General features: G+C 45.9%; 2 protein-coding genes across 3 annotated transcripts; both read right to left on the reverse strand.

The window, feature by feature from the left end:
• Nucleotides 1-1,979: 1,979 nt before the first annotated feature.
• RAE1 (ribonucleic acid export 1) lies at nt 1,980-21,802 on the reverse strand. The gene is made up of 12 exons (XM_060033372.1): nt 21,619-21,802; nt 18,268-18,364; nt 17,595-17,699; nt 16,479-16,571; nt 12,455-12,541; nt 11,393-11,479; nt 10,863-10,934; nt 9,719-9,826; nt 7,311-7,417; nt 7,151-7,226; nt 6,370-6,564; nt 1,980-3,095 (listed from the first exon to the last, which is right to left on the reverse strand). The coding sequence occupies exons 2-12, from the start codon at nt 18,355-18,357 to the stop codon at nt 3,009-3,011; spliced, it is 1,107 nt and encodes a 368-aa protein (XP_059889355.1). The 5' UTR covers nt 18,358-18,364; nt 21,619-21,802; the 3' UTR covers nt 1,980-3,008.
• Nucleotides 21,803-27,925: 6,123 nt separating this feature from the next.
• SPO11 (SPO11 initiator of meiotic double strand breaks) lies at nt 27,926-40,792 on the reverse strand. 2 transcript variants are annotated; one of them, XM_060032647.1, is made up of 13 exons: nt 40,662-40,792; nt 38,718-38,831; nt 37,326-37,414; nt 36,843-36,909; nt 36,446-36,554; nt 36,019-36,102; nt 35,265-35,301; nt 34,864-34,973; nt 32,471-32,570; nt 32,019-32,056; nt 31,027-31,103; nt 28,742-28,853; nt 27,926-28,045 (listed from the first exon to the last, which is right to left on the reverse strand). In XM_060032647.1, exons 1-13 carry the CDS (start codon nt 40,790-40,792, stop codon nt 27,926-27,928), a joined length of 1,188 nt encoding a protein of 395 aa, XP_059888630.1. The 2 variants fall into 2 exon arrangements, with proteins under 2 accessions (XP_059888630.1, XP_059888631.1); XM_060032648.1 differs by lacking the exon at nt 38,718-38,831.
• Nucleotides 40,793-71,227: the final 30,435 nt, after the last annotated feature.

Genomic DNA, 71,227 nt, shown 5'->3' on the forward strand with positions numbered 1-71,227 from the left:
AGTGGAAGCAGTGGCTCAGCCTGCCTGGGAAGCTGCACTGACACCCGCTGTCCAGCGCAGGGCTCCGCCTCTGAGGAGCTCCTCCCCTGCTGGAACTGCCACTTCTCTGGAAGGACTGCAATTCCTCACTGCAGGGAGTCGGGCACACACATAGTTCCACCCAACCCAACCCCTGCATCCTCTTGTCCAGGGCTGGTGACAGATGAAGCCACCCGTAAAGCAGCCCTGGGCAGGGAGGGTTCGGAAGGCCCCCCTGCCTGAGCGGGATTCTCCCAGGCAGGCTCAGACGCGGGCCTGCAGACCTGCGCTCACACACGGAGAACCACAGTGCCCTGCCATTTCCAGGATCTGCCCCTCTGAACCTGGGGTCAGACTAAACGTAACAGGATCAGAGAGGTGCTCCTCCCTGTACTCAGGCTTGGGAAAAACCGTAAGGACACCTTGTCCAGCATCTTTTTTTTTTTTGGCTGCACCATGAGGCACGCAGGATCTCAGTTCCCTGACCAAGGATCAAACCCACGCCCCCTGCAATGGAAGCGCGGAGTCTTAACCACTGGACCGCCATGGAGGTCCTGAGCAGCATCTTAATATGATCATGTCCACAATTAATCAAGAAAGTTATGTTATAAATAGGGATGAGAAGAAACCTAATAAAACCAAGTGGAAAATTGAATGGAAACAAAATGTTAACTGTAGAATCTAGGTGGTAGATATACGGCCACTACAAATCTCCAACTCCTCTGTATGTTTGAAAGTTTTCCTTAAAAATGTTGGAAAAAAATAAGTGAAAACAAAACTTGTCTTCTCCATGAGGTTTACATATTCCACCTTCAGCAAAAGCAGGAACTCTATTTTTAACTGGGTGTAAATTTTTAATGGCAGTATGACTTGACACTTATTAAAGCACAGTCAAGATTACACTTGTATCTTTCCAAACTAGAAGATGCCATCAAATTTACGACTACCTATTGAGCACCTGCTGTATGCAACATACAGTACTGGTGCCTGCAGGGATGAGGATGCTAAAGTTGGAGAGTTCCTCAGACTTCGCATACCTTTTAGGAAACATGAGAACAAGTATCTTAAGTTTAATGACCTCAACAAATATTTACAGGTTCATCATTAGAAAAAATACAGCAGACTTTTATGTTCTGGGTTCTAGGCCGACAGAGAACTGAGCCTGTCTCCCAGCAAGGAGCTTACTTTACTCCTGGTTTCTGGCAGCCCCAAGTCCAACCCTGGACTTAAGCAAATGTTTTAAATTTGCCAATTAGAAAAACTATCCCCTTGGTGATGTGACAAGGCCCAGTCTTGGAAAAGAATACTCTAAAAGGCTCATGACTTAAGACTCACTATTTTGTGGTCATTTTCAACCATAGCCAGCCACTAGCTTGTAAAAAGAGTAACAAAACTGCGGCTAGGGCTTCCCTAGTGGCGCAGTGGTTGAGAGTCCGCCTGCCGATGCAGGGGACATGGGTTTGTGCCCCGGTCCGGGAAGATCCCACATGCCGCGGAGTGGCTGGGCCCGTGAGTCATGGCCGCTGAGCTTGCGCGTCCGGAGCCTGTGCTCCGCAACGGGAGAGGCCCGCATACCGCAAAAAAAAAAATAACTGTGGCTAAACTAAAAGTGATCCATCTATTCTCACCTCCAACGAACGTTGGCTACTGAAATAGCCTGAGCTTGGCTAGAGCTTGGCTCTCCTCATGGCAATCTTTCCTACTCGCCGTCTGCCGATACACACAGATCGCAGAGCTGCAGGGCTGATTCATAAAGGGAAGGAAAAAGTTAGCTGTAAACAGTTAACCTGAATATTAAGACTTTTCTAGTGCACTTGCCTTTCCCTCTCTCTCAAAAAAATAAAAGAAAAAAACAACCAACCCAAAACAAAACTTTTCAGACCAAAAGAACTAGAGAGTTAATGGTCTGAATTCATCTGTGATCTGACTACCAAAGAATTTAAACCATTGAGTGCTGGCAATGTCTTTCAGTAGAAAACTTTATTTTGTCTTTTAAGAGTAGGCAAACATGTCTTACAGTATTATCAATACCAGAGCTCCACACTCAGGAAGTTAATTTACACACCAGCCCCGAAGAGTAAAGCAGAAAAAGCATTCGGGATTGCAGGGCAAAAACACAACAGACTCTCGTTTCAGATACTTACCAATCAGGAATTTTGAACTACATGAAATAAAAAAGCAACACCTCAAACCTATGGCTACTGGGGGCACCAGCTCCAAGTACTTCCCAGGCAGGGTACCTGGGTTCTAACTTGAAGGCCACACATGCATCACCCACTTGGGCTTTGCCCACAAAGGCCTGTCACTCAGAACACGAACACCCCTGTTCCAGTCACCAGGACATCTGCCCTGCAGAACTGAAAAGCACTGGAATGTCCAAGACAGGAATGAAGGAAGCAAAAGAAAAACACATTCAAACTCTGCCCACCAATGCTTGGAGAGACTGCTGCTAGAGAATCCACACAGCAGAAATACTCCCAGCTCAGGGGTTCCTCTCTCCAAAGGGGCAAAATTTCTGCATTTCCCACAGGGCATCTGCAATCACAAATCAAAACCCAATGATGATGCTGAGCAGGGCAACCACTTCAGAGCTTACGGGGTGGGCAAGGGGAGAGACGGACAAAGGGAGCTTAGTAGACAATCTTCTAAATATTTTATTACAAAATACAGTACAGGGCTCGTAGAATGTTTCCCAATGTTCTCTAATACATACACTGCTGAATGAAGCACTGCAAAATACCTGGCAGTTGCCCACATGAATCTAAGATCTTAGAGTTACAGACAAAACCTGTAACCGGCAGTGGAATGGAGAGATGGACAGTCACCGTGGCCGCCAGGCTCCTGACTGCTGAACAATGACATCGTTTTCTTCAGGGGTTGAAATCCATATCCATGGCTGACAACCCACTGAAAGCTGGGACCCAAATTCGTACAGAGATGAGGCAGAGTGGAGAGAAGACAACTCTGGACAACCCACAAGTCTCCAGTCACTACTTCTTATTCCTGGGCTTTAGCTCTTCGGCTGCGTTACGTAGGAAAATGTAATTTTTCTTTTGGGGGTTATAAAATTCATGTCCCTAAAGGGGAAGAAAAACAGTACCTTAAAAATTGATTAAAAATCCGGTTAGCATTTTGTGGGCACTTTTAACATGCCAAGTCCTGTGCTCCATGCATGATGTGTAATCTCTCTGGAGGAATAAAACAGGTAAATGGAGAGAAATAAAAGTCAAATGTTAAACAAAAACTTTAATCCTCAGAGTAAAGGTTAAGGACTTGGTGGAAATGTCTTCAATGTGCCCCTTAGAAGGATGATCTTCTACATATTTGTCTTTTCAGCACTGAGACTTTTGTCAACCTTCCACCGCTTTAATGCCAAGATGACTCCCCCTCAGTGAGCACAGCCTGGGGAAGGGAGGATGGCGGAGGATGAGCTGGAGGTTTCTCAGCACAGGAGACTTCTGGTCTGTGACGTCACAGGGAGCAGGGCAAGTCCCAGGATGCGCCATCCCAGACGCGGAGGGAGGTGAAGTGCAGGTGTCAGCGTGTCTGCTTGCGCCTGTGCTGAGGAGGAAGCGGGGCTGTGTGACACTGGGGGAGTCGGAAGCACCCAGCTCAGGCCAGGCTAGAAAGGGCTGTGAACAAGCTGAGGCCTGTGAAAACTGTCCCACAGGGAAAAGGAATGGCAGCCACAAAGCTAAGTGACAATGACAGGACTTATGTTTCAGGAAGACAGCAGAGTGGTGTGGGTAAGACAGATGAGTGGAAACCCGAGGTAACCAAAGGCCTGGAACAGGGAGGTGGGAAGCGCCTCTGGGTGCGTTCTGCCGCCTGCAGTGCAACGATATGCTTTATTCTCACTCCTTGACAGTTACGCCAAGATAGTTCTAGAAGTTCTGCTCACCCAATGACCATTAAGTCTCATCGTAATACACAAAGTGCAGCTTTTCAGAACAGTTACGCTCAAGCAACAAGCTAATAATATTAATCCTATGTGGGGATAACTGTCCTTCAACTAAGAACAATGGAAAATTCGTAAGCAACTTTAAGTTAAAAGATTATAATTTAAGTGTTCCACGGTTGACATTAATTGCTCAGATGAATTAATTCTGAGTGGCATTCAAAGCGATGAGCTTTGATTTTACACTGCTTACAATTTACAATTATTTTTTCAACGCCTGAAACACACAGAGCCATGAGTGTGATGTGAGTTAAACATGGAGTTTTAATGTGGCTGCAGGCTGAGCAGGTGAAGAAGCGGAGATCCATCGAAGAGGCCCACAGGGAAACTGAGGCCTCAGGCCACAATCTGGGTCCAACCCCAGCCAGGCAGAACCAAAAAAGCACACACTTTGCAAAACTGAGTGCGTGGCTTCCACAGGTGAATGGATAAACAAACTGTGATACATCCAGACACCATGAAATACTACTCAGTAAAAACAAACTAGTGACACAAGAGCAAAAAAGAGTACACAGTACATGAGGCCGCCTATATAAAATTCTAGAAAAACGCAAATCCCCTATAATGACAAAAAGCAGATCACTGTGTGCATGAAGGAAAGGATTACAAGGACACAGAGACTTCTGGGGGAGACACAAGTGTATGTTATCTTGACTGTGGCGAAGGTTTCCTGGGTATATACACAGATGCTGAAACTGATCAAGCTACACTTTAAATGTGTGCAATTTACTGCCTTTCAATTACAACTCAGTAAAGTTGCTGGAAAAAAAGGCAGCTATGCGGCTCACATAAGCAAACGCTCAGAGAGAGTGCGCCTCCCACAGGCCTGAGCAGGCATCACAACACTGCGCTGAGCGGGCAAGGTGTACCGCAGGTGAAGTGGACAGAGCTCCGTGACTGCCCAGCTCTTCTGAGAAAGAGAACCCAAGGCGACTCCAAGACCGACACCCCACTGCCCAGGAGGTGTCTGCCTCAAAGAGGAACGAACACAGGAGAAGCAGCAAGCGGGAGGGTACAGCGGGGGCGGAATCCACCGGATTTTGATCTCCTAGGTTAAGGTGCTTAGGGGGTAGCCAGGGGCGGACATCCCGTTGGGACTGGAACACTGGAAGAAGTGGGGAGCGAGGTCAGGAGCCAAGTTAGACATGGAAGAGTCACCTGCTTAGGCTGGAAGAGCTGCTGCTTCGTGAATGCAGACGCGCCTCGAGGACCCGAAGGAGAACCACAGAAAAAGGCCTGCGTACAAGAGGTGGGCAGAGAGCAGAAGCCACCAGAGATGGCAAGGAGCAGACAGGAGTAGGAAGACAACAGACAACGGAAAGCTCAGAGAAACCAAGGGGAGGGCTTTGTGAAGGAAAGAGGAAGGGATGGACCGGTGCCCAGCACAGACAGCAAGGAAGCTTCTGGACTGGACAAGAAGAAAGGCAGCAAGAACCTGACTACAGTCCAGGAAACTGAGGAGGAGACAAAGGTGGGGGAACAAAGAGGGCAGGGGGTCACCACTCTGGACAAGTTTAACAGAAGGGAAACCAGGCTTCTTAACACTTGTGTTAGAAGAGCCGAAGTGTGTGCCTACAGACGGGGGAACGAGACAGGGGACAGGTAGAGAAGAACGAAGGGGGGAGGGGGAGGGGGAAGGGGAGGGGAGGGGGAAGGGAGGGGGAGGGGAGGGGGAGGGGAGGGGGAAGGGAGGGGGAGGGGAGGGGGAGGGGAGGGGAGGGGGAAGGGAGGGGGAGGGGAGGGGAGGGGGAGGGGAGGGGAGGGGGAGGGGAGGGGGGGGGAGAGAGAGAGAGAGAGAGAGAGAGAGACAGAGAGAGACAGAGAGAGACAGAGAGACAGAGAGACAGAGAGAGATGTGTGCTGTGTGTGTCTCGGGGAAGGGAGGGGGGCAGGGCCAGGGAAGACAGACACGTTGTGGATGTGAACAAGAAAGACACCACGGCTATGGAGCCCAAGTACCCAGGTCTGCTCTCTTTACCATCACACTGGGATGACTCCAAAACACAGCCAGGACCCTGCCAGTCCCTAACTTCCCTCCTCCCCACACAGCAAACAAGCAAAGAGCCAATGCCTCTGGTGGAAGCCCCACGGCCTTGCTGAGCCCTCTTCACTCTCGCCCAACCACCCCTGGCATCACTGGATGACTGGACCCCCCGAGTGGCAGCCGCTGGGTTTACAGTGACCAAACACTTGACGTGGGCACGTTCTCAGAGAAAGGATGGGAGGGAGGCCCTGCTGTTGTTCCCTTTGCAGTCAGGTGACGGTGACATGCCATTTGCAGACACACAGCGTGTCTATGGAATGGAGGCCTTGCGACTGAAGCCCAGGCCTTCCGACTCCAGAGCCTGGCTCTGCTGCCTGAAGGGGCCCAACGCAGGTTTGGGAATTCTCACCTTTGACCAGTCGTAGCTGGAAGCATATGCAAATATGTTTCCATTGTGATTGAAGCAGCAAGCCGATATCGGTTGATCTAACTGTTCCGAAGTTTTTAGTTTTGTTCTGGCATCTTTGTCCCAAAAGCTGAATCTACCATCAGACCCCACAGTTGCAAGGGTGCCATGAACAGGATGGAACGCAATTCCATTCACCTACAAATGATGGATATGTACAATGAGAAGCAGAGGCAGAGGAGGGAGGAGAAATCAGGTTCTCGCCAATGCAGACTTCCTGGTTCAGTCAGGACACAAAATGGAACAGACCGTCAGTTCAGTAGAGCTGGCGGCCCGCTGATGACAAGAGAAACTAGCCCCACTTCCTGAACCAATCGGCAGCCCAGGACTGAATCTCGTCTCTTGTTCAAAACACGAGTCAGCAGAGGTTAATAAGTATGTAAGCTAGTGACACCAAGGAGCGAACCTCAGGAAAATGCCTTTTTCTTTTTCAGCAAACAGCAATTTCTCAGTTTTAGCTAAGTGTATCAACTGTCTACCAGCACTCATACAGGTGGAAGTCGCTCCCCAAAACTCCTAAGCCTGCATTCAGAAACAGAGAGAACGAAGACGGTCAATATGTTCATAAAAACAGAAAACTGAAACCTCTCACGTAAGCCATTTATCTCTGCACGCGAACACACACAATGACAGTGATCTTTTCTGACCCCATAATGACTCAGCTACCCACCTCCAAGTCTAGTTTCTAGACACATTCTCAGGGTTACAGTTTCTAAAAACGTACCGCGTAAATGTCCTGAGGAGCTGAAGTGTTGGTTCCGTTAGATCGATGACATTTAAAGGTGAAGTTATCTTTGGCACTGAAAAACAAAGGCCCAACTTAGTTTTCCTTTTTAAAAAAAAGCCTCAAGTGAAAATCTTCAAGCTGATCAGGCCTCACTTACGGATTCGGGGGGTTGATGTAGTGAATGGCAACTCTCCCCTCAATGCTTCCCAGGGCAAAACCTGTCGGCTTGTTCTGTTTGTCTTTAAAAATAGCCACACAGCGATGCTACAGTTGGGGGAAAAAGTATATCATCACAATGGAAGCTGTAACATTCCATAACTAACGTGACTGTACACAGCTTTTACCCCATTTTCGGGTTTTGAAAGAACCAGAAACAGTATTTCTCAAATACGGTAAAGAAGATAATTTCTACTCCTCCAGTGAGCGTTATTTTCCTTTTACTCAGCCACATGATTTTATGAATAAACCTCGGACCAAGTGCTTCCATCCAGGCACCGTTCTCCCTCTGCTACCCTAAAGGCCCTGCTGTCACTGCAGCGTGGCACGCGGCCCTCAGAGCCCCGCCAGGTCCTATTCTGCCACCCTGAAGGCCTTGCTGTCACTGCAGCAGGGCACGCGGCCCTCAGAGCCCCACCAGGTCCTTTTCTGGTGCTGGCCCCCTGGTGGGTTGGGAGAACATGTCACTTTGATTCACAGCCCACCACTGACTAGGTGAGTGCCCTCCAGCAAGTCACCCAACGTTCCAGAGCCTCTGCGTCCCCAACTGGAAAAGGGAAGTAGTGCCTGCCTGTGGAGCACGGGGGACCAAGGGTCAAGCATACAGTGGACGCGGCCAGAAATTTCTAAACCGTGAATAAGCTATGCAAAGCCAGACACTACACTCGATCCAACGCTGAGTTTGAGGGCCCAAAGGAGGGTTTCCTGGACTCCACAGAAGATCCCACAGAAACAGCCCACGGCCCAGCCTCCAGGGGTAAAGGAACACAGATCCACATTCTTATTGTCAATCAAGAAGAGGTGCATTAAATGTGGACGCAGGGAAGGAGAGAAATGAACAGATCTGAAACCACATACAGGGTAGAAGTGAGCTTGGTGGTTGATGACATGGGAGAGGAGGAGAGGAGGGAGAGTGAATCAAGGACGACTCCTGATTTCTGGCTTAGACAGCTAAGGGGCGGAGGTGCAGAGCACACAGGGAAGAGCAGGCTGGGGTGGTGGGGAGGGGCAGGTAAAGACTGCTCACTCGGCACACACAGAATGCCTTCTATTCAGGCCTGGCTGCAGGTGCCAGGAATGAGGCAGCAACAAACACAAAATCCCTGCTCTCACTGAGTCTATGCTCTGGTCAAAAAAACAAGATGAGTACAATCTACACGTATGTATATATAAGACACACACACGTATCTCTCTATATATAGCCTGGGGAGAATGAGCAGGGAGGATCCTGAGAAGAGGTAACATGATCTGCAGAAAGTGGTCCTGGGTTTGGCATGGGATGCTCTGGGGCTGAGACATGAGGAGGATGCAAAGGAGCTGCCAGACTGTGGGTGTCCTTGTCAGGAGCACAGAGGCAAGGCCTGCTGGGGATCCAAGTCTCCAGCCCATAAGGCGTACCTAAGCAACAGCAACGGCCGGCAGATGTAGAGGAGGCAGTGGCCAAGGGCAGATGCCTGGGGAACCTCAACATGCAGCAAGAAGCAGCAAGGAAGACAAAGCAGCAACCAGAGAGGCAGGACGCAAGAGGCTGGCATTACAGAAACCAAGGAGAGGTTTAAGAATATGTGATAAGAACAGCAGTGAATGCTGCTGCCACGGTAAGATGAGGGTTGATGAGTACCCACTGGAGCTACTGATTAGAAAGCCATCACTGGCCATGCCAGAAACAGTTTCAGCGGAGTAACGGGGGCAGAAGCCTCAAAGGACGGTGAGAGATGAACGGGATGTAAGGGAACCAAGAAAGCTCACGTAAGACACTTACTTGACTTCAAAGGGAAAAAGGGACGGAGGTGGCAGAGGATGTGGGGGTCAGAAGAAGCTTGTTTCCTAGGATTGGACTTGAGCCTGGTTCAGTGCCAATGAAGTACAAGAAGAGGGGAGATGAGATACAGGAGAGAGGCAGGTGGTTGACAACCTAAGGCTCCTGAGAAGGCTCACCTAACAGCTGGGAAAAGGCAGGGAAGATGCAGGTGTAGCCAGAGTTCTAAATGCAGCAGGAGGAAGATGGGGAAGTTCCCAACCATCAGCTTCTATGTTCTCGGAGGGAGTGTCCAGGGGACTGAAGAGAGTGAAGGAGATCTAAGAATCCGTGGCAGGTGAAGACCAAGCTAAAGACGGAAGCTGTGGATTCACAATGGAACCGATCCACCGAGGTGTGCACCCATTCAGCAACATGCAGCGCACCCGGGGGATGTTTGCAGAAGACGGTATTTACTCACTAAATATTTGTGTTTAAATTCACCCCCTTTTGAATGTCGGAAAGTACAACGATTTCCATATGTGGCCACATGGCCAGATTGCCTGCGACAAGTGCTAAACATGAGCTTCTTGATTTGACTTGTGACTCACCTGATGTTTCAGTGGAGATTCTATCCTCCTGAATTCAGAAGGTTGATTCTCTAACTGATAGACAATCAGTCCCCTCTCTGCAGTTGCCACCACAGCCATAGGATATATCTGGGAAACAGGGGAAAGCAGGGACATGCTTAAAGTGGACTGTACTCTTTTTTATACCAAAGTATTAGATCAATTTTTTTTAGAGTCGCAAAAAGTAAGCCTGAATTTTTTTTCAAGCTTAACAGTTCAATGATATTATCACATTTCAAGGTAACCTAGAGAAATCGTATTTGAAAGTAGAACATTCATATCTTTTTAAAAGACTCATTTTTTAAAACTACAAAGTATACATTTAGAAAATGTACTGAGAAATAGAGAAGAAATGAACATCACCTCTCTCACCCCATCAAATGGTAACTGTTGTTAGCATTATGGTATGTTAACCCCCGTCTTTTTTCCTGAACATTATACAGGTGTGTATATGCATGTTTCTGTATAATGCTGATCCTTCACTCAAAGCATGTTTAGTGAGCACCGCCCCACACATTTTCCAGAGAACACTAGCAGTGGCCACGTATCTAACATTCCCTCAAATGAACCCACAACAGGGTTCACTTAACCATGTCTGTCTTGTTGGCCCACTGGGTCACTTCCCATGTTTTACTATATTATAGAAAACAAAAAACATTTGCATCTTTACTTTTCTCATGATAAATTCCTAAAAGTGGAATTACTGGGGCAGTTGGTATAAAACTTCAACTTATTGCTAAACCAACAGAGAAGTTCTTTACTTTCAATCCGGCTCACTCAGAGACAGTCACCAAAGCTCTAGCACCACACCACAAAGTTACTGCCAGTCTTCCTACAGCCACACAGTGCATGTCATTCTGGGGACAGCATGGCATGTGGCTATCTGCGTATGTTCATACAAGTGACTAAAAAAATGCGACATCTAGTTTTCTGTAATTCTGGAACATATGCAGCACAAAAATCTACAGATTTAAGATGACTGAGGCAATCCAAACTACATCCCACATCTATTCCTAAAGTTTGAAGGGTTTTTACGTTACCCTCTGATTGCAAGATATCATAAGGTAAGAAGTGCCTTTTTTTTTTTTTAAAGGAAATAATTATCATTAAGTTAAAAATTCCTTACCATGTCAGCACAGTAACACCTTTCAGGGAGTTGTAAAACCATCATAGGATTTGATGATCGTGTATCCCAAAACTAAAAGACAAAAAAAAAAAAAACCCACAAAAACCCAGTAAGTGACCATTCAGAGCTAAAGTCCAAATAGTGCAAGAATAAATGTCGGGCTTCCCTGGTGGCGCAGTGGTTAAGAATCCACCTGCCAATGCAGGGGACACTGGTTCAATCCCTGGTCCAGGAAGATCCCACATGCCACGGAGCAACTAAGCCCGTACGCCACAACTACTGAGCCTGAGCGCCAGACCCGCGAGCCACAACTACTGAGCTTGTGTGCCACGACTACTGAAGCCCGTGGTCCGCCACAAAAGAAGCCACCGCAATGAGAAGCCCACGTACCGCAACGAAGAGTAGCCCCCGCGCAGCAACGAAGGCCCAATGCAGCCAAAAATAAAATTAATTAATTAATTTTAAAAAAATAAAATAAAATAAACGCCAATCTTGGTCAGGCCATGCAGTCCCTCAACAGTATATTATACCTTCAAAGTCTTATCCCAGCTCCCGGTCATCACACAGCTGTAGTTTGGTGCTTTGATCCAGTGTATAGTTTTAACAGGAGCATCGTGCTTTCAAGATAAAACCAAAATACACCAAGGTGAATGTAATAATATGCTACACAGCTTTGGTTCTGGAAATTCAAAGAGAAGGAACCTTAAATACTGAGGTCACATCAAACAGAAACCAAAGGATAGTTCAGCTCTTCCCCATGACCAAAACATTCAATGTAACATCAAGAGCATGTATCTACCTTCCATTCTAACAAAATTTAATTTGACTTTAACCATAATTAACTAGCATGTGAGAGTGAAAGGGGGAGATATTCAGGAGTAACTCACAGGGAACTCCACCACAGTTGTATCACTTAGATGACACGCATTAAGAGACGGAGGAGATGCTTCTACACACAGTACTGCAACCTCACGGTACGCAACACCTTCCTGAAAATGTCTCAGTGTCAAGAGGCTCTTCCTCACCAGGCCAGACCCTCTGGTTCCAGGCTCTCTCATCTTCCTCATTTCTGCTTTTCTTAGCAGTCTTCTCACAGAAGCTGCCTGCTGTCCCGAGCAGACCGTAAAAGCTCCTGGCGTGTGGAAGGGTCCCTCTTACTCACTGCGCTATCTCTACTCCTAAGGACAGTGCCTGGAGTATCACAGGCATTCATTCAATACAGACTTGTCGAATGAATGTGTGACCAAATGCAGTTGGTACAAGGCAAGCCGCACACGGGTGTCAGAATGCTGAGGATGAGCTGTACCATTTACAGGTTTTAATGTCACTAGCTCCTTATTATGCCCTCCCCATCCACACGCTATGGAAGACCCATGACAGAACAATTTATGAAACACTAGATAAAACGAGAATGTGTACAAGATTGGTGTCATTTTTGTGCTACAGAGGTTTCTGGTATATTTAAATCTAATTGATTTGGAATGGTCAAACTGCATCTTTCCTATAATAGAGAACTGTTGTAATTAAGGGATCATCGCAACCCTGGGCGCCAGCCCTGCCCAGCCTTCCTGCAGAGGGTGAGCGTTTACTACCTGTGCTATCTGTATCGCCTGGTTGCTGTTGAGGTCCCACATTTTGGCAGTTTTATCACATGACGCCGTAAATACTTTGCTCCCATCCTAAAATAAAATAGAAAAAAATCTGACATTCTAAGAAAAATAAAACGTCTATATGAATATCTAGGTATCAGACTGAACATACCGAGGCAGGTTTTATTTTGCAATTTTAATTCTTCCAATTATTTGGGGGCCAGAGTATTGCAAGCTACAGTATCATATACAAAACACATTTTCTGCTCTTTTTAATTGTTAATTTTTTCTAAGAGATAATATGTAAAAAGGTTAAAAAAACTTGAACAGCATTTAGAATTACAGAGTGAAAACAAAGTCTCTCCTGACCCCAGCTCGCCGCTCAGAGGCAGCCATAGCCACTGGCATGTCCTCCAAGAACAGCCTTTGTACATCCTGTATCGATGTGTATTACCTACCAGGGGCCACTTCAAAATTTTTTTCTTATTTTCATCCATTTCAAGCCTTCACAAAAGTTGCAAGAATAATACAATGAATACCCATAAACCTATCACCTAGATTCACCAATTGTAAACACTTTGCCACATTTACTGTATCTCTTTCTACCCCCCATTCCCGCTCTGTACCACATGTACAATCATGATTATTTTTCAGCTCAGTATCTCATAGCATTCGAAAGTGCATGCAATAAAACTACACTAATTTATGATAGTCACTGGTCCAATGTAAACTACAGAATAGCTTAAAAAATTGGCAGTCACTGTATAGTGGTTTTAAAATACTCACACACAGAACTCATAAAGTAGGTTAGTCAACATGAAGCACAAGGTAATTTAAAAACAAAAAGTACTGAGTTGAAAATTCTAGACCAGCTGTCAACAAATTTTTTTTCTTAAAGGGCCATATAGTAAATATTTTAGTCTTCGCAGGTCAAAAGGTCTCTGTTGCAACTCCTTAACTCTGCTGTTGTAGCTTGAAAGCAGCCATACACATTATGTAAATGAATGATGTGGCTGTGTTTCAAGAAAAGTTTATTCACAAAAATTGGTAATGGGTCAGATCTGGCCCATGGGCCACAATTTGCTGACCCCTGCCCTACAGTACTTCACTTCTGGTTCCACAGCTCAAAGATTTACCACTATCTTCCCCTAGCAAAAACTTCTTCCCATTTGCAGTCGCCAGTTCCCCATGTGAAAGAAGAGAGAAAACCTTCTTCCCTATTAATGAAGCTGTGAGGGCAACTCCACAAACCCTTGGAAAGACGATAATGTATGGAGAGGGATGCCCCGAGGCTGAGTGAAACACTGGCCCCTTAATCTCATAAAACGCCAGTCCTACCAGCTGCAGGATGCCAGGCTGCAGTGGACATACTGAGACAGAGGCCAGTCTACCTAACGGCTGGGGCACAGAAACGAGATTCCCAAGTGCTCTCGACTCAGCTCCTCTCAGGTCCACCTGCTGTGGCCAGACTGACCGTCCTCAGACTGCCAGAGAATCACCCTCACCAAGTTTTGGCTTTTATGCCTCAAGCGTTAACTGTGGCTCTTCTGTGCTTCTGTGCCTTTCCACACCTGCCCTTCTCTCCCAGGCTAGCTCCTATTCCTGTAAGCCCCTGTGAGGGAGGCTGTTAAGTGCGTAGGCTCTGGAGCCAGGAAGGTCCAAGTCTGGGCTCAGCCTTTCACCCCCTATATTCCCTCAAACAAGTCTCTTAACCGCTTCCCACAGGTGCCCCGCTAGTCTTTACGGGGCTGAATCTAGCTGTCACTGATTTCCACTACCTGAAATCCTTCTGTTCCTCTCTGTCGGTCTTAAGAGATCATGAGTTCCATAAGCACAGGATCTGCCTACCTCGCCTACTTTGACTTCCACTATATCCCAAGTGCTTAGCATACAATAGGTGCCAGACAATTATTTGAACTAAATAATGTTATTACCTGTTGTAAAACTATTATTATCGTCATCTTATAAGTGAAAAAACATACTCACAGAGATTAAATAACTTGGCAAAGTCAAAAAGTGGAGATACAGCCGAAATTTGAGCCCAGGCCTGGAATGGATGAGACAATGCTCTAAAGCTATATAAGCAGATGGTTTACTTTTAAGATTCAGCTCAATTCTTGCCTCTTCTGTGGAGCATTCACAGCCCCCTTCCCAAACTTTATAGCTGCCTTCTGGGTTCTGTCTACCCAGCACAGCGCATCCTGCCTCTCTCAGAACTCAGCTCACTGAATAGGAACTCTTCATGTCTACGTCTCGATGCCTCCACTAGATGGCGCACAACTCTAATGGTGATGGAGAAAGGAAATAGACGGTACACGTCTTTGTAAAAGCCAACAGCCTGCTCAGTACCATCGGAGCAACAGAATTCCGGTGTCAGTTAATTCTATTTCTTACCATACTTGATAAGAAACTTACAATTCTGATCTGTTAACTGATCAGTAAAGAAAGACAGGCAAAATAAATTAGAAATATTTAAAATCTATTCAAGTTGCTATTTTTCTACAGGTAAATTAAAACTATTATTAGTCTCATAATAACCCAATCAGACATGTCAGAAATACATTTTACAGGTAACAAAAATGCTTTAGAGAAGGCTGTCAGAGCTAATGATTAAAATGGGAGCAACTCTGGCTCCTTAACCATCTCAAAATGTTTATAAATAGTAGAATCATTTCCTATTTGAAAGCTAAGATCACACAAATGTACGGTGTGAGTAGTTTGCTATTTCTCATAAAGGTAAACATATATTACATATGACCCAGCAAGCCCACTATTAGATATTAATGCAAGAGGAATGAAAACTTGTATTCACAGAAAATCCAATATACAAATGTTTATAGCAGCATTATTCGTAATGACCCAAAATGGGAAACAACCCAAATGTCCTCAGCTGGTGGATGGTGACCAGAGTGATACATCCATACCATGGATTACTACTCAGCAATAAGGAAGACAAACTACTGCCAGATACAACAACCTGGATGGACCTCAAATGCAGTGTGCTCAAAACAGCCCGATTCAAAGGGCTTCTGTTTATGACATTCTAGTAAAGGCAGAACCACAGGGACAGAAAACACATCAGTGGTTTCCAGGGACTGGGGGCTGAGGAGGATTTGACTACAAAGGGCAGGAGGATATCCTTGGGCTGATGGATCTCTTCTATATTTTGACCACAACTCTATGCATTTCTCAACACTCACAGAATCATACACTAGAAAGGTTCAATTTTACTGTTTGCAAATCGCATCTAATAAAAAATATTTGCATGAGCCTGAGGAGGGACCTTGAGGCTTAGCTTCCTCCGCACAGCTGCCCCAGACTCTCAGTCAGGCCCCTTTGTTTTCTCACTTCTGCAGGGTTCCGCCGTCAGCAGAAGGGAGGAGAGAAAGGCTGGGATGTCAATCCTGGGCTCCTCCTGTAGGGAGGGGTGAGTCCTCCACAGCTGCAGCTCTTGCTGTGTGACTTCACCATCCCTGCTGGTTTCCTTGTAAATGGTACCTTCATTAAACCCCCCAATCACCCACCCACTCCCCCAAAAAGAAAAATAAAGAAGAGCTCAGAGCTGAATAAACTTGAACACATTTACTTACATTGCTGATGTTCAGGATTTGGGAGGAAAAAGACTTCCAAAAAAACAAACTATTTCAGAAGTTTAATAATGGAAAAGGATTGATTCTTTCCCTAGGACTTATTTTCTGGGACAGTAATTTCTAATTTTAAAACAACATAAGCTCATGGCACATGTAGAGGTAGGAAAGGCTTTAAAAAATTGTCTAGTCCCTTGCTCAAGGAAATATGTCAATAAATTAATGGATTTTTTAATGCAAGAAAAGCTTTCAGAGAGATTAAAGTTAACATGACTAAAGTTAACTGACTACATTATGAGTATCAATAAATCACTATATTTAAATTCAGAAACAGCACTTCTACAACGTGTACACATACTTGCTATTTGTGTTTCAGGTTATATAAAAACATATACATTTATATACACTCTGAAAACATGAAAAAACTGAATGAAACTTACATCACTCCAGCAGACATCTAGCACAGGCCCAGTGTGCATCTGTTGGGCTTTTGGAATAGTCTGTCCACTGTCTTGAACTTCCCAGCATCGAACCTATAATAATAAAACAAATTAACACAAACAGCCAATTAATGATACATTATATGCATTTTAAGCCCTTTGCTCCAAGCCATAATCAGATAAACATAAATTTACATTATAGACACTTTTTTCCGATCAAATGAACAAACATAAAATGAATAATACTTGGCGCCAGCACGGATAAGCTGAGACTTGTACTACTGGCAGATGTGTAAGTTGGTACAGCTCTTCTGGAGGATATTTATCTGAAATCCTTAAGTCTGTACCCTGTGTCTCAACTATTTCGGGACTTGAAGATTTCCCATGATGTACTTTACATGCGCTATCTGAATTAATCTCTACAACAGCTAAAGCTCTGTGAACTTACTGTCATCTCCATCTCATGAAACAGGACACGAGGCTTAACTAAGATAACTGGCCCAGGTCCCATATCTAAGAGAGTGGCAAAGCCACTATGTGTTTATCCGATTAGGAATGCGGTTGAATGTTTCAAGATTACTCCAGCAGGCCACTTGCACTCCTTTGTGAAGTGCCTCTAAACACCCTTCGCCTATTTTTCCACCAGAGTTTTTATCTTTCTTTTCATATGCTATGATTTCTTTTTGGTAAGTATAGTGTCTGTGCAGGATTTATGCTATATCTAAAGGTGAAAAAACTTTAACATATGCCTGAAGAACATTTGCAGGATGCCTAGAAGGGAAATTTGTACATACCGTCATGGACAACTTTTATTTTCAATGAATACTACAGACCTGGGAATATACTTCAAGATACTGAACTAGAGTAGGAATTTTTGAATGCCGCATATGATCCTGCTTTCTTAACAAAAATCGGCACAACAAGGGATGCCTGCCATTCAGACGGGTTTACACTCTAAACTCGGTGCTTAAAAAAAGCCATGAATAAGCCTGAACTCTCTGCTTCACTCACTTGGAGCAAAAAAAAAAAAAAAAAACAACAAAACAGCTAACACTAACTGTGCCGATACAAAGAGATATGCCAGAGAGAACACGCAAACGTTTAAGGAGCACTTACATCGTTAGCCCACGACCCTGCAATAAGGAAGTTCCCCGGCAAGGCTGGCGGGCTAAAAGATAGACAACCAATGCTATCATCAGGAGAGGATGTTACTTCAATATCCTGGGGTGGAAAAAGTCCGTGTTAAAATGTATACATCGTCACAATTCAATTCAAAACTGCCTTCTTTCTCACTAGCACCTCATGGTGGCCTTCCCTTGTGTCAAGAGCTAAGTGAATTAGACCTTTCTTACTTTGATAAAAAGGGGGAGTGTAACTAAACCAGTGAAAGCACTGGTGCTGCTGGAGTACAAGCAGCACTCTCAAAGGCAGGCCCACAACCATATTTCCCAGACGACGGCCCACCCGGTCACTCTTGCCCAATCACAGCATCACCTGCCTCCCTCCGCCACAGAAATTCTGAGTCAACAGTTGTGGGCTGGGCCCTAGGAACATGCAATTTTAACAGGCATCTCGAGTGATTCCAGTGATCAGGAATGTCAGGGGGAATAGGACACTCGTCCAGGGGACACACAGTTTCTCTGCTCCAGTATTTGAGAAAGCAGCCTGGACAAAACATCAGAGTTTTCACCCCCAAAGGAGGCTCCCAAGCCATCTGGGTTTCTCTCGCTGTCACAAGCGTGGGGCCCCCTGCAGTGTCTCTACAAACCCATGAAGCCTTAGGCGGTACCTTCATAGGGTTGTGATTATCTGCGGCGGCGCTGCCAAACATGCTGGCTCCCCCAGTGCCAAACCCGGAGGCTGCTCCAAACAGGCTCATCTTGGCCCTAAAAAATAATGGGAAAAGTTAAGGACAGGTCCTCTCTTAAGTAATAAACATCACTGAGAGGCAAGATAAAGATAATTAAGTTATGGAAGGGAAATAGAGCGTAAATAAATAAATGGCTTGATGTCAGGCTTCTCTCTCCTGAAGAGGTCTAAATATGCGATAAGCAGAGTGCTTTTTAAAAATAAACTTTCTATTTTAGAATAGTTTTTAATGGAAAATTCTTAAGACAGAAGAGTTCCCTGGGCTTCCCCGGCTGCTCAGTGGTTAAGAAGCCGCCTGCCAATGCAGGGGACACGGGTTCGATCCCTGGTCCGGGAAGATCCCACATGCTGCGGAGCAACTAAGCCCGTGCGCCACAACTACTGAGCCTGCGCTCTAGAGCCCACGTGCCACAACTGCTGAGCCCTCGTGCCTAGAGTCCGTGCTCCGCAACAAGAGAAGCCACCGCAATGAGAAGCCTGCACACTGCAACGAAGAGTAGCCCCCGCATGCCACAACTTGAGAAAGCCCGCACACAGCAACAAAGACCCAATGCAGCCAAAAATAAATTAATTAAATAAAAATTTTTTTTAAAAAAGAAGAGTTCCCATACACCCCACATCCAGTTTCCTTCTTAACTTTGTCACAATTAATTCACCAATATTGACACATTACAGCAGAGTATTTTTCAGTCACCAGGTAAAATATAAATTCGCTCATTTCTTTTTACACAGTTAGAGACACGCTGCTGAGCACCAGGAACACAACTGGAAACCAGCAGAAGGCCCCATTCTTCCAGCTTCCCGCTTAGTGACAGTTCACTGTCTTTGTACTAATTTCCGCACTCTGGATTAGGTCAATATCTCTGCATGAAGTTACTTAGAAAAACAACCAACCCTGGCAGCGATCGTAGGAGTTTAAAAAAAGTAATCCAGGGCTTCCCTGGTGGCGCAGTGGTTGAGAGTCCGCCTGCCGATGCAGGGGACACGGGTTCGTGCCCTGGTCCGGGAAGATCTCACATGCCGTGGAGCGGCTGGGCCCGTGAGCCGTGGCCGCTGAGCCTGCGCGTCAGGAGCCTGTGCTCCGCAACGGGAGAGGCCACAACAGTGAGAGGCCCGCGTACCGCAAAAAAATAAAAATTAAAAAAAAGTCATCCATTTTGGTCTGCTTAAGTAGCAAAAGGTTTGGCATTATGTTTTGGACATTTGCCCAGCAAGAATCTCCCCACTTTGAGTTTTCTCCTGGGCACCACAGTCTAGTAGGCCCACCTGGGTTAGAACCATGCCTCTGCCACTCACCAGAGCTGGGACCCTACTCTCACCAAGCCTCATTTTCCCTATTCTGCAAACATAGAGAATATTAACAGCTTCTCCAGGGCTGTTCTGAGGATCAAATCAGATTATCTATGTAGAAAGCACAATGTCTAGTGCATAGTGGGTCATAAACAACTTTCTCTTTTTTCCTTCCAAGGAGAAAGTCTATGTATTATAACTCTGACGCCTCACATACACTGATGCCACATTTTCAATTCTGTCATTGGTTAGTAAATTTTTACACCCAGAAGCCTACCATATCAGCAACCTCTCTCAAAGGAGGCTAGCAGCTGAGTGACAAAAGTGACTAACCCAATAACATACAGCTCATGTGACAGGAGATAACAACAGTAGCATCTCTTAAGAAGACAACATAGAATGGGAAAACTGTGAGGAATTCTGGCGAGATATTTGAATTTCCCGAGCTTTATGAAAAATAATCAAGTGTAGACCTACTAGGTCTATAAAAGCATTAGTATCTCAGAAAGCAACCTGTGCGAGGCCGTGGTGCTCGATGACCACCTCTGCCTCAAATGTCTGAGATGTATTTGAAACACCAGTCAACTGCACAAGCACACAAAGGAATGAAGGGCTTCTGCAGTCAAGTCCAGGAACTACATATATGATTTGGGCACATCATTTAGCCTTCATTTTTTCATCTGTAAAAACAGACCCTGAAATCCACTTCACAGAGTTACGAAAACCAAGTGAGGTTGCACAGAGTGCCTGAAACGCCTGTCCCTTCCTCTCTTCAACCATCAAGTTGGGAGAGAGCATTTCTGCCATTAGGGACGAACTAAGGGAGAAGAACAAGGGCCATCGAGCATTAATCAGCCTACGTGGGCCACATGTTGTGCAGGACACCGAAAACCCTCTAGAAGTTAGGAAGACAAGCATACGTCTCCAGCCTACCGAAGCGCGTGCTCCTTCCCTCCTGGTTGCACCCCAGCTCTGATGGCTTCCTCTCTGCCCCTGAACAATGCAAGCTCCTCCCAGCCCTGGAGCATTCCTACCAGCTGTTCCTCCAGCCTGGGGTGATCCGCCCTCCCCCAAACCCCCAGCTGTCTCAGTGTGAATCTTCAGGTCCCACTTCAACAGGGGCCTCCTGCGAACTTTTGAGGGTGATGGAAACGGTCTAAAACCGCACTGTGATGATGTTTACACGACTTTATGAAACTTCCCCAAATCATCAAAATGTACACTTTAAACGGATTATTGTAAGTGACATTCAGTAAAGCTGTTAAAAGCATCTTCTTAAAGGAAGGCCCCTCCCAGAGGCTTCCCTGCCTTCCTAATGTAACACACTGGATCCTCCATCGCATCTCCGTCTTCTTCACAGCACCTGTCCCCATCTGGAACTTGTTGGCAGTCAGTCGCCTCCCCAGGAGAGTGCCAGCTCCACCACGGCAAAGAGCAACCTGGACGCTCCCCCAAAACACACCTGGCCCTCAGCACAGCGCCTGGCGCTTCACAGATACTTGCCAGGGCACAGTGTGTGCACATGGATACTGGACTACTTGGCGGAGGAAACAGAAACAAAGAACCAGTTTCAGAGAGGGATAAACGCAACAAAGGAGATGAAACCGGTTACCATGGGGGAGACTGAAGAGGGATGGCCTTCCGCAGAAGAACGGTCCGGGAAGGTCAACGAGGTGGCGGCTTGTGTCTGATGAGAAGCCAGACGTGTGACGAGGAAGGGGAGAGGCAACAGAGGCTGCCATCCACTCTGTGGCCCTTCCCGGTGCCTCGGTTTCCCCACGAGAAATACGAGGGGGTTAGACCGGAGGTGACCCGTAAGGCCCCTTGCAGCTCTGACGTCCCTCCCAGGGGCCACTAATGGAGTTCGCCAACAGTCCTGCTCGTGCCCCAGCACCTCGCGGCGGGCCGCACTCGCCCGGGAGGACCAGGCCTCTGCGGCGCCATGGCGGCGGGGAACGCGGGGAAGCGGCACGAGGCCTACCTGAGAGTCGCGCCGCGGAGGGAAGCCGGCGGCGGGGAGCGGACAGAGCTCGGGAGCCTGCGACCCCGCTCGGGCGCGGAGGAGGCGGTAGCCAGGTGGCAGGAACAAGAATCCCGGGAGCCTGAGGTCTTCTCACGCCGGTTGAGGAAACAGCCCTAATTACCGCGGAGACATTGCGCATGCGTCTCCGAGCCACTTCCTGTGTTGTCCGGAAGGCAGGGAAAGGAAGGAAAAGGCTCCTCCTCCCTGAAGGGAATTGCACATGCGCAGAAGCACTATTGACGCCAAGAAGAAGTCCTCGTGCCAGCAGTTTGCGGATTGGTCGAAAGTTGGTGTACCCGACGCAGCTGCGGAGCGACTGCTCTGATAAATCGGCGGCCCCGGCTGGTGAAAGTTAGTTAACAATTTTCTCTTGTGAATGACAAGTCTAGCAAAATTACGATTGCCGCCAGTTCTTAAGGCCAACCTTCGAGAAGCTGATGGGACGCTACCTGGTTTCTTGCCCTGGTCTCCCTATTTGCGACTGGGGTATCTTGAGCCAACTGGTCTCTTTGGACTTCAGTTTCCAGCTGTGAAATGGGGATAATAATGCCTAACTTCCAGGGCTATTCTTAATTAGGTTCAAGTAAAAGTAACACATATGAAGGCCTTTTACTAAGTGTAAGGTTCCATAGGAATATTAAGGGGCTGTTATGACGCACACGTGCCAACTCCGAATATTTCAGCTGGTTGCTTTTTCCTCCTTTAAGAATGTCTGAAGGAAAAACAGAGGAAGGGATCTCCTGAGGTTGTGGTACATACACTGACCCTTTTCCTTTACTACTCACCGTGGGCTGCGTACCAAAAGCCTTGACATCTTCAGGGAGGCTGAGGATCCGCGGGACCTTGTTATAAAATGCAGTTTCAGAAGGTCCAGTGTGGGCCTGAGAACCTACATTTCTAGCAAACTCCCTGCTGAGGTTGCCAGGCCACGGACCGCAGTTGAGCACCGAGGATCTAGATGAGGTGTTTAGAATCACGTGGGGAAACTTTAAAAAAAAACTGATGCCTCACCCTCAGAGATTCTGATTTAGTTGTTCTGGGGTGGAACGAGGGAATTAATATTTTTTAAAAGCTCTCCGAGTGATTCTAAAATGCAGGCAAGGTTCAGAACCTCTCGTCTAAATAATGATGATAATAGTAATAGCTCCTTTAAGCACTGGATACTCCATCTCCTGTAATTTCTTTACCAAATGGATCATCTCATAGCATCTCTCAACTCTCAAAGCCCTCTCAAAGCTCTCTCAGTGCTTATCATATTCTCTCATAAGATTGTGGGTGTATTTGCCTTGTCTAGCTTCCTAGATTTTAAACTTTGTGTCTTAAGCCCATGTATATAGCACCAAGCACAGTCTTACATATTTTGGTGTTTAATATTTGTCGAATTATATTTTCCATGCCCAAGGAATCTTCCAGAAGCCTCTGTTATGTACAATACTGGTTATTCAGCATGCTTAAAAAAAAATCTTTCTGTTGTTTAGGGGTATGTAATCGACAAGCTGGTTTTGCATATTCCATCAGTGGAACAATGGTAGCAGCATGTGTACCCAAATATAACAGTAACACTCCCTGACTCTTTCTAAAGAGTGTTATTTCAAACCCACACTTGTTCTCACAATGACACTATAGGTTAGGTATTATCACTATTATCCCCATTTTACAGTTGATGAAATGAAGGCCAGGTTGTAACTTCTCCCAGCTACAGAGGCAGTGAGTAGAAGTGCAATTGGGATGCAAGCAGTCTGCCCCTCAAAATGTGACTTTAGAGATGGCAGTCTGTGGCTTCACCTCACTTTTTCCCTCAGAAACAAAAAGGAGGATCAAAACCATCTGTATCCATGGGTATGATTATTAAGCCAAAAGTCTAGGTGAAAATTTTTAAAAATAAAAAGTAAAATTAAATTTTGGTCATGGCTATTATTCACATTAGTATACCCTTCTGCAGTTTTTTACACAAGGGAGTATTTATGAATGACTACACAGTTTATATTCCATTTCTAGGTAAATAGAAACTGAATGTTTGTAATTTTAGTATCAGTTCCTTTTCATTTGAAGTGATCTTTAATTCTGTTATTTTAATTAAAAAGTCCTAATATGTTGTCTTAAGGTTTTGTAAATAGCTTGGTTGCAACGAAGCACACATTAAGTGTAGCTTTACAAGGAATTGGGGGCATCCAAAGATGACAATACAAAATGGGCTCCTGTCTACAAGTGTTCAGTCTCACACAGAAATCCTCATGGTTTTCCCAACCTCTTGTTGTGTCCCAGACTCTTCCACCCCATTCCTGAAAACAAGGACTTGAATACATATATTTTAATAGATCTTTATTGGAGTATAATTGCTTCACAATACTGTGTTAGTTTCTGTTGTACAACAAAGTGAATCAGCCATATGCATACATTATCCCCCTATCCCCTCCCTCTTGGGACGAATATATTTTAAATAAATGTCCATCCAAAACAGTGGAAGGATTTGAGAGAACATAGAGCTTCTGCCAGCAGAGGGAGACCTTGGCTTGTTTTTACAAGATTTTCTTGGGATACATAACCTTTAAATGGTGAACAGAAGTCCAAACAAATGTAATGTTTCTCAGTAGTTCACTACAAAAACATCCTGTTGAAAATACTGTTTAGTATACATGTACTTGTGGCTTAGCTTTGACAGCATCTATTCTTTTCAGCACCACTGAACAGGTATCTACATCAAACAGTTCAACTGAGACATTCATTAAGGGAAGTTATAGATAGAAATCCTGGAGTGTTTTTTGCCTATTTTGTAGAAAGTGCGATATGGGTTTCTTTTTTCATGAAATCATGACTTCTGAAATCAATCAGCATCATCAATGATGACGGTTAAATTTCCCAGAAACCTGGAGATATTACGAGAGCTTTTATTTTACGAGGGTGATTATGAACCCTTAAGGAAAAAACCAAGATTCTCTGAACATCTTTTCGTTGCACCAGTTTTTATTCACTTTAATTATAAACAGACTCCAATCCAAATGTTCTTTCTTGATTAAAATTATGGAAATATTAAAAATAAATACAGATGGTAGAGACTGGAGCCTACCCGGGCTCTTTGGTGGGGCTAATGGCGGACTCTGGGAGGGCTCACGCCGAGGAGTACTTCCCAGAACTTCTGCTGCCAGTGTCCTTGTCCTCACGGTGAGACACAGCCACCCCCCGCCTCTGCAGGAGACCCTCTAACACTAGCAGATGCTAAAGAGATTCAGGGACTTCCCTGGTGGCACAGTGGTTAAGAATCCGCCTGCCAATGCAGGGGACACAGGTTCGAGCCCTGGTCCAGGAAGATCCCACGTGCCACAGAGCAACTAAGCCCGCGAGCCGCAACTACTGAGCCCACGCGCCTAGAGCCCATGCTCCTCAACAAGAGAAGCCACCGCAGTGAGAAGCCCGAGCACCGAAACAAAGAGTAGCCCCCGATTGTTGCAACTAGAGAAAGCCCGCGTGCAGCAATGAAGACCCAACGTAGCCGAAAGAGAGATTCAGAGGAAGGGAGAGATCTATATAGGTTAAAACTCATTATGAGAGACTTCTTAGAAAGCTCCTTCAAGAAATGGCTCAAAATGCGACATAGGGCTTCCCTGGTGGCGCAGTGGTTGAGAGTCCGCCTGCCGATGCAGGGGGCACGGGTTCGTGCCCTGGTCCGGGAGGATCCCACATGCTCCGTGAGCCATGGCCGCTGAGCCTGCGCTTCCTGAGCCTGTGCTCCGCAATGGGAGAGGCCACAGCAGTGAGAGGCCCACGTACCGCCCAAAAAAAAAGTGACATAGCATAGAGCTGCTCCAAGTGTAGCTAATGGAGTCAGTGTAGTCCTCAAATTGTTAGCTGTCCATGATAAATTCAGAAAATAAGATTAAGAATTTAGAAACTTTTATAGTTGACTATTTTATGTGTTGAATCTAATAAGTGAGCTATAAAAAATAAACAAATAAATAATAAATACACATGGTAGAGGGGATGTCTGTTGTCAGTTGCCATTTTAAACAGCTGCCTATTTTACAGTAATACTCTTTAGAAACAAATCTTAAGAATGAGAATTCTAGCTGGGTCCCAAATAGCTACTAACATTAACTTTTCAGCTGCATCTGATAAAGACAGGGAGCAAAGCCAAACTCAGTGCATTTTGCTCTCCTCCCATTTTCATTTCCCAAATAAATGAAAATTATTTTAAGTAAATTTCCAAATATAAACTTGAAATGAATTATCCAAACTGAATGTATCTGCAAGCCTTCTTCAAATTTATTTTCAAATTTTAATGACTATTATAGAATTTTTTATTCCTTCCCATTTTGACAGTATATCCTAACCCAGACATTTTGTGGCTTAACCATATATTTCTAAGTTAGTATTTTTCTCCTTTGCAAAACTTGTCAAAATTCAATGATTATTAGCTGTTAAGGGAGGGAGTATGGCATAAATTCAAAGAAAAACTTGAGATTTATAAAATGTTTTTAGAATTTTCAATAGTCTCGCAAGTAAGTCAAATTAACAGTTACCGAAATGTTCTCAGAATGAAATACCTGGTTCTGATGTGACTAGAGAATATAACATAACAAGCTTGACATCACAGGCTTGATATCAGGGAGCCTTGATTTGACACCTCGCCAACAATAGAAATTGTAGACCCTTCCTGAGTGGTGTGCCTGCCCGGCCAAACGTGAAGCACTTTACATGTACCAGTATCGCGATTACAGCATGAACTCTGGAGTCAGAGTCTCTGGGATTAGGACCCACCTCCACTGCTTGATAGTTATGTGACCTTGGGAAAGTTACTTAACCTCTCTGCATGTTTGTTTCTTCATCTGTAAAATGGGGATGATAAGAAAGGTACCTAGCTCATAGGGTTTCTGTGAAAATGAAATTAATGTTCATAAAGCACCTAGAAAAATACCTGGCACACAATAAGGGCTATACAAGTATTTTCTTTCATTATTATATTTGACCTTATTTACCTCTTGATCAGGGCTGGCTTCCTGGCTGTGCTACCTGTGCAGTCACACTGGGCACCAGGCTGAGAAGGGCCCCATGCTCGGTTTAATTCTCAGCTGCTGTCATCTTGAAATTCTTAGTAACTCTTGAACAAGGGACCCTACGCTTACCTTTTGCACTGGGCCCCAAATATCCTGCACCCGGCCCTGCTCTTGAGGTAGATAGTGTTACTGTCCCCATTCCCCTACATCTGGCTGTGTGGCTTTGGACAAGCAACATCCTCAGTGTTCTCACCTGTAAACTCTAAGTGTAACTACTGACCTGACAAGGCTCTTCTCGGGAGAATTAAATAAGATAACGTGTAAGCAGTGATTGGCATATACAAGTTCTCAGAAACATCTATTATTATTATTTATCTCAATAAAAAACTAACCCAACATTTCTTTACTTCTCTTATAAATACATAATCTTGCTTACAATTACAATAAACTTTCCAGTGCAGTTAAAACTTTATTGAAAGTACAGAATAAAATCATAAAACTCATCTCTGGAAAAATTAAGATAAGTTTATGAGAGGAAAAGATCACATCTTTACTGTTATAGAAAGGCCTTATTAAAACCTGAGGTTTCTGTTAATCTTAAAACAAGTTCTTTGTTCTCTAAACCTAGACTAGAGAAGAATTCAGGTGACTTGAATTTGGGTGAGAACTGATACAACCCTGAGGAAATTTTTCAAATAAGTATATTATTAAAAAAAAAAGTATGCTCAAAATCAAAACAAAGCACTGAAGACTACATCAATCCAAATATTTATTCATAATAAACATTACTAATTTCACAGTAAATGAATGAGGTATGACCCTTATACTATGAAGACAAAGGAAAATATAACTAAGAAGAAACTGCTGGACACTATCATTCATTTGCAACCTCTCAAAGTTAGGTTATTATTATTTTTGTTACTAATAAGATACTCCATGCCTTAACATTACTTGTATTGTAGAAAGTAAATAGAATATTTCTGCAGACTTTGATGACATGTGTAAACATTTTTTTCAAACAAAATTTAAAAGTCAAAATAACATACATTCTTTTATGATTTACTTTAGAACATAGGATAGAAATTAGTCTCTACAGAGAAGGATAAAATAAAGCCTTCTGAAGAAAATTAGAGTGCAGCATTTTTTGGACAAAAAATACAATTGACGGAAATTATTTTATTAAGACCATATGTTCTTTCCACAACAGCATCCACTGCTGAAAACAAAACTAATGAAAAGCCTCTTGCAATCACAAGATATATTCTGATATATTTTTATATCCATCCTCCAAATTTTAATTTGTTGGGTAAGTACACTCTGGAAAGATAATCTGATGATAGGAAGGTCAAAGCTTGAATTTCTGCCTTCATTTTAGAGTCTGCCATTATTTCCATCTGTCAATAAAAGTAAAATATAATCATACCAGAGTCCTTTGCTACAGTTCTGTCAACTCAAACTGGTAAATCTAGATTTGTTTTATCCTCCAAAGCCATCGGCAATAACCTTTAGGTCAGCCGGAATATTCTGGAGCTGCTACAGCTAAAAATATTAGTATGGATTCCTTCAATAATTAGGAATGGTCTGGGATCTTTATAATTTCCTTCTCTCCTTTTTTCCCCCATGAATTATGATACAGCCATAGACAATGGGTATATAACTATGATGAGGATAAACTAGATCAGCTCCACCCAGCTGATCTTATCTATTAGCATTCACAATTCAATGTTTCTACAACCATTTACTGCTGAACAACACACACGTTAGTTGTTGGTTATATAAAAATTCAAGAAGGGGCTTCCCTGGTGGCGCAGTGGTTGGGAGTCCGCCTGCCGATGCAGGGGACACGGGTTCGCGCCCCGGTCCGGGAGGATCCCACATGCCGCGGAGCCGCTGGGCCCGTGAGCCATGGCTGCTGGGCCTGCGCGTCCGGAGCATGTGCTCCGCAGCGGGAGAGGCCATAGCAGTGAGAGGCCCACTTACCGCAAAAAAAAAAAAAATTCAAGAAGGATAGTTCCAAAATATTATGTAAATAGCCACTGCTAAAGTAAAAGGCAATAAAACATACATTTGAATTTTAGAAAGAAACATACTTCTTTTCTCCAAAATGGTTGGCAAGTAATATAAGGTCTCTTCAGGACACTGTCAAGTTTCATTTGGTCCTGTTTAGTCAGTGGAATTAAAGTACCTTTAGGTATATTTAATCTGGAAAAAAATAGATGAAAGAAATCAGTAAAAACAAAGTGCTCCTGTAACTTTAAGGTCACATATATTTCATTTTTATTTATCATACTATTTCAAGAGACTTAGAAATAACAGATGTGAAAATTAGTACAGATCCACTTTTAAATACAGAATTTGGGGGATCTGGCATGTCTTAGACCAGCAAATGTTCAAGATCATAGCAGAAGTCTGTTTTAAGTTGTTGTTTTCTTTCATGCCACACTCACAGGACGATGACAGGAAGACAGACATTGGTTATAAAACAAATGCCGAGAACACTAACATCATGTGTATCAACACCAAGGCAGCCCCCAGAGCACCACAGTTTTGAAGCAGTGAGCGCCAGTATGTGTGGCCAGCAGCAAGATCCACTGTGGGATTTTGGGTTCCACTGAATACTTAATTCTCTGTAATTCATTGAGAATTTTCTGGGCCGAAGAAGTTAGTCTATCAATTTTCACTTATGCATTCATGCATGCACACAGACATACACACATCTATTTAGTTTTACACTTTTAAAAAGTAGATTGTAATTTTATCTTGGTATGTGTTTTAAAAATAGAACATGAGAGGTCCAGGATTTATGTTGTGAACTGCTTTTTGAAGTCACAAATCCTGGATTTCTCAGGAGAGCTCCAGTTTCAAACAGTCTTCTTCAATGTCCCCATAATTATGACCATTTGCCAGCGGCAGCTCCTGAATAGGATGACAATCTGATTGAAAGGGAGGCCGCGAGGGTTTCCCTTGAAGCCATGTTTGTGTTGCTATCATACTTTTTTCTTTGATTGTACATTTATTTAGAGTGGCTTTTGAGGGCACTGCTGGAATTTATGAGATGCAGCTAGAGTTTCTTCAAGTTTTCCACCTCAGTAATCAGATCCTCTGTCCTAAGGTTGTGTTAGAAATGATATTCCTACGAACAGACGACCCCCAAGGGCTTCTGACCATGACATACACACTAAATTGACAAAACTTTGATTCACTAGAGCGAAAACATTCAAAAATCGAAAACGGAATGTTTTCTCTGGTGCCCTCATTTTGTTAGAAGCAGTGATTACCCAAAACCTGTTCCTATTCCATATTTATAAAATAAGCACCTGTTACCACGGTTTGCTCACCGCTTAAAGAAATCCAATAAATGTTTAATTTCATTCTCACTGGCTAATTAAAACGATAAAATATTTTAAAATATCACAATAGCAGAGATGAATAAAGTGATAACGTCTCATGCTGAAGGACAGATGGGCTCTTACTCTCCAGGGAAAACAAAATAATTAACCTATCCGGAGGGCAGTCAAAGCCTTAAAAATGTGCATACCCTTTGACCCAGCAATTCTGGGAATTCGGCCTATGGGACTAATTAAGGATACGGGGCAAAGATTTAGTTACAAGATGGTCCATCAAAGCACTATCCACTGGAACAGAGACGTGGAAACCACCCAAACTTTCAGCTGGAAGGGGCTGACTGAATAAACACACTCAGAGTTGGAACTCAGCAGAAGACATTCAAATGAGGTCTTAGGAATGTATTTATTGATAAGGAAAAGCGATCACATTGTGTTATGTGAGAAAAGCAGACTACAAAATAGAGTATGACTCCATTCTTTTGGAAGAAGCTATGGCAAGGCACGGCAAATAATCAACAGGGGTAAAGCTGTTCATCTGTAGGTGACTTTTATCTTGTTACTTAATGATACTTTTTCTATAATGAACATATAGATAATAAAAATGACAAAATTTAGAGTTCCCAACTTTAATCTTAAAATGAGATTTTTAAATGAAGTTAAAATTTTAAATCTATGATAAAGTTAATTCATACGGCAAATGGTGTTGTCATGATTACCATTTAACTAGATTCAATGTCTTCATACTGTCTAAGTATAAACAAAATTACTAAACACTTTAACCATAAAGGTAAAACAAAAAATGTCTTCTAGCTAGCTAAAGGTTCAATTAACCAAATATATTTAAGTATTTTAGCAGCTGAAACAGAAACATGGATAAATGTAATTCATAATTATATAATCCCAAGTCATTGGGAACACGGTAAGTAAAAACCGTTAAGTGCTTTCCCTGGTAGTGACTTTTTAGGCTGAGTGTTACATATTACAATGAATCATCATTTAAAATATCCTACTTCTGCTAACCGCCTAACCTTTTGATATCAGAAGGGAGGAGACCAAGCCATCTAATAGCTGGAACTGTGAGATTATGGGCTTCAAAAGACATAGCCTAAAATAGAGAGCAGAAGTGTATTAGCTAAGGTATGCAGAGAACTAGCATACGTGTTTTTGCAGCCAATTTTTTAACTTATTAGGAAGGACCAGTACTGAAGACTTCACACCCCCAGAGGCCACAGAAGTTAAGAAAATCACCAGGGGCTTAGCCAAACTTGACTTTCAGTGGAGGTTTTAAAACTGCTCTGTAGTATTTCTGTATTGGTTTTCTATAAAGTAAAACTACAGATGACCCCTCTGACCTGCATTTACTGTGGTTCGTTGATTCCATACCTTAACACCTTGCTCCACCATCCTTTTCATCTGCTATAAACATGTACATCAGGACACTCAAGGTGTACACCAATGGTTCCCAAACTTCACCATGTGTCAGAATCACTTGGAGTGCCCACCCTTGGAAATCCAGACTCAGGAGGTCTGGATGGGGATTGAGATTTGCATTTCTAACAAGTTCCCAGGTGATGCTGATGTCCAGGACCACATTTTTGACAACCATTGATGTGTGGTAGTTGCAGTCTCCAGTGGTGAGGTTTGGTGATCTTCTCATTTCTCCTTATGGTTGGAATTGGAAAAGTCAGAATTCAAGGCTCTATATTTTCAGGGTATAACTGGTGATCAGTGTTGCTATGCTGAGGGCCCACAGTTACTTCAGCAGGCCAAGAAAGTGGAGGATAATTAATGCCTCTTGCCCACAGGTAATCCCACTCTGTCATCTGCAGTCACACTGGTCATGTTGGAAGCTGGAATCACAGGTCTGAAATAGACTGGCCCTAGACTTAGGACAGTAGCTTCCCTGGTACATTTTGGGGGCCCTTAGCTTACTAGGGGTTGATAAGTAAATGCAGAAATCACTTCAGTGAATATAAAATATCTCAATAGTGAAAAAGGAAAAATATTTTTCTATACTTACCATAGATCCATACTTATAGATACACATTATTTCTATGCCTGTTAAAAGAAAGTTAACTTTAAAATTAGTCTTCTTGCATACTATAGGCTAGATAATTATACCTAACATCTGCAATTTTTATTTTTGTGGACATTACCAATGGAAAATTTATGGTTCAGTTTAATACAGTAAAAACAGCGATAAGTTGCCCCAAATGATTAGTCACTCATTTTAATCTAATAATCATATTCTTTTAATTTTTTTTTTTCAGCCACGCTGCACGGCATGTGGGATCTTAGCTCCCCAATCAGGGATTGAACCTGTGCCCACTGAAGTGCAAGTGCAGAGCCTTAACCACTGGATGGTCAGGGAAGTCCCAGAATATTTTATGAAAGTGTTCTATGAGCAGAAAAAGACAACTACAGACATGATTTATCATGACTATTGTTTCAAATAGTCCAACAATCAATTACCATGTGGATCAGCATCTACAAGAGTGAAAATAGGAATGTGAAATGTATCCCACAGCTTCTTGACTAAAAGTCTTGTGTTCAGATCAGGTACTCCCTTTCCCTAAAAGCAAGTATTGAAATCATTTAGTAGAATGGAACTGATAAAACTATATTCCTATTTTGTTAATAACTTAAAAGTTAGATCCCCTCACCTTAAATTTCAGGTGATGGAAGACTGGTTTTGACTGTGAAAAAATGTACACTATATACAACAGGGTGAAAAAGCCCACATAACTTCATACCTTTGACAATTATCCCAGTCCTAGAAAATAATCCTAAGGAAATATTTCAGCAGAAACAGAGATAAGAAAAATCTGACATACATAAAGATGTCCACTGCAGGGTTATTTGACAGGACAGAAACTATGATAAATAGCCAAACTATCTCACAACAGGGACATGGAGAGGCAGCAGAGCACAGTGGTGATATGCACCAGCTTTGGGGCCAGACAGCCTGGGCTGGCATCTGGCTCTGCCACTTCTCAGCAGCATGAACCTGAGTCACGAAGACTCTCTGAAGTTGGGGCTTCTTAACACCTTATAAAATTACTATAGGAATTCAATTATTTAACAATTATAAAGCATTTAAAAGAGTACCTGGCTTACATTCAGAATTTAATAAACCTAAGCAGCGGAAGAGTATTATGAAGTCATTAAAACAATAATTATGTGGAAAAGTAATTGAAAGAGCTTTACAACAGTGTTAGGAGAAAAAAGCAGAAAACCAAATGAAACATGGAGCAGAGAAGAAAGCAGGCAGAGAGAAGAATGGGCTTTCCACGCGAGCGCTCTGAGTTTGAACTCCCTCTCCGCCAATCATTAGCGGGTAAAGTTGGGTTGGTTTCTTGGTGTCTTTAGGCCGTGGTTTTATTTATAAAATTGGGATAAATATGCCTGCCACACAGTTATGGGACTAGAGTGACGTGGAGCTGAACTGCCTAAAACCCAGTCCTAGTTTTGACCAGCCTTAAGATTGTGGTAAAATACCTTCCTGGGTCCCATTGTCCTATTGTTAAAATGGGGATGATAATAATACCTACCTCACAAGGTTGGAGAGACTTTACACGTTGATATGTGAAAAACAGCACTAAAATGGGAACCCTTACTGTATCCAGTGCCCGGCAGAGCTCCTGGCACACCATGAGCACTTAGTGAATGCTAGTATATTTGAATTTTTTCCTTTGGGAACGACTACACATGTATGTGGTAGAGGACACCACAGAGGAGTACCGAAGGCTCCTTCCTAGCCTGGCCCTCGGTTCTCAGCTCCCCTCTGTAGAGACAGCTACTGCAGGCCAGGTGCTCGTGCGTGTTTCACCATAGCAAGGACAGCAATTATCAGTGGACACCACGCTAGCACCAACGCGTAGGTAGGCAAGGACTAGGAGGCAGCCTACAAGAGGAAAGACAAGGTAGAAAAAGAAATGTGACAGAGAGCCGAGCTTTACTTGCGTCTCTGATGCGCCAGTACCAGCCGTGATTCAAATGCCAACAGCTGAACAGAGGCCGGGGCCCGGGCAGCTTTCTCTGTCGGTAGTGGCTTGGCTTCCTATCAGCCCAGCAAGCATGCACTCTCACCAGGGAGGTGTGAAAGCGGAGGAGGACTGGACCAAAGCGTGAGCCACAGGACACCCCCGCTGAGAGATCACTTCAGGGGTTCAGGTAGCGCCTTTATTACTTATGAGCTCTCAGCCTGCATTTTCCATCTCAACTGTTCTCCCCTCACTTCAAACTGGGCAGAGGCCACTAGGATTTCCTGCTATCGTCTCAAATTCATATTTCTAAAACTACATGCAACATCTTTCTGCCGCGAAGAGCTGAGCCTTCCCGCCAGTTGTCCTGTAGTATCGACGGTGACATCATGGTGAAGTTCCACACACCAGAGTCATTTTGACTCCTTCCCCTCATCCCGTGGTCACCACGTCCTTTTGGATTTGCCTTGGAAATGCCCTTTGCTTAAGCCCTTTCTCCTTAATCATTCCCCTGGCATCCTTCCACCCAGGCAACCACCTGAGAGCCTCTGGACAGGCTCCCCAAATCCCGTTATGATGTTCTTCGTCTAACTGACGACGCTGCCGCACTAATCCGTCACTTCCTTTCTCACCAATCCACTTTTGTAAGCACGTGATATTTACACTATATCAGGATGCCTCCTGGGGGGCGTTATTTGATTTCAGTCAGATTTGAGGATGGTTAAATAAACACCTTGGAAATTCTTGTTCTATAATCCCAAAGGATGCATCATATTGATAACGGAATGCTGTCCAAGCTTATGGATGATGTTATAAACCCCTCTTACCGATCACCGATGTAGTGTGTTAGTTTTGGAATTGTGGTAAAGGTAGATAATGTACCGTAACCATGATGCACGGAGACATTTTGGTGCAAAAACTGTCATCTAGGAGCCGCTGAAATGTCGCATCTTTTTCTACAATTAATAGAAATTTTGCATCTGTAATTAAATCTGTGAAGTTAAGGCTGATAAATTTAAGGCATGCGTATTTCAATTTAACCACTAACTAAATAACGGTTATATTTGAAGGTAAACAGATATCTATTCACACACAGTATTTAGATATCTGTCTCTCCTACTAGATGGTGAGCTCCTAAAAGGATCTTTAAAAAGGGACCATGGTGTGCCCATCTTGACCACTACAGGGTTTGGCTTGTTGGTTACACATTATGAAGGCTTGATTTATCAAAGTCATGGATGAATGAACATTCTAGACGTTTAAATAGTTTTCCCAAAGGATACTCTGAATTCCTTGAATATTAGATGGCACAGCAACAGCCTAAGTTAACAAAACAAGACAGTTTTTATTTTAAATAAATAGCAAGTTTAACGACATTTAAAAATTTATCACAAAAATCCTATATTTTCATTAAAAAAATACACCTGTTATCAGAGGTCTATGCCTCAGTAAAAACACAGCAGGACACAGATTTACTGTTCAGTAAGAAAACTGACATATGACCTAAACTACTTCCCAGAAGGTGAGAATTTCTTGGAAATTTTATAGATATGTGGCTTAAAAAGCAGAAACAGATGAAGGAAAGACTTCCTTATGCAGGATCTCCTAGGTGTCATTCTCCTCTTTCCAAAATGGTGAGCTGGCCCTTTCCAAACTTCTGTGCTAGTTTAGTACTGGGGGCTTTCTACGTACCAAGCCTAACAAATAGTTTAGTAACACACATTAATTTCAGAACCAGAGAATTTCATGAAGATTACATAAATAACCATGCTAAAATGGTCAGGTCACACTCTACCTGAAAACAACAGTGCATTTTAAAAAGGAATGTGTACGTTTGTTTCTTTCAATATGACATTTGGCAAGTGGCATGTTTTGAAACTATGTAATGTACAACCCAGTACAGCATATACATATTCATCGATTTTATTCTAAAATCTTAAGCTCCAAACTACGTAACAAGGCAGTAAATAAAATGCATTTCAAAAACAAACGATCTGAAATGGAGTTAAAACACGTGAAAACATTAATGATGCTTACTGTTGCACATGCACAATTCACCTTGGTGCCGTCTTCCTCGATATACCTTAAATCGCCAGCAATTAAACCTTTTGATGTAGATAACTGAAAAAATAATAGACATATCTGAAACCTCTCTCTTGAGTTTACTTTATGCCTCTAAGTCCCTTCTCATGTTCACCTCTTAATTATATGTATTTTGGCCCAGACTGGAATTTAAGAAATAAAGGAGAAAATGTGTAAGAGCATTTAGAAATGAAAAATATTTGATAATTCATCTGTCTTGGTTCATTTATCCAAGGGAATACAATGAGAATAGATTATTTAAATTCATAGTGAGAAAAACGTAGTATCAAAAATATGGAAAGAAGGCACAGATTACATTTATTCTTCTATTACAACTTTTGTATGTTTTGTCTTAAAATGTTTTGTATTAAATGCTACTTACTATATGCAGACTTCTCCTCGGCACTTTTAACATACAGGAAATATCATTGATAATATTGTCCACAACAGTCTGGTTACCAAAGAGTTGGCTGTCGGTGTAATATATGTCTCTATGAAAAATTTAAAAATATATATTTTAATTAAACATATTTTAATTAAAAATATATATTTTAATTAATTAAAATATTTAATTAAACATATGTTTAATTAATCTTTGAATATAAGTATTGGAGTATTAATTGAAGAAAGCTTTAACTGGATGAAGGCAACATGTTAGCGAAGTAGTTTACGACCCATAGCCTAGTTTTATGTAACTTTTCAAAACATATAATGAAAGTTAATGCCACTCAATCTCACACTGCATTCTAAAGAGTAATTTATGAGCACAATGTACTTACCGCTTGGTTGCGTAAGTGTTGCTCTGTACTAATTTATAAATCATGGACAATATTTTAAGAATTAGCGCTGGAAAATAAGATGCAATAAACAAGTTACTCATCATCTTTCTTACAAATTCAAAACATACTGCTATCAGGGATTTTAACTGTCCTCAGTTACTTTCCACAATATTACAACATTTATCTTCCCAAAATAGAAGTGTTAAGTACAGAATAATAATTGCCTGACGAATCAGATAAAATTAATTGCTCTATGTACAGCAAAATTGAGAGAATACTTTTCCACTGAATCATGCATCTTGAAAATTTCTTTTGCAATAATACTTCCATGGTTATTAACAATGCAAAATTCTATAAATTTATTTCGAGTACAGGGTGGCCTATTAAAGAACAAGTAAAATTATTTAGCTAGGAAAGACTATAACCCAGAAGGTAACCAAAATTATTTATTTTACTACAGAAAGCTAAGAAAGATTAATTTACCAAAAGTTTTAACTGATTTTGGTGAATCACTTTTGATTTTTCTTGTGGTACAATGAGATACCATGTGAAGACCCACAGAATCTTCAAACCTGTCATTTTGTTTAAAGCAAGGGAATAGAATAAAAAAGAATTAACTTTTGAACACCAAACAATATACACTCAATGTCCTCTTCCGAACATCATTTAAATCCCCGTTTCTTCTCAATGTAAGCACTGATATATTATATTATGATAATCTCGTTTATAAGCTTAGATAATTCCAGGTGGTAATTAGGTAATTAGCTTTGCAACATACAGAGGCACTAAAAGCTAGTGTGTAAAATACATGAATTAAATACCTTTAATTATGATGTGTGTGTGTGTGTATGTATTTCTTTCCCAGGAAGATATTTAGGGTATGTGAACTATTACCAAATATTTCACAGTTTTATTAGCATTTTGCTCATTTTCTTGATTGGTTTATTTAATTCATTGGTTTACTTAATAATTTTACTCAATTTAATAATAAGTTTTGAAATGTTTTGTTTAATTTACCCCCAAAGTTACAGTAAATGAAATAACAATTTATACTAGGCTGTTAAATTGAACTGCCAAGCCTGTCCTAAAGGTGGCAGAAGGCACCAGGCAAATAGGCCAGGTGACAGTTGCTTCAAGATCCAGCTTGCAAAATGATTCAAAACTTTACAGTTACATTAATTACATTGATCATAAAAGAATACTTAGTGCCTAAAGAGCCTTAAAATTACTTTAATTCTGTTTCTGTAACTCTTAGTGAAGACTATTCTTGTAGTGTTTTTCATTATTACGTGGTAAGTGTCTACAGGCTGACGATCTGAAAGCAACAAACTATGTGACTAGGTTCCAGGACTTTGATAAAGCTGTTTGCTGATCTTACCCTCTTGGACACAGGACTTAGCAGGGGGAGATGTGCTAGGGGCAAGAGCCATCAAAATATGCTCTATGTTCAGGATACGTTTATTTTGGTCTCAGTATCAGGACTGGTTGTAGCTCCCCTGAGCAAGTGGTTGGCTTTTGCAGTATAGATGAGAATTCCACTGGTGTTATTTCCCCCTTTTGAGTGCTAGAAAGCTTAGATCCAAGTCTGGAGCCTATTTTTAGCAGGACTGTGAGACTTTATCATATGCATTTTGAATTCTAACCCCTTTCGGTGCTCCACTTTTTGTTCCTAGCATTGTTTTCCCTTTGCCTTATCTTTCACACCTACTTCTACTTTATAAAACCTGCCTGTATGGTATGTATTTTGTAAACTTCCTTAGATCTTTTTGGCAAGGTAAAGGCAATAAAAAGAATTAAATCCAACTAGAACTCGAACTCAAACTCAAATAATGACATAGATACTGCATTTAAAAGTAAAAAATGCAAAATGCCCACTTTATATTTTCCCAGCTTGATCTGTTGTCTATTGTGAATGCAGGTGCTTCATTTCTTGCCAAGCTTGTGATTATGTCTTGGATAACATTTTCTATAGCTGCAAGAACCTCAGAACTGAAACAATAAATACACCATGATTCAGTCTTAATTCTAAATTAGACCTTTACAGTATGTAACATTTCCCCAGGTCAATATTAAAGTAATTTTTAGTTTCATTGGTTGTTTTTTAAGACTAGGTGATACATGTCAATAATATTCTCTCCCACTAAATTTTTAGAACAGTAATGCATTAAAACCACAACTGTATTTATAGTGGTGAATTACAGAGAAATTTCATTTGCTTGTAATTTTACTTCTCAATTACCAATTGAAGTAATATCTCCCTTTTAAATTAATGACTAGGCAATTTATAAATATATTTTTATCTACTCTTCGTATCAACCTACTTTAAATACAAAATCATTGACTTGAAATACTACTGATAAATCTTTTAATTAAAATTGATGTAATACTTGCTTTAATTTCCCCAAAATGCAAAGCGAAAATATTTCAAAAGAAAAACTTCGTGCTGTAGCACGTTACCTTAATTGATCTCATGCCATAAATCAGCCCTTTTGAATTTTAGTGACACAAAAAGAAAAAAGTTTAATCACTACCATAAAGGGACTTGGCAACTACTACACCACAGAAAATTATTAAGACTTAGCCCAGTTTTCTGTCAGCTGACTTTTAATTTCACAAGCCATCAGCTTCAAAAAATGTTATTCTGTTATAAACACCGTAAGAATATTGCCTAGGAAGGGAACTCATATTAAATCTAGAAAATGCACAAAATGTAGTGTTCTAATTTCCACAGAAACATCAGCGTTTTCATGGAAAATGCATGTATCAGAAAATAAATTTTAAAACATTCCATATTTTCTAATAACAGGATGCAAAACCTGATTCAAATATCTCATTTTTCCAGCCTGGAAAAAAAAAGTCACGATAACATTATGACCAACTTTAAAACAACCAGATTTACATCTGAAATGTAAAAAGGGACTTCCATCCCTTTCTTTCCTTTACTCTCAATTCTCCCTTAAACTAAATCCTATTGTAAAAAAATTTTTGTGGGTTTTTCCGGCTTTTTGGTTTTTTGGTAGTTGGTTTGGGCTTAAAAGTAAAAGGCAGTAATTTGTTTAAGTGAAGAAGTTTGCTGATAAATGGGAAAAGCAGATCAAGGAAGCAGAACAACAGAGCATTTCAAGTAAAAGTGGTGAATAATGTAAACATAATTTCGTAGTTAACTCTAAGCTGGGCAGCTGGAGATCCCGTAACTGATGTTATCAGCACCGCACTCTGAGCTAACCTCTAACTGCTCTAATCGATTTCAAGAAGTGTACATTCTCTTCACTTCGAAGTCAAAAACCCCATTGTCTCACTAGAAACCATTTAAAATGTGTTGACTTCCTTGTTCATTTTGATAAAACACACTTATTGAGAACTCACAACACTGATTTTCCCCTCTTCCAAAAAAAAAAAAGCCTGAAAACTTCTAAAGTTAAATTTTTACACTTTTTTTTTTTTTAAACAAACACAAGGCCAAACTGTGCCCTAAACTCCCCCAAACTGTTAGGATTTCAAGAAACTCGTGAACCCAGCTGTGGAGATGCTCCTGGACCGTTCTAGAGGGGGAACATTCTAGAAGACATGGGGGGAGGGGGGTCTGTCACCAGGCTTTCTGAGTTCAAAATAAGTTAACAGCAGAGAAAGGGGGTCGCTAAACAAGGGCCTTTCTCGGGGTTCAGGGTTGGCGGGCCCAACAGGCTTCACCCTGTGGCCGCCACAGTGGGAGACGGGAAGGGGGCCCAGCATTTCCCCACAGAACACCTCAAGCCCGGCTGCACCGAGGAAGCTTTGCGCCAAGTCCCGGTGTCTGCGCCCCAGAAGGCGCCCTCATACCTAGTGGCCAGGCGCGTCCCCCCGCCAGCGGGCTCCCCACCGCCTTTCCTCAGGGCGGCCAGCAGGGAAGCCCTGTGCTGGTCCAAAACCTGGAAGAACGAGGCCTCAGGACCTCTGGGTGCAAAGGCCATGAGGACCGCCTGGCAGTGAAAGAGTCCAAAAGCAGGAACTTGACTTGGCCGGATAGCGCCCTTCCCCGCACCCACAGAGCACTTCCAGGAAAAGACGGAGCTCCTTTCCCGCGCTTTCCGGAGAGGGCTGACTGCGCATGTGCACTCCTCACCCCTCCCCAGGCGGACCTGGACCAACGCATGCGCATAGCACCTCCATTGAGTGAGGCATGCGTGCTCGGGGCTCTCTCAGGCGCAATCCTACCTGGGAGGGAGAGAGAGGGACTGTTGCCTGGGCGCCGTCTGGCAGGAATGGGGACCAGCATAACGGGCCAGAAGGGTATGCTTGGAATGTGGGACCTAGATTTGGGACCTGGAAATGTTTTTTTTTTTTTCTCACCGCTGCGGCCTCTCCCGTTGCGGAGCACAGGCTCCGGACGCGCAGGCACAGCGGCCATGGCTCACGAGCCCAGCTGCTCCGCGGCGTGTGGGATCTTCCCACACCAGAGCACGAACCCATGTCCCCCGCATGAGCAGGCGGACTCTCCACCACTGCGCCACCAGGGAAGCCCGTTGAAATGGTTTTACGTCTTTTTTTTTTTTTTTTTTGGCTATTTATGGAAAGTAGTACCAGCGATTTTTCACTGAAACAAATAGTCGTGGCTGTCCAACTGTGTGTCAGTTACAGCTCTAGGCACTGGGTTCATCTCAGGATCCAGGCAAACAAAATTCCTGCCCTTGCCAACATTTATGAAGTAGTTGAGGGCTTAAAAGCCCATTTCACTCAGCCTCTCTCTTTTAATTCTCATAACCACGCCAAGAGTTTCCTAATATGATCATGGGGATTTTGCAGGAGAGGAGAAAGTGAGGTCCACAAGCTCAGGCAGGCCTGGGTTAACATCCCAGCTCCATCACTTTGTTGGCTTGTCCGATTTAGCAAATTATAATACAGGACCCTCAGTTACAATTGAATTTCAGATAAACAGTGAATACTTTTTTTAAGGATAACCAGGTTCCATGCAATCTTTGGGACATACTTTTACTAAAAAGTTATTTCATTGTTCATCCGAAATTCGAATTTAACTAGTTGTCCAGTATTTTAACCTAGCAACCCTGCCCTTGCAGGTTTGGTGATTTGAGCCTTTACCCCTGCTGTCTTCTAGAGCAGAAGATAGGAATTCTGAAGCCCCGGGGAAGGAGTCCTGCCTCTGGGGGACAATTTCTTTGAGAGAGAGGACAGCGGGGAGAGGCCCTGGAGCAAGGTGGCTCTGAAGCCTGTGTTGGCAGGTCCTTCATGGATGGGGTCCTGGGGGCTTTGCCCCAGAAGAGCCACCTGACATCAGGCCCTCTCCAGAGAGCTGTTTTGTTCCCTCAGTTCCTGGTGATTTGATAGCGTTGAAACAAAACCTGCTTTCCCATCATAAATAACAAACTCCCTCTGTTCATAATGATGAGTGTCTGTGCTGAGCCCGGCGCTGAGGGCCTTCGTTATTATCAACACAAATACTTCCTCACCGCCTACCCTGCACTAGGCAGTTGTAGTTATTGAGATCACGTCTGTGAGCAAGGTGGCCAGAGTCCTTGCCTTTAGGGGACTCACAGTCTAGGGGGAGGGGGGAATTGAGGAGAAATAGGTGAACACTTACATAATTAAATTGGCGGGGTGACTTAAATCAACAACCCTAAGCTGTAAAAATTATTCTCCCCATTTCACAGGTGAAGAAACTGAGGCTTGGAGAGGCTGAGCAGTTTGGGCAAGATTGCATTGTGGTCGGCGACGGAGCTGGAAGGTAAACCTTGACTCCCCAGCGGAGCTCTTACCGCTAGATTATGAGGCACCACTGAGGGTCTGCCCGGGAATGCATCATAATTTTGCGGGGGTTTCTTTGGTGGTGGAATTACCCCTCGGGCCTCAGCTTTTTCATCTTTCAGATGAAGGCATTGCAGCAGGTGGGTTCTCCGTGAGAAATAAACAAATAAAAGGCCTTTGAAGGGAGAGGCTGAGTCAATGACACCATTGAGGCTTGTCTGCTGGGAGGCACCTCTCTCCTGGGACAGAAACCATCTGACCACTGATCTCTGTCTCTCAGGAGGGCAGACCCTTCTGTATCACGTAGTGCTACACTCAGCCAGGAGCCAGCGGCCTCACTAGACCTGACATGAAATGCAAGGTCCTGAGCTGGGCGGGGGCCCAGGGAGGGGTTCAAAACAGTGAAGGGAACAAACCCATAATAAAGCTGGCCTTCCTGTGGGGAGAAACTGCAAGGTGCAGACTTGAAAGGGCCTCGCTGGGGTTCCCACTGCGCAGACCAAAGGGGGAGGCCTTAGCCCTCCTCCCAGGCAGCTGCAGCCTTGCCCTCAGGTCTCCACCTCCACTCAGGTAACTCGCATGTACACCGTGCACCTCCTTCACATCAAAGTGAAGCCTAGCCCCGGGCTGAGAGGAAACCAGAAAAACAGATTCCACCCCTAGCAACAGATTGCAGGGGAAACTTGCAGATACCACTTGGCAGGGCAGTCCCAGTACCAAGTTCTTTCTTCCTACTGGCCGGCTGTGCTCACACAGGGACAGGGTGTGGGGGGACTCCCCAGATTGTGTTAAAACTGCATTCCGTTGGGAAAATCAAAAGCTTTTCCCCAAACCTTATTAGTGGGTCTTTCCTCCAAGCTCAGCCTGTCACTTAGAAACTTGTTTGAGGGCCAGAGCCTCCATGAGGGTTGGAAAGAGCATCGTTGAAATTAGGTGCAATTATCGTTTCCATGTCTAAGACACCAAAAAAGGGAAAGGAGGTGGGGAAGGATGGGGCGGCCCTTCCAGCAAACCAGACGGGAGAGGATGCTGTGCTTGTGAGATTTTTTTTTAAGTGTTTTTTTTTTTTTAAGCAAATGTGAATGAATTTTAACATGTTGTAGAATTCTTGAGAGGAAAAGAGTAGAGAAAATGCTATCATAATTTCTTTACTTCTTGGGGCTTTATCAGGTGTTTTGTACATGTTTTATTAACTTTTAAAAAATTATAAGAATGACACATACTTCCATAAAATATTTACTTAATTCAGAAGGTATGAAGTAAAAATGAAAGAAACCCTCGCCCAGCTGCAGCCACGCGCTACCCCACCTCCATTTGTCCTGCTTGGGACTCTGTGATCCTTCTGAGCCTGGAATTAGTCCTTCTTGCCCTGAGGGCCTTTGCACTTGCTCTTCCCTTAACAGCTTGGAATGCTTTGTCCTTTTTTCTCTCCCACCTCTCCGCCCTCCCTCCCTAGATCCAACCTGGCTAATTCTCCTGTGTCCTTCAGATCTGGTCTGGACCTCTCCCTGCACTGCCCCTAAGTCTTGACCCCTGTTTTCCCCTTGTCTCGACATGCCCTCCTTTCTCTTCCCAGGAGAGCAGGGGCTGAGCTCAGGCAGTGGCCCCAGTTCTCCTGTGCCTGGCACACGGAAGGTACTCACTCAGTTGTGTTTGTTGAATGAATGAATGACTCCCTGTGGGATTATCTCTCTGTAATCTCTTTGTAGTATTTCATCCCAGTCATCTTTCTACAGATGCCTGAAGAAGCATAATTTTTTTATTATATGAATAGACCCTACTCTGCGTTCTTCTGGTATTGCTGCCACTGGTCATAATAGTCACTGCAGTTTTCTGACAGTCATACACTGGGCCAAGTGCTCCTCATGCAACATTTCACTTACTCCCTCCCATTTTACAGGAGAGAAAGTTGAGGCTCCGAGAAGTATATTTACCGGGTTTCCTAGAGATGCAAATGACAAAGCACGGACAGGAATAGTTTCTCTACTCTCAGCCACTATATGATATTGCCTCCAAGTCAAGGTAATTTAGTACTGATGAATGAATTCACCCATTTTTCATAGCCAGGAATTATATACCTGGATGTATGATGTAAAGCAGAGCAATAAAGAAAGTTAAACTGAATTCTAGTAAGAGGACCAAAGTATTTGTAAGCTTGTAGGTCACCTGATTGATGAAGTCATGTTTGTTTGTTTTTAGGGAGGGGGTGTGTAATCCACTACCACAGACCTGACAGCAGCGGCCAGGATTGGCCAAACAGCCAGACTTTTTCCATCTACATCCTCCCCTTCCCCCACCTCATTCCAGATTATTTAGAAACAAATCCCAGGCATCATATTATTTCTTCTACAAGTATTTGAACAAATATCTCTAAAAAATAAGGATTCTTTAAAAAATAACCATGATCCCATTATCATACCAAAACTTGCATTCACAATCATCCTTTAATATCACTGAATATCCCATCACTGTTGAAATTTCCCCAGTCGTTTCATGAATTTTTTTCACAGTTGGTTCTTGTCAAAATGCAAGCAAGGTGCGTGCATACATGGCTGTTGGTTGATGTGTCTCTTAAGACTCCTTAATTCCACAGGATTCCCTCTTTTCCTTCCTTGCAGTTTATTTGTTGGAGACAGCTAGTCGTTTGTCCCAGAGAGCTTTGTGCAATTGAGAGTTTGTGGGTTGCATCCCTGTGGTGTCATTTAACATGTTTTTCTATCCCTGGTAGTTCCTGTAAATTGGTGGTTAGACTTGGGGACTTGACTGTTTCTGGTTTGATTTCTTTTTTTTTCTTTTTTGCGGTACGCGGGCCTCTCACTGTTATAGCCTCTCCCGTTGGGGAGCCCAGGCTCTGGATGCACAGGCTCAGTGGCCACGGCTCACGGGCCCAGCCGCTCTGCGGCATGTGGGATCTTCCCGGACCGGGGCATGAACCCGTGTCCCCTGCATCGGCTGGCGGACTCTCAACCACTGCGCCACTAGGGAAGCCCCTGATTTTTTTTTAATAAAAATATTTAATAGGTGGGTGGAGATATTTAGGGCCTCCAATCCAACCTCCCAGGGCCACTATGGCAGGGGTTTCCAGGTCGAGACATTCCAAGCAAGCCTGAGCCTCTCATTAACAGAAGGAGAAGCCAAGCTCAGGAGGCTTAGTTGTGCGCAGCAAAATCCTTGCAAAGTTCAAAATCCCTTCACGGAAGACCACCCCGGAGGAGGAAATCTGGGGAGAGCTTTAGAAGCTGCAGTTCCTTCCAGTGCATAGAGGTATCCTGTGGATGTGCCAGGAAGGTTCCTCAAGCCGGCTCTCTCTCTGCCTGCTGGTGCTCAGGGTGGCCCCAGCCCAGGCTGACTCATCCTGTCTGCCTTGTATTTCCTTCCTCCTCACACCCCAAGTGGACTGCTCATCGCTTTCCTCCACCCAGCCCCTGTTGTCGGAACTGCTGAAGGTGTGACCTAGAGACACCCCACCACTGCTTTCCATTCCCGTTCCAATGTCTAGTCCCTGCTTTGTGTGGAAAATCAGCCGACACTAAGCAGAGACTTGCTTTCATTTAAGAAGACTTTAAAAATTTTAAAGTAATCCTCGTCTTCCTTTTCTGCTGTTTTTTCCTTTTTGTGTGTTTTCCGTTTTAAAGACCTCTTGGCAACCGATTTTGAAAGAAAGAGACCTTTTACAAAAGACCAGAAGCGTGTTCCATGCCCACAGCCACGGTGATAAAACTGATAAAACTCCTCAGGTGTTTTCCCCTCCAGTCGCCAGTCTTGACCGTGCCCAGGCGCACGCCAGGAGGGCTTCCCGATTTACCTGTCGACAGGGTCATGATTCATCCGGCACTCAGAGGCAAGCGGCTGCCGGGTACCCAGGCTCTTCTTGGCACCGGAGAGTCAACAAACAAGATCACCAGGCGTCCGCACACACGTTGCTGGTATTTTGGTGGGGAGAACAGATTATAAGGAAGAAACTAAATACATATCATAAATTAAATAATGGTGTGTTACAGGGAAAACAAATCCGAGTATTAAGGGAGTGAGTGACTGGGTAGAAAACAGCAAAGAAGGTGGACAGAGAAAACCTGAATAATGAGAAAGAAGGACGGAGGGAAGAACACATGCGAAGAGCCTGAGGAGGGGCCGCGCTTGGAGAGTCAGAAGATCAGAGAGCAGGCGCCCGTTGCTGTGGGGTGTGGGTACCGGAAGGTGGTAGGCGAGGAGGTGGGCAAGGCCAGACCATCAGGAGCTTCTCAGCCACAGTGAGGAATTGGGACTTTCTTCTAAGGCAGCAATTCCGACCTGGGCAATTTGTCCCTGTCAGCATCTGGCAATGTTGGGAGATGTTTTTGGCTGTCAAACGTGGGGAGAAGGTGCTATTGACATCTAGCAGGGAGAGGCCAAGGATGCTGTGAAGCCCCTTACAAGGCGCAGGGCAGCCCCCAACCCGGCACAGAGTGAGCCAGTCCCAAAGGTTAACAGTGCCGCTGTTGAGAAACCTTGGTGCACAGGTAGCAGGAGGCCCCTGGGGGGCTGGGAAAGGAACTGCACTTGCTCAGGAGGATGTGCTCCTGGACCAGGGTGCTGACCTTGAAGCTGGAGAGAAGGCAGATATTTCGGAATTCTTTTTATTAAAGTAAGCCGTGGTCAAACATGTCTTGGAAATGCTGTATACTACATCGAGAGATACAGTCCAGCATGAATCTCAGAGCAAAGCTCGTTGGGTTCAGTTGTGGACATTGTCACTTGCTGCCTGTGTAATCTTGGGCAAGATTCTCAGCCTCTCTGGGTCTCAGTTTCTTCATGCGTGAAACGAGGGTAATATTAGTAACTACCTCATAGGGTTAGCATAAGAATTCAATTAGTTAATATGTGTAAATGAGTTAGTGTGTCTGGCCCATTGTGAAAACGCAATAAACATTATCTATTATTAGGACATGTTCCTCTTAGGAGTGTCCCTGTGCATATCTATGAATTGAAGGCTCTGAGAAGTCCTGCATTAAAAACCTTACTAAGCTTGTTCAACCTGCATTTGCTGAGCTTATTTTTTCATAACCTTTCCCCGTGAACGCTCAGAAAACCAGAGCCCCTTAGAACATATTTTGAAAACAGCTTTATTGAAATATAATTCACATATCATACAATTCACTTTCTTCTTTTTTCTTTTTTTATAAATTTATTTATTTTATTTATTATTTTATTTTAGGCTGCATTGGGTGTTCGTTGCTGCGCGCGGGCTTTCTCTAGTTGCGGTGAGCAGGGGCTACTCTTCGTTGCAGTGCACTGGCTTCTCATTACGGTGGCTTCTCTTGTTGCAGAGCACGGGCTCTAGGCGCGCGGGCTTCAGTAGTTGTGGCACGTGGGCTCAGTAGTTGTGGCTCGCGGGCTCTAGAGCGCAGGCTCAGTAGTTGTGGCGCATGGGGCTTAGTTGCTCTGCAGCATGTGGGATCTTCCCAGAGCAGGGATAGAACCCGTGTCCCCTGCACTAGCAGGTGGATTCTTAACCACTGTGCCACCAGGGAAGCCCCCAAATTCACCCTCTTAAAGGATACAATTCAATGGTTTTTATAGTATATTCCCAGAGTGTGCAACCATCATCACAATCTGATTTTGGAATATTTTTGTCCCTCTCTAAAGAAACCCTGCCCCTGATAGCAGTCATTTCTCATTCTCCCCTCCCCCAGCCCCTACAACCACTGATCTACTTGCTGTCTTTATAGATCTTCCTGTTCTGGAGAATTCATGTAAATGGAATCATACACTGTGTGCCCTTTTGTGACTGACCGCTTTCAGTCAGAAGAATGTTTTCAAGGTTCACCCACATTGTGGCATGTATCTGTGCTGCATCCCTTTTTATGGCCAAATAGTATTCCACTGTGTGGACATGCCACATTTTATTTATTCATTTATTAGTTGAGGGACTTACATCATTTCCACTTTTATGACTAATGCTGCTGTGAACATTCCTGTGGATGAACACTGTGTGGGTGTGTGTTTTCCTTTCTTTTGGGTGTGTACCTGGGAGTGAAATGGCTGGGTCGTGTGGTAGCTCTGTTTAGCATTTGGCAGAAGAGAGTGCTCTTTGTGGTGTGTTGATGCTGTCATTTTGTCTTCTCTGCTGTTTTCCTTCCACCCGCTGCCTCTCCTCCCCTCCCCACCCTATCCACCATCTAGGGCGTGGGTCAGAACTTTGCCACTCCCCAGCCGTGTGTGGCCTTGACCAAGTAATTTACACTTCTCTGAGCCTCCATTTTCTCATCTGTAAAATGGAGATACAGATGAAATGAGATTATGTATGTAACGTTCTTACTCTCATGTCTGGCCATCAACTGCAGCTGTATTCTTGCTAGCAGCATCTGTGAGTGTGCCGGTCAGATCATATCGGTATAAGCATTATATATTGGTAGATGTGATTGCAAACAGTGTCATTACCAGGAGTCCTGTGCTTGCCTCCCAGGAGGAATAGGACAGGCTCCTTCTCTTCACTTCCACTAGATTCTGGTGGAATGGGATGGGCACCAAGGGCTGCATCTTCTCCTTGTGACTTTTTTTTTTCTTTTAATCTCGAAGTGATTGCATTGCCGTGCAGTCTCAGTGGAAGCCCCTGCACACACATCCTTGCCAACCCTTGATCGTGTCAGCATTCTTTATTTTTTGCCTGTCTGAGGGTAGGAAGCTGTGCCACTTTAGGGTTTTAATGTGGGTGCCAGGCACCTCACCTGGACTCTTTCGTTTAGCACCTACAGACACCCTGTGAGGCAGGTACAAAAATTCTCCCTGTGTCACAGATGAAGTGGGGGGCGGCCCTTATGACATGGAGGCAGGCAGTCTGGCTCTGCTGCCTGGGCTCTCAGCCGTAGCTTAACTCTGCTTCCCGTGGAGCCAGGACTGGCAGACGAACATGAGAATGACCTCGGGGCGACTACTTAAGACCATTAAGAAATTGAAGAAACATGCTCTTCTTTTTCATTCAACAAACATTTACTGAGCATCTGCTCTGTGCCAGATGCTGCAAACAAAGTAAAGTCCCTGTCCCCAGGGCTTAGAGTCCAGCGGGGGAGACAGAGCAAATAAATCTGTGAGAGCACTTCAGCTCTAGGGAGAAAAACGAAGCAGGGTTAAGAGGCTGCAGAGTGACGGGGGTGATGACTCTGATGGGAGGTTGGGAAGGCTTCTGAAGGAGGTGGCGTTTGTACGGGGACCTGAATGAAGTGAGGGGTGGACCACGTGGCCACCTGCAGGGAGAGCTTTCTTGGAGGAGAGAACAGCAAGTGCGAGTCTTTGCGGGGGCGGGGGGGCTTGGTTGGGATGTTTGAGGAACAAGGAAGCTGTGGTCAGCAGAATTCTAAAGGCAGCCCCCCAAGATTCCAGCCTGTGGTCATTCGACCAAACATGAATCCAGCTACTGCTGTAAAGGGACTTTGCATTGGTAATTGAAGTCCCAAGTCAGTTAACCTTGAGATGCAGAGATGAGCCAGGTAGGTCAGGTCTAATCAGTTGAGCCCTTTAAGAGCAGAGAGCTCTCTCTGGCTCTGGCAGCGAAATCAAGGGGGACTGAAGCACAGGAAAGATGCCGTGTGCTGTTGCTTGCTGAAGGTGGAGGGAGGCACATGCAAGGTGGCCTCTAGGACCTGAGAGCTGCCCCCAGCTGAAAACTGTGAAGGAGGTGGGGACTGCAGTCCTACAACCACAGGAACGGAGTTCTGACAGTTACCAGCAGGAGCTCAGAGGAGAACCCTCAGCTCCAGACAAGAGCACAGCTGGCCAACACCTTGACTTCTGCCTGGGTGAAGGGCCCAGTTAGACCTGCTGGACTTCCAACCTCCAGAACTGTGAGCTAATAAGTTGGTGTTATTCTAAGCTGCTAACTTTGGGGGTGATTTGTTACACAGCAGACAAAATGGATACAGAGGCCGTGTGGCTGGAACGGAGGACGCGAGTGGGGCGAAAGAGGAGATGGGGCCCGACAGGTAACGACGGGCCAGATGCCACAGGGCTGTGTAGGCGGTGGTGAGGACTTTGGCATCTGTGCTGAGGGACACAGAGAACCACCACAAGCATGAAGCTCTCAGCCCTCCTTGCCCACTGCTCCCACGCTTGTCTCCTCTCATTTTCCATCCTGCGCAGTGTTCCTTCCACCACCACACCCCAGTGCCTGACGTCCGTCTACTGATGTGTGAATCAGTTGAGGCGCTATTGATGGAGAGTGACAGGAAAGCAACACAAACTACCTAACCCCAAAGTCCAGGGACTTCAGGCTTAGCTGGATGCAGGAGCTCAAATATTATTGACTACTTTCAGAAATCTGCATCTTTCCATCCCTCCACTTTGCTTTCTTCTGCTGTCTTCATTCTCAGGCAGGCTCTTCCCACGTGGTGGCTGGTATGGTTAGCAGCAGCTGTGAGCTCACATCCTGCCATGTTATCCCAAACAGAGTGATCCCATCTTTCCTGTATGGTTCCCCTAAGAGTCCTGGGATGATAGCATTGGCCTAGCTTGGGTCACATGACCACCGCAGAGCCAGTCACAAAGGCTGGGGGTGGGGTGGGTACAAGAAATTCAGTGGTCAGGCCTCTGCCATGTACCTGTTCTAGGACGTGGAGCACAGGGGAGGGGAGGGGAGCACAGGGCTGTAGGCCTGAACTGAGAAAGGAAGGGGTAGTCCTTTGGGGTCTTTTAGGTGCTTGCTGGGGTGCCGTGAGCAGCAGAGAAGGGTCTGGATGCTGGGGGGCAAAGCCGGCAGATGTCCACTAGAGCAGCCAGCTCCGTCCGTGCCTCTGGGTGCCGTGGGCACTGTGGGCGCCTGCAGCAAGGATGCAGCTTCTGCATGGAGATTCCAGAACCTCACACGTGCTCTGCTCAGATCACAGCGCGCTCATTCCTCCCCTCGTTATCTCTGCATCCTGTTAGGTCTTGGTACAGGTATTGGGAGTCGTGGGAATACCACAGAACCCTGCCTCTGCCCCGGTTGTTCACTGGAGAAATAACCAGAGAAAGAAACTCAGCTGAACAGAGGCTTGGACCAACGGAGCAGCCCTGGGAGGCTCATGCCATAGAGAGTCACTGTCACAAACAGACAGGTGCTGAGAGGAGCAGCTCAGAAAGTCTGTCCAAGCCCCAAACAGATGAGGACCCACAGCCAAATGTGAGGCCAGCTGGAAGGTCCCTGGCCAGGGAGGAGAGCCCCTGGGCTGGGGGAGGGTCCAACAGGATGCTCCAACCCATTGCCTGCATGGAGGGTCGGGATGGGCACCAAGGGCTGCATCTTCTTCTTGTGACTTTTTTTTTTTTAATTTACTTATTTATTTTTGGCTGCATTGGGTCTTCGTTGCTGCGCACAGGCTTTCTCTAGTTGCAGCGAGCGGGGGCTACTCTCTGTTGCGGTGCGCGGGTTTCTCATTGCGGTGGCTTCTCTTGTGGAGCACAGGCTTTAGGCGTGCGGGCTTCAGTAGTTGTGGCACACAGGCTCAGTAGTTATGGCTCGCGGGCTCTAGAGCACAGGCTCAGTAGTTGTGGCTCACGGGCTTAGTTGCTCCACGGCACGTGGGATCTTCCCGGACCAGGGCTCGAACCCATGTCCCCTGCATTGGCAGGCAGATTCTTAACCACTGCGCCACCAGGGAAGCCCTCCTTGTGACTTTTGAAAGGCAGGATTGGAAACAGGTCAGGGAGGACAGGTGTGCTGGTTGGTTTGGAGAGCCTCCCCTCCCCAGACACCAATAATCATTGTGCTTGGCCTTACAGTGACCACAAGGACATCATCAGGCCCCCTCTCCCCTGCCACACGGACCCTGCTGGGGCTGGTCCAGCCACACCAGCCTCTGTGCTGTTCCTGAAGTCCACCCGTCCACTCCTGTCTCTGGGCCTTTGCACCTGCTGTTCCCATTGCCTGCAGCACTCCCCACACATCACACATCGTTCTGTGGCTTGCTTCTAGGCTTCTGCTCCTAGGCTTCTGCTCAAGTGCCCCCTTAAGGACTTTTAGATCAGGCTCAGTTTGCTGCAGTAACAAACAGGCCCCAATTCTCCAAGTTCAGGCACAGCCAGTGCTCATCTCTCACACACACTGCATGTCTGGTGTCATCCCTTGAGGGCTCTGGTGGTCACTTAGAGGCCCAGGCTGACTGAGGCTCCGTCTCTACTTATATTTTCATGGTCACAGTGGCCACGGGACGGGAGTGTGGAGAATCACACAGTGGCTTTGCAGTCCCACCAGGTAGTAACACCGATCACTTCCATTCACGTTTCGTGGCCAAAGCCAGTGACAAGTGTCCAGAAGGAGAAGCAGAAACTTTCAGTGAACAGCGCAATGTTACCCCTTTTCTTAATCACCCTACATCTGCTCACCCCACCCTGCTTTAATGCCCTTCCCTGCACTGCTCCCTACCTGACATTATATTATATTTAGTTGTTTGCGTCTTCCCCTAGAATCTAAGCTCCGTAAGGGCAGGGTTTGTCTGGTTTTGTTCACTGCTGTACCTGCAGCACTTAGAACACTGACTGGTATACAAAAGGTTCTCAAATACATTTTATTTAAGTGGATTAGTAGTAACACAAATTGTTAATGTCTAAGGTGCTTACCATGTGCCTGGCACTGTTCATGCATTAACTCGTGCGATCCTCATTTCAGTCCTATGGGGGATGTGGGTCTATTATGACTGCCAGTTTCCATACAAGAAACTGAAGCTCAGAGAGGTTGAGACACTTGCCGAAGGTCACACAGCCAGTTGGTGGGCAGAGCCAGCCTCTTGATCTGAGACGTACTGCTGGGCCCAGCTGCTTATGAGCAGGGAGCAGGTTCACAACATCCAGGCATAGCAACTCAGTGTCCATCGCGTGCGGGGACGGGGGCTGGGCGCACGTGCAGAAGATAGAGTGACAGTGGCTAAAAAGAAACAGAAGTATCACGGATTAGTGGGTACCAGGGAGGCACATCTTATTTCATGCTCAAAAAAATCACAAGAGCAAGTGTTCAAATCCCCACTGAGCAGAGGGGGAAACTGAGGCAGTGCTAGGACTTTCCAGGGTGCTGCTACTCTCGAAGGGACAGTGGGACTTTGGCCCCAGTCATCCAGACGTGGAGGCTGGAGACCTCACTGCTGTCCCACTTCCCAGCCGACCTGTGCAACCAGGGCATCGAGAAAGATGCGTTTATTTCCACCTGCAGCCCCTCGGCAGTCAGCTGGACCGGCTTCCCTCACCCGACTTTCCGAAGCCCCGTGATAGAGATATAATGCAGGACGTTGCCTTATTGCTTTGCAGGGGCAGTTCTATCTTTCCAGCTCAGAAGAGTAGAGTAATTTTCATGTTTTCTTCCCACACGTGCTTGTACTTCTGCCCCCGTCAGTGCCTCACCTCACCTTGGGCTCCATCTCGCACCCCCCACCCCTTCCTTACCCTCTGTCACACCCGCGTGGCCGCATGGTTGCAATAATCATACGCGTGAAGTGCATGCAGGGTTTCAGTCTCTAGCCTCACCCCTTCCTAGCCCTCTGACTCTGAGCATTTTAGCCTCTCTGAGCCTCAGTTTGCTCAGCTGTCACGTGGGGGTAACCATCATACCTGTCTCAGAGGGTTGTGAGGATAAAATGCATTCTCACTATTAGGACACACACAGTAAGTGCTCAATAAATGGAACCAGTCGTTACTTCGAAGGCCTCTGGTGGTATCAGATTTCTCTGCTAAAACATTCGGTGTCTATAAAAATCGGCAGTGTTTTTCATTGCCTCACTGTTTGGAAATGCAAAAAACTTGCAAACACTCAGATATTCTCCAGTGCAAGATTGATGCAATGCTTTCCGTATACACAGTGGAAGACTCTATAAGCTGATAACAGGAACAAAGTGCATACTGCCTGGCTACCCGTTGGGTGAAAAGGCCAGCTGTGTCCCATTATCCCACTTTAGTACATTGTATTTTGGGGGACTTCCATCTTCTGTATTATATATGTCTGAAATGTTTGAACCATTTTATAAGATAGGGATTATTTTGTCTGTAGGAAAAAGGGAAGGAGACGTGAGTCTCATGTAATCACAGTCAGCAAAGGATCTTTGTATTTCTGAGACTTTGTCTCCCGCCTTCCCAGACTTGGCTTCAAAGAGTTTGGGGTTCTTAAAGCAGAAATCCTTGTTCCTGGTGCTTTTTGGAACTCGTTTTGCTGCTGAATATAGAGTAAATGGGTCTTGTAGGTTTGATTACAGTCTGCCGTGAGGGCATCACTCATTTCTCTTCACTTGCCCTGTGCCGCTTCTTAGCCCACCTGTCTTTACACAAAGTTTAGTGCTGCCTTATTTGGTGGCTTTAGTGGGAGTTGTCCCCTAGCCCTCACTGTGGAGGTAGCAGCAGATGAGGCTGTACCCTTTCTACCTCGTGCGCCTCTTTCTTCTACCTGCCTTGAAAACCATACCCACGTGCTTGAAAACTGTTTTCTTAGCCCTGCATGTGGAGGTGGTGCTGGTGGCTGGACAACCCTTGAACTCCACTATGTGGAGTGCCCAGTGCCACTCGGCATCCCTGCCCGGTCCTGTCACTCAGGTTCATTTGCCAATGCCAGCCGTTCTATCGAGCAAATGGGTTTCATTAAGAGACACTACCAGCCATCCAGACCTTCTCAGGTAACTCATTAGCATGTTGTCTAGACAAGGTAAATTCTGGGAAGAAAATAACAGGGGGGCAGGCAGAGGGGAGCAGGCACCAAATCTGTGGTTGGGGAACCTCTCAGGTGATTGTCCCCAAATCACAGGGCATCCAATGACCAGTGGCTTCTATTTCTACCGCATTTGATGGGGAGTTGGTTTGGCGTCTCTATCAAAGGACTGGTTCATGGGTCCGCAGTCAGGACCAGGAGCCAGGACCTCCCTGAGAGCAGCCCAACTTCCCAGCTGCAGGCACAATTCACCTTGGTTTTTGTAGTGGCTAATAGCATATGATCTGTGGCCAGAGTTCCCGGGTTCACACTTGAGTTCTGCCACTTATTAGCTGTGTGACCTTGGGCAAATTATCAGTCTCTCTGGACCTCGCTTTCTCTGTCTTTAAGAGGAGGATGGTAAAGTATCTGCCTCATAGGTTGTTAGGAGGATTAAATGAATCAACACATTTCACTCATTCATTCATTAATACAAACATTCATAAGTAAAGAGCATAGAATGGGGCCTAGCACATAGAAAGTGATCAGTAAAAATTAACTGTCATTATTACTACTACTGTTATTATTATTATCATCATCTTACAATTGTGATGAAAATGTAGGTCAGTATAAGCACGTGTTCAAAACTCTGGTCACATCTTTTCATCTTTTTGTCCATTTCCATCACTTTGATCAAAAGTCTGTCTGTGTTGGCTAAAGGTTATATTCTGACCCCCTTCAAGATCCTGGAGTTTGTTAACTGTAACATCAGCTTTGCCTCCATAGAACTTGGCAATCTCACCTGTTTATTTCGCTCCAGCCATCACCTGCAGTCTCCCACATGATCCTTCATCCTCATGCAGAATGCCACCTCCCTCCTCTGGTCGGTGTTGTCCATTCCTGGGGACAATCTCCCCTGTAAGTCTTCCTCACTCCCCTGCCCACCCCGTCTCTTGCCACTTCCTGTTCCTACAGCTCCTAGTTTTGGGAGCACTTACATAGAATCTTATACGCAGACCCGGCCGCCTACTCGGTCTCTCATCTAAGATCCTTTTCACTCCAGTGTGGGTTTTTGAAATATAACTAAGAAAATATTGATGAAACCTTTACAGGGAAAATTATAAAACATTGTTTAAGGTCATGAAAGAAGACCAGAATCAATGGAGACATATGCCATATTTGTGGATGTAAGACTCAGTATTATAAAAAGAAGAATGTGTCCAAATTAACCTAGATCCCATGAAATTCCAATAATTCTTTTTGGAATTTGCATTCTCAATGGACTTAACAAATCAATTCTAAAACTGTATGGAGAAACAAAGGGCAAGAATAATTTAGATAAATTGGAAGAAGAAGTTGGGCCGATTTAACTTACCAGACATAAGGCTTGTTACAAAGCTCTAGTTATTGAGAGAAGCTGATGTTGCAACAGTGGTGGATAAATAGATGAGTGGAGACTTGTTCCATGACTCAGGTGACCTTGAAGATAAGGGTAAAGGATGGGCTACTTTAAAAACTAGTTGCTATGACAACCATTTTTCCACGTCAAATTTCTTTTTTTGATTCCTACTGTGTATCATACTCAAAATTCACTTCAAAGTGGTTTACCTATGTGTGGGAATTCCCTGCGGTCCAGTGGTTAAGACTTCCAATGCAGGGGGTGCGGGTTTGATCCCTGGTCAGGGACCTAAGCTCCCACATGCCTTGGGGCTAAAAAACCAAAACATAAAACAGAAGCAATATTGTAAGAGATTCAATAAAGACTTTAAAAGTGGTCCACATCAAAAAAAAAAAAAAAAAGACCTATGTATGAAAAACAAAACTTCAAAAAAGAAAGCACATGACTTTGGGTAGCGAAGGATTTCTTAAATGCTGTAGGTCGGAAAGGTCAGGAAGACTAGTGGCCAGGCTGTGGGTCTGGAGTCACCACCTGCCAGCAGTGTGATGTCAGACACCCAGCTTCATCTTTCTGCACCTCGCCTCTCCTGGTCAAGGATGGGGAACATTTGAGAAGACGCTATCAACCGTCTCCCTCGCCCAAGTTCTTCTCCTTGCTGGCAAAGCCCACCTCCCACTACGGGAGATGAACAGTCGGGCTAATTCCTTGCTAGTGAACGGTGGGGCTCAGTGGAGGGCTCTGCCCCAGTCCTGGCAGACGACACTGGCGGCCTGCGTGCCTTCAGTTTAGGGCAAAGGCTTCCCTTCCTAGTAGAGACGGACAGGGCAAATGCCGCTCGTCAGAGTATTGTCACATCTGCCTGTGACACCTGGAGCTGCAGCAGCATTCCGTGACCATGAGGGAAGAAGCCAGTCTGCAGTTGATGGGGGAGCAGGAAGATGGAAAGAGCCTGGTCCTCGGAGAGTTCATGGGGACACCAATCCCACCTGGTACAGCCTGCCAGCAGACATCGAGTGCTGGGAGAAAACCCACCTTCCCCCTTGTTCTCTCTGCTTTTAATCGGCTGACCTGTGACCTGCTATCAGAACTGTTCTGACTGATGCAACAATGGTCCCAGTGTCATAGGTTTGCTGGGAAAATTAGTGAGGTAACGATGTTTGTAAAACACTTAGCACGGTCCCTGGTGCCTGAGAGCACCGGACAAAGGGCAGCCCTACAGTCGCTGGAACACAGAAGCCCTTCACTGTGGCAACCGCAGTTAAGCTAACAGGGCCTCAGAGGCACTCGGGGAGCACATACAGCGTTTAAAGCTCTGGTGAGTGTTTGATGAGCGCGATCTCACCGAGTCCTCCTGAAGATCATTTGTGGTTGGTGCTATTATGATGTTCATTTTACAGATCAGGAAACTGAGGCTCAGAGAGGCCTCAGGGCCTCAACTGAGGCTGAGGCTCCCAGCAAGAAAGTGGTGGAGCTGAGACTTGAATCCAGGCCTGTCTCCCAAACTCCAGAGCTTGTCCACAGTGCTGGACTGGTTGTCCCGGGACAGGAGCCCTGCTGGTTCCCGTCCCAGGTGGAAGCACTTTTGTGCGATCAATAAACCCTGCAGAATGAAGTGCCTCTCGGCTCCTGTAGATCCCAGCTCAGGGCCTCCGGTCCTTTCTCTTCCCCTGCCTGTGTTATGGCTGGTCCTGACGTGCTCCCCAGAGAGGCAGGGAAGGGCCAAAAATGCCTGGCTCAGACGCCTCCTAATAGAATTAGAATGTTCTTGTCAAGATGGATTTCTTCTGCGGATGGCCAAGCAAGCCAGTACTCAGCTGCCAGAGGCAGAGGACAAACACGATGTGTCACCACAGCTGACACTTCGTCTGCCGGGCTGGGCCTGCGAAGTGGGGCCTGTTATTTGCACTCCAAATCCAACTTGACTGGGAGAGTTTTGATAATTGTGATAACTTTGGGCTTTCCTCCCATGTTTCTGTCATTTCTCCCCTTCTTCTGAGGCCACTCTCCGTGTCAGCTTGCAAGAGCTCCATTGCTGGGACATGGCATGACATGGTGGCCCCTACCCTCTTTGGGGGTCTGATCAGCCCAAGACAGGGACAGCAAGGTGCTGATCTGGGGTAGGGGCCCCGGTGGTCTTCCTTGACCATCTTAACATCACCTCCTTCATGGAATTCCACAGACCGTGGGGAACCCTGGGTCAGAAACTGCTGTTTCTGTTGGCTTTAAATTCTGTCCCTGGCTCTCTTCAAGGATTTCTTGGCTGGCTTCAACCTGGACCCTGCACAGCGGATCCCCTCCGGAGCACAGGACTGGATGCTAATGAGGTCACCACCGAGCTCCCGGGGGGTCTCAGAGGCGAGAGCAGCTGGGAGGCTGAAGCCTGCAGGTCACAGCCTCCTCGGGATGCCGCTTGTGCGGCCCAAGACTTGGTGTTGGAGGACAATTGCACACAGACCTGAGTTCTTTTTCTCCTTGTCCAGTGTTCTGCAAATCTACCCACCCCGTTTTGCGTGCTTTGCACCCAGGAAAGCTGGCCATACTGTCCTGCACCTGTGAATCCCCGTCTCCACTGGCCTCTCACTCGTCCAGCTGCTGCAACTCAGGGTTTAGCATCTACATTTTATTTACCCCGTTGAAATTCCATCGCGGTGGTCTTGGTTCTTATGTACTGGTCACAGATGAAGGACGTCCTGATTGAGACTGCGTTGAGCTTTGGGCCACTCACTCAAAAGAAGGCAAAATACAGGATTCGGGAGGCCCCTTCCCAGGTCAGCTCGGGCGGCAGGGGAGGCGTGCATGGATGCCATCTGCTGGGGGCTGCCTGGTCCTGTCTTCACACTGTGCCGTCGGCTCTGAAAGCCGGGGTGGGCAGGGGTGTGTGTGTAACGAGTCCACCCCCAGGTCGACCTCATCAACCATCCCGCTCTGTTGCCATTTCAAAACCCCTGGTATAACTTTCACTGCGATGTGGTGGCATTTACTTTGACCAAAGCATTACAGAGTCGCAAATACATCCCCTCTGGGACTTTCCTCACTGCCCCTCTGGTTCTAAAATTCCACATTTTCAAACAAACTATGAATTGTTTCCCCTTCAGCTCCTGTCTATCTCTTTCCCTTTGGGCTGCTTCACATCACCTCTGACGTTATACTATATCTGATACTCTAGCTGACTCTAAGGCCACTGCCTGTCCTCTCCCACTGGAATGGAAGCATCAGGAGGTCAGGGGCCTCGCACGTCTCCATTCCCTGTGTCTAGAATAGTACCCTGGGCATGGCACGAGCTCAACCAGTATTTCATGACCAATTGCGTTAGTCCATTCACTAAATATTGACTAGCGGATGTCCCACAATGTGTGTGGAGTCCTGTGGAGGGCATGAATCACAATCAGATGCACAGTTTATGGACGGCCGGGTGCAGATGCCGTGCCGTGTATGTGTTTCACATCCATCATCGTGTCGAACCAGGGATCGGTGGGGCCGGTGGTCGGAAAGCTGGGCTCCACTGTCCAAATGCCTGGGTTCAGTTCTGGCCCCAGCACTTGCTAGGTCTGTGACCTCAGGCAAGGTGTTCAGGCCCCCCGCCGCGTCAGTTTCCTCATCTGTAAATCCCTCTTATCTGGGGATGCCACTAGTACCTGTCTCATTGGGATGTTGCCCAGATTAGATGAGGTCATGCCTGTAACACACTTAGAAAGGTGCCCTGCGCGGGATACAGGCTCAGCAAAGGCAGCGTCACTCATCCTCACAGCAGCCCTACTAAACAGGAACCGCTAGGATCCCCATTTAGCAGAACAGGAAACTAAGCCAGCTTGTTAGCAGACAAAGCCAAACGAGACCCACCCTGCCCCTCAGGGGTTTGCAGTGTAGGGTAGAGGAGGAGACAGCGGTATAAAAAACTCTGCTCTGCACTGCACTGCGCTCAAAAAAGTCAAATGCAGGCAATGTACTTCATTTTCACCACTCAGTTCCCAATCCTTACAGAGGGACTGGCTCCAAAGCCTACACCCAGCTCACAAAACTATATTCCATGACTTCCAGAATGCCTTGGACTGATCTGTGTCATTTCGAGAGAATCCCAGTTATGCAAGGGCGCTTGGGGTGTGACCTCAGCATCATGTGATGGTAAGCATCTTACACAAGTAGCAGGATGTTTGAAGAGTGCTCTGTGAATGGAAAAGTCTCCAGTAATAATATCACAGCCCAGGAGCATCCCCAGTGATGGTGTAGGGTGGGCATACTGTTCCAATTCGTTCACAGGCTAAGTTCAGTTATGGGTTTCCTAGCCTCTCTAGCTAATGTCCATTCATACATAGACTGTTCCATTTCTGCTGTAAGAGTGCTGAGCCTGGGGACTGAGACGGCCGGCAGCAGAGTTCCCACGTGCTTCTTATTCCTTAAGCAGAGGTGAAATGCTCCATGCAAGGCGAGGCTGTTTGCTACAGCCTCACCTAAGAGAAGCTCCAGGCCCTGCATAGCAGGCTGGAACCTGCCTTAGACTAAGGCCCAAGAGGGGTAGTCATTACCCGGCCCTGGGCTTTGAATCTTGCCGATGGTGGTATTTATATTCTTAAAACCTGGCTGAGCAGGCAGGCATTTCACTGGGGTGGACCTCGTTTGAAGAGTTAAGTCATCAGCTAACAGTGTCTGCAGATGATTTCATGGAGACCACCCGGGAGATGGCCAGGGGCTTGGTCTCCTCTTTAGTCCTCAAGGTCACCGATGGCAATGGGCGTTAATGGGCCAAGGACTGGGTAGAGGAGGTAAGGGTTCATAATCGTCGTCAACGTGGATGAGTACTTCCTATGGGCCATACGGTGCGCACGGCGTGTTTATAAGACTCATGAATAGGAAGTGTTATCCCCGTTTTACAGAGAAGCAAAGCAAGTCTCAGAGAGGTTAAGTCATCTCAGCAGAGATTACCTGATGCTTGATCTCTGCTGTCTGGGGTGGATGATTCCAAATTCCACACTCAGCCTTAATTGGTCCTTAATTCATCCTCTTAGGAAAGCAGGAAAGAAGACAGTCTCTGAGAAGGGGAAGAGGGAGGAGAAATGAGGGGACAGGAGGATCAGGGGAAGAAAGGGTTTCAGGTGTAAAGGAGTGAGGTTGGGTGGCCTTGATGATTTGCCCCAAGGCTCCCGGAGGAGCCCGAGCCTGTTGGGCAGGAGTGTCCACTGGCAGCCGGCTACGGAACTCCCAGGGCAAATGACGGAGGTGTGGCACCGAAGCAACTCCAAAAGCCATTCTGTGTGTTCTGCCTCAGGATCAGCAGGACTTTCTAGGTTGCAAGTGACAGAAAACCTAATCAAACCAGCTTAACAGAAAAAGAAATATCGGCTCACGTAACATAAAAGTGCAGAGTCGATGGCTTCAGGCAAGGCTGTGTCCGGGTGCTCCAGCAGTGCTTCTGCCTGTGTTGTCTCCTTTTCTAGGCAGATGGTCTCTAAGAAAGACGGTGGTCAGAAGCCCCAGGCTTAGATCCAGTGCTCTCAGCAACTCCGGTGGAAAGAAGTGCACCTCACAAGAGTTCCAGCAGGAACTTTAGCACTGAGCGGCATTGATGCTGACTAACATAGCCTGGGTCCATTTATTGCAAGCTCAGGATGGGCCAATCCATTGCAAGTGCCTTACTTGTTCTAGCCCACTGCATTCTCCTGGACTCAGTGAGGTAAATGTTGTTCTTACTCCCATTTTACAGAAGGGGAGAAAGAGGCTTAGAGAGACTAAGGAAGGACCTTGCCCTTGATCACCCAGCTAGAGCTGCAGAGCTGGGATCTGTAGGCTCCAGAGGAGACCACACGCAGCGGCTGTGACGCACTGCCCGCCGGCTGCGTCTCCCATGTGTCCCCTCAGTGCTCGTGCCCCTCGTGGCTGAAGACGAGGAGCTTTCATACAGCATGGGCCCTAAGGCCAGGGCCTCTAGTGAGCTGGGGCTCTCTGGACAATGTAGTGTCTGTCTTGTCCATCCCCAGGGGAAAATCTGGCTGTACTGGACTCCGGAGATGCAGCAAATGGGGTCTTCACCAGTGTATGTTCCGGAGAGATTTTTTTTTTTTACATAGTTTTTTTGCTTGTTTACTTTTTAAAAAATTGAGATGAAATTCATGTAACATAAGTAACTATTTTAAAGTGAACAATTCAGTGGCCTTTAACATAGTCACAGTGCTGTGCATCCGTCACCACTGTTTAGTTCCAGAACATGTCGTCACTCCAGATAGAAACCCCACACCCATTAGGCGCTCACTCCCCGTCTCCCTTCTCGCCCCAGCCTCTGGCAGCCACAGCTCTACTTTCTGTGTCTACAGATTTGCCAGTTCTGGATATTTCACTTAATTGGAATCATACAACATGTGATCTTTTGTGTCTGGCTTCCCTCACTCAGCATGTTATTCTCCAGGTTCATCCCTGTTGTAGTAGGTATCAGAACTTCATTCCTGTTTGTGGCCGAATAATATTCCATTGTACGGCTATTCCACGATTTGTTCATCCATCCATCAGTTGATAGACATTTGGGTTGTTTCCACCTTTGGGCTATCGTGAATAGTGCTGCTCTGAACACTAGTGTCCAGTGTTTGGGTCCAGAACTGAATGTGTTTTCAATTATTTTGTGTACATACCTAGGAATGGAATCACTGGGTCATATGGTAGCTCTATGTTTAACTTTTTGAGGAACCGCCAAACTGTTCTGAGGGATTTTCATTTCAGTTGAGTTACAACTTTTATATTAACTACACGCGTTGTTAGTACACAGCTTGATCCATTTTTCCATGTATATGGACCATTTCCATCCCCCTACGGTGCTTCCTCAGACCTCTTCCCCAGCAGTACCTCTCCTCGTCCCCCCAGCACTCTCACCATAGATTAGTTTTGGGACTTTATGGAAATAGATTCGCACAGCACGTTCTCTTCTGTGTCTGGCTCCTGTTTCTCGGCATAATGTCTGTGGGATTCATAGGTGTTGTGTACTGGTTTATTTTTTATTGCCGTGTAGTATTCTACTGTGTGAACAAGCCGTAATTTATCCATTCTATTTCTGATGGACATTTGGGTTGCTTCCAGTTCTCGGCTCTTAGGAACAAAGCTGCTTTAGGCAGTCCTGTGCTTATCTTTTGTGGGGGTAGACACACACGCTCCTGCACGTGCCGCGGGGAGAGTGGCTGAGTCCCGGCGTGGGGCAGGGATGTGCTTAGTGTTAGGAGTTGCTGCCCAAAGTTTTCCAAAATGTACAACCTACTGTGCTTTCAGGCCAGCAGTGCATGAGCTTTCCAGTTGCTCCATATTCTCACCCACACTTGATTTTTTTTTTTTTTCTTTTTTGCGGTACGCGGGCCTCTCACTGTTGTGGCCTCTCCCGTTGCGGAGCACAGGCTCCGGACGCGCAGGCTCAGCGGCCGTGGCTCACGGGCCCAGCCGCTCCGCGGCATGTGGGATCCTCCCGGACCGGGGCACGACCCCGTGTCCCCTGCATCGGCAGGCGGACTCTCAACCGCTGCGCCACCAGGGAAGCCCGAGCTCTTGATTTTAATACATGAAGAAATTCACTTTGCGGATGTGTCATAACTAGCCCCCCTTGTTGGATATATTTAGATTGTGATTGATCTTTGGCTGCTAGAAAGAGAACTGCATTTAATAACCATGTACAAAAATGGTCTTGCTCCTGTGCAAGGGTAGGTCTCTAGGATTCGTTTCTAGAAGTGGCATGGCTGGGCACGTGAACTTGGAATTTTGATGGATACTCCCAGATGACCTTCCAGAGGAATTGTACCACCAGCAACGTATATGGGAGCCTTGCCAGCATGGCGTATTATCCCAGCCTTAGTCTCCTTGGGGAGGAGGGGTGGGGGCAGGGGCGGAAGGGTAGCTTCCAGGGCATCTGGTCCTCTTCAGAGGTTTCAAACTCCTGACGCCCAAGCCAGCAACTTCCGCTGACATCTTATAGATTTTATAGAAAAGTGGATAGCAAATGCCTGTATCCCCGTGGCCTAAGTTCCACCACTAACATTTACTAAACTTGCTTTTCCTCATTACCTGTCCTGCTCGCAGACATTAGTATAAGACAGCCCAATTTTAAAAGTTATTGTGAAAAGTTTTTAGATAAATGCTAAAGTTTCATAGACTGAGGTGTTATAGGACGAGAGTGCAGAGTTATTTTATTCATTCATTTAGATTTTTGAACCATGTGTTGTCATAGCCTTCTAGGACAAGTCTGTCTCCTTCCCTTCTCATCCAGAGGGTACATCTACCAGATTTTTGACCCAGGAATTTTAGGGTAGCTTTTCAATGTTAAAAGTATATGTAAAAGTTGTCATTCACGTTTGTTCATTCACTCCTTCACTCCTTCATTCATTCAAAAACAGTGGATGAAGTCCTTTTAGGAGTCAGGGACTGTTCACAGTACTAGCAGGCATCTCAAGACTAGAACAGGTGAGCAGTGCGTTGTATGTAGAAGATGCTCGATCGATATTTGTCAGACAATGAAATGAATCTCTAGAGAACTTTTCAGCAATGACATTCTTGGATATTGGTTGGTTTATTCATCATGTTTGTGTGTGTGTGTGTGTGTGTGTGTGAGTGTGATGGTTTCAACATATGAGTTTAAATTCCAGCTTTTACAAGTAGTCAAAATTGTAATATGTACAAATAGATGTGCACATTACAAATTTGTAAATTCCGCAGTTTACAATGTCTGTGGTTTGGGATAAATCATTCAAGTCTCTGAGCCTCAGGTTCTTGACTGTGTAAAGGGAGATAATAACCTAACCCACAGACTTGTTCAGGAGAGGAAATAAAATGAGCCTTAAAAAGTGCTTAGCACACAGTGCTTGCCCACAGAAAGCCCACAGTGACTCTCACTCTAGTTATGCCTATGACCTGGACAGCTCTGTGCCGTCTAGTGGATTCTGAATGGTTGCAGGGGAAGGAATGTCCGAGGGAGAGGGAAGGAAAGGAGGATTGTGACCACCTTGGCCCTCGGTCCCGCTGTCTGCTCTTTCCTCTCCCACCCTGAAGCAGCCACATCCCAAAGTGGAGGAACCTGGTCTGCCAGTTCTGAGCCCAGGGTCTCCCTGGTCTGAGCAGCCCGGAGGTCTCTCTAGGTGGCCAGAGCTGGCTGACACAGGGCACTGCATGTCCCATTCCTGCACCTCTGAATAGCAAGTGTCTCCTGGGCTGGCCCTCGGATCTCCGAGGTCAAAGTCACACTTGATAAGCTGACGTTCCTTTTGCAAAATATGCGACAGCCCTTTCCAGGTCACTGCAGTGGAATTTGACCCCTGAAGCCCGGCTCTCCCCCTTTCCAGAGCCAGGCTCTTGCCTGGTCTGTTCCCACCACCTCCTAGAAGCTCAGCCTCTGCTTCCTCTGAGGAGGGCAATGACGGCCATCTGCATTTCAATGTCTCTTTATTATTATATTACTAATTTTAGATTATAAAAACCATATAGTCTTATCGTAAAAATATTGAAACATGAATGTCAAAGTAAATCCCTTTCCCCAGAAATCAGCATTCTGTGAAAATTCTCTTAGAATTTTTTTTGCATATCCCGACAATATTTTTTAAACAAAAATGAGATAACACTCTGCATATTATTTCATCACCTCCTTTTTTTAACTTTAGGGACATCAGTCTAAATCAAGACATTCTTTTTTTTTTTTTTTTTTTTTTTTTTTTGCGGTACGCGGGCCTCTCACTGTCGTGGCCTCTCCCATTGTGGAGCACAGGCTCCGGACACGCAGGCTCAGCGGCCATGGCTCACGGGCCCAACCGCTCCGCGGCATGTGGGATCTTCCCGGACCGGGGCACGAACCCGTGTCCCCTGCATCGGCAGGCAGACTCTCAACCGCTGCGCCACCAGGGAAGCCCCAGACATTCTTTTTTAACAGCTGCAAAGACTCTGTTGTCTGGATGATCTGTAGTATATTGTTCCCTCCCCTATGGGTAGCTGTTTAGGTGGTTGCTGACCCTTTGCTGTTACAAATACTGCTGCAACACACAGCCTCGTGCATGTATTGTGAGGCACTTGAGGAATCATAAAACTGAAAATTGGAATTAGAATCGGAAAAGTAGAATCACTAGGTCAAATAACCATGATAATATTAATCAAGCACTTACTAGGGCCCAGGCATTGTCTAAGGTGCTTTCCGTTTATTAATTAATTTAATCCTCACAGCCATCTTTAAAACAGTCACTATTAGTCCCGTTTCCAGGTGTGGAAACTGAATCACAGAGAGGTTAAGTGTATGTGAGATCATAGCTAGTAAGAACTGTGTTTTAAATTTTGATCTAGGGACTTCCCTGGTGGTGTGGTTGTTAAGAATCTGCCTGCCGGTGCAGGGGACACGGGTTCAAGCCCTGGTCCGGGAAGATCCCACATGCCGCAGAGCAAATAAGCCCATGCACCACAACTACTGAGCCTGCGCTCTAGAGCCCGTGAGCCACAACTACTGAGCCCGCGTGCCGCAACTACTGAAACCCGTGCACCTAGAGACCATGCTTCGAAACAAGAGAAGCCACTGCAATGAGAAGCCTGCGCACCGCAACGAAGAGTAGCCCCCGCCCGCTGCAACTAGAGAAAGCCTGCAGGTAGGAACGAAGACGCAATGCAGCCAAATAAATAAATAAAAATAAATAAATAATTTTTAAAAATTTTATCTGTATTCCGATACTGACCTCCAGAAAGATCGTTTCCAAGTATGCCCTGCTGTCAGGAACTGAGAACCAGAGCTCCCATTTACCCAGAGCTTCGTCGGTGCTCTACGTATCATCCCACTGCAGTCTTCAAAAGCACCCCATGGGGGAACAACAGTGGTCGCTGGGGGTCACCGGCTGGCTCAAGGAGAGTGAGGATGGTGACACCTGTTTCATTTCCAAATTAAAGAAAATGTATGTGTAAATGGTCTTAAGACGTCCATGGCCACCCAAGGGTTTCCTGGACCCCCCAGGGGACCCCTCTCCCTAGTCATTCCCTGCACACGTCGTTGGTGGATTTGAGTCGTTGGTTATGGCAGTGACAGTGCCTTTGGAGGTCTTTGGGGGCGGCTGGGAGTGATTTGGGCGCAGAGCTGGGCAGAGTTTCCTGAATGAAAAGGCAAGACTCTTCCCAGGGTTAGGAGCATGGGGTGGGGGCAGAGAACCCCTGCAAAGGTTGTAGATGGGAGTGACCTCCCACTTCCAGAAACAACCACGTGAGTCCTTTGTGGGAGTTTCAAGCACTCCTGGGGTGGCCACCTCCGGGCCCCTCCCCATCCGCTGTCCCACCGCAGCAGCAGCGAGCAGCGAGCACACAGTGGTCTTGACTCCTCTGGGGCCCCCAGGCATACACATCTGGGTGAGGCCACTAAGTCGCTCACACCTGAGTGTCAATTGCTTTACTCAGCTAATTAGATCAGCACCTTGCCTCCTGGATGCCCAAACCTCCCCCGAGGGCTTATCAGAGAGGAGACAGACTTATTTCTGAGGGAAGATAGCCCAAGGCTGACGGGTGGAGCCAGAGCTGCCCTCAGGAATTCCAGGAGGAAGACGGCAAGGCTGTTTCCCGGCCACTCGCGGGGAGGAGGTTGGGGTAGAGTTAACTGGAGAGGGTGGACGGATGGAGGAAGGTGCCAGGCCTGGGGATGGCTTGGAAGAGAGGGGGGATGGCTTGGGTCCCAAGGGGACTGGCAAAGCCCTCAGGGTGGCGGGGTCACTCCTGCACTGGTCAGGCAGGCCCATGGCTGCCCCAGCTAGGATGTGACCCCACCGCATGCAACGGGTCCTGTGTACCCAGCTTCTCAGTGGATTCTTTGTATCTCCTCTTTGGCACATCTTCACCTGCCCACTTTCTTTGTTTCTTTCTGTCTTGGAGTGAAGACAGCAAGCTCTGGGGTGTGGGTGATGCCCTGAGAGACCGCCAGGTGTCCCCCTATCTAAGATCAAGTCCAGATTGCTCAGTATGGTGGACCTGGGGCTGACAGTCCTTCCGCCTGGAGCATCCCCGCACCTCCGCTCACACCCCAGCCTCCAGCTGCACCCAACTGACCGTATGTTTTCTCCTCTGAACCTTTGAACAAGCTGGTCTGTCTTCCCAGAATACCACCCCTCACCCCAGCCCCAGGGACAGGGTAGGTTTACCCCCTCCTGCAACAGCAATTTCCTTGAGTGACCCCTCCCTCTGGGCAGAGTGTCCCTGCCAGCCAGGGGGACCCTTGTGTGAATTTGTATGAGACGGCCCTGTACCACGATTAGGTGGGATGTTAGCAGTAGGGGAAGCAGGGTGAGGGGCACGCCGAACCCTCTGTACTGTGTTTGCAACTTTGCTGCAAGTCTAAAATTACTTCCAAAACAAAATGTCAGCAAGAAAAGGCACCCTTTCCTCCGTCCTACTGGGCTTGATTTCCCGTCCCCAGGGCAGGGCAACCTGTGTGACTGGACCTATCGGACCTGTGGGTCAGCGTCTCTCCTTTGTCCGTCCTCCAGCCCCGTGTGGCCCCCACTGATACAGAGCATGGCCCGATGGAGAAATGGCTCAAAACACACACTCGTTGGCTCATTGATCCTTCTAGTTTTGGCTTCTCAAACCTTTAACACAGTCAGTTTGACCTGTAACCTGCTGTTTGAAACCATTTTGCTAAATGTCTCTGCCTTAGGCTGAGTCCCCTTGAAGCAGACGCTGAGACGCAGATTCACGTGCCCGGGACTTCCTGAGGATGTGTGTCCAGGGCAGCTGGACGGGGCGGGCAGACGCCAAGCATGGGGGGTTGTCAGGCGTGCCCAATGCCAAGCTCAGGACCCTGCCTGGTGGGAGTTCTGTCCAGAGTGTGAGTGACACTCGGAGCTCAGCCTACCTGGAGGCAGGGGCTGGACTTTCGGTCGTCGGCTAAGGGCCGCTGGGACCTCAACAGCCAGGTGTCTTGGGCTCCCTGGGCCTGTGACGCAGCAGGAGCAGCTGCAGGAGGAGAGCACAGAAGCAGAGAGGGGCGTCCGAGGGGGCACAGGCAGAGGCTGGCACTTGGCATCTGCAGGGCAGACAGTGAGACCAGGACAATGGATGTTCAGTGGGGGAGGAACCTGCCAGAACCCACAGGCATGAGCTGGAGCCCACGAGGACGGACCGGAACCTGTGTTGGTTCTTGTCCCCTCTGACCATGGTGATGGGGGTGTCTTGCTACGGCCAGGACCTTCACCAAGGAGCTGAACACACGCCTGGCCCGGGAGCTGGAGGACCTGCAGGAAGAGCCAGGAGAAGGGGGGGCAGTGGCAGCCCCCTGTTATGGGTCGAACTGTGTCCGCCCCAGAAGATAGGCTGAAGTCCTAACCCCCAGGGTCTCAGCGTGTGACCTCACTTGGAGATGGGGTCGATGCAGATCCTATTGGGTAATTAGTTGCGGTGATAAGTTGAAGTCCTGTTAGAGTAGGGTGGGCTCCCAATCCAGTAGGACTGGTGTCCTTGAAGGGAGAGGGCAAGGTGGACACAGATACATGGAAGGAAGACGACGTAGAGATGCAGGCAGAGATCGGAGGGGTGCAGCCGTAAGCCCAGAACACCGGAGCCGCCAGAAGCTGGGAGAGGCCAGGAAGGATCCTCCCCTAAAGGCTTTGGCCCTAATTTGATACCTTGATTTTGGACTTCTAGCCTCCAGAATTTCGAGAGAATAAATTCCTGTCATTTTAAGCCATCTACGTTTTGGGTGCTTTGTTATAGCAGCTCTAGGAAGTGAGTGCAACCCCCTACCCAGGCACCGCAGAGAAGGGAGTTCCAGGAAACAGGTCGCAGACTGGCCACGGCAGTGTATCAGAGCCACCCAGCCTCTTAGATGAACGTCACCGCCTCAAGGAGGAGCCCTGAGCTGGGCCCCTGCCCAGCTCCTTACTGGTGCCAGCCGTGCATGGTTAAGTGGCGTTGGGTCACTGGGCATCCTTGCCAGCTCCCCCGGAGACCATTCGTTCTGGCAGACGAGCGTGCCATCTGGTTCCTTCTCTCTGTTGTCTCAGGCCTAGCAAAGTGCCTGGCACATTGTAGGGCCTTTGGTAGCTGACAGAAGGGGGCGGGCTTTGCAGGGAGAGAGACGTGACCATCGCTGGGCTGGCATCGCAGCCTCAGTGGGCGGGGGAGCTGGGGCCTCCTTTTCCCAGACCCGCACTGGTCAGCAGATCAACGTCTCAGAGAAAACCCGGCTTTTCTTCCTTGCTCCTTTGGACAGACAGCCCCCAACCCTGACCTACCAGTTTCCTCCAAGTGCTGATTTATCAGGACAATAATAATCTTGGGGATGATTTATGGTTTGGAGGGATTACCAGCCTGTAGTGGTGGAGCTGATAGGCGTTTATTACCTACTTAACCATTTAAGTCGAACAAAAAAGGAAAGCCTTGTTGCACAAAAGGTGATGAATGTTTCTGTTAAAACACCCTGTTAACATGATTCATTAACATGACAAAGAACGGCTTGGTCTCCTGACACCAGCTATAGGAGGTTGGAAGATCCCACCAGACCTGCGCTCTGGGGGCAGGGAGCAGGGCGGGGGCTGGCGGGAGGCTCCAGGAATTCAGGGATTTGCTTCGACTCTGCTTGGGGTGGGGTGTGGGGCATATCTGCCCAGGTCTCAGGCCAGCTGCTTTGTGGGATTTGGGTCTTTTTGAGAACCCTGACCCACGTTCACC

The sequence above is a fragment of the Delphinus delphis genome, chromosome 15 (genome assembly GCF_949987515.2).
Source record: "Delphinus delphis chromosome 15, mDelDel1.2, whole genome shotgun sequence".
Taxonomy (NCBI): Eukaryota; Metazoa; Chordata; class Mammalia; order Artiodactyla; family Delphinidae; genus Delphinus; species Delphinus delphis.

Coding starts and splice junctions, on each gene's coding strand:
- RAE1 (XM_060033372.1), bottom strand. CDS start 18,357: ATGAGCCTGTTTGGAGCAGCCTCCGGGTTTGGCACTGGGGGAGCCAGC. Junction 16,572..17,594: donor CAGGGTCGTGGGCTAACGAT/GTAAGTGCTCCT, acceptor TTATTATTATAG/GTTCGATGCTGGGAAGTTCA. Junction 10,935..11,392: donor GCTGGGATAAGACTTTGAAG/GTATAATATACT, acceptor TTTGTCTTTTAG/TTTTGGGATACACGATCATC.
- SPO11 (XM_060032647.1), bottom strand. CDS start 40,792: ATGGCCTTTGCACCCAGAGGTCCTGAGGCCTCGTTCTTCCAGGTTTTG. Junction 36,910..37,325: donor AAAATCAGTTAAAACTTTTG/GTAAATTAATCT, acceptor CTTATTTTCCAG/CGCTAATTCTTAAAATATTG. Junction 31,104..32,018: donor TCTATAAGTATGGATCTATG/GTAAGTATAGAA, acceptor TCTCTATTTTAG/GCTATGTCTTTTGAAGCCCA.